Source organism: Notolepis coatsorum (genome assembly GCF_963971535.1).
Source record: "Notolepis coatsorum genome assembly, chromosome: 4".
In the NCBI taxonomy this organism is placed as follows: domain Eukaryota; kingdom Metazoa; phylum Chordata; class Actinopteri; order Aulopiformes; family Paralepididae; genus Notolepis; species Notolepis coatsorum.
Genome location: NC_140168.1, coordinates 16,300,441 through 16,369,477, shown reverse-complemented (window position 1 = coordinate 16,369,477; position 69,037 = coordinate 16,300,441). Strand labels below are relative to the sequence as shown.

Below are 69,037 nucleotides of genomic sequence, written 5' to 3'. Positions count from 1 at the left end.
ACCTTCTGTGGAATCTGTCTGAAGGCTTCTAGGAAGACGGCAGTAATGTCTTCTGGCAGAGATGACACCATGGTGCCCAGAGTGAACACTACGAAACCATGCTGTCCCGCCACCCAGGACTCCAGATCCTACACACACATACAGTTTGGATTTTATTTTTATTAAATTATAATGTAAAATATTGTAAGGAAGGGGCAGGGCTTGATACGTTTTTTGTTCTTCCCCCTGTTCCTTCTCGAACACTTATTGTATGGAAATAGTCTTTGACTATTTACCTTTTTGTTTTTTTTAAACTTGTTTTATGTTTCTATGTTCGAGACAAATAAAAATCAAATCAAATCAAAAACAGTAGGTAGGGATTACATTTAGTCATTTAGCTGACGCTTTTATCCAAACTAGTTATGTACAACAAGTCCACCTTTTAAACCTTCAAGCTTTTTCTTGAATTGGGTTGGTTTCGGCTGTCCTGACTGTAGTGGGAAGTTCGTTCCACCATTGTGAGGAGTGAGGACCGAAGGCTTAGTGCTTCTCTCTTTTTCTGATGCACATGCAGGTCTTACGAAAATGTTTACAAAAACATCTGAACAATAAATACTTTGTGCTAGACTGAAAAAGAAAAAATCCCATTTTACGTCGTAAATACTAGGCCTACACTTGGGAGCAAAGACTTTGAGATGTACCCATTTCTCCCACTTCTGGAACTTCTGAATCACCAACATGGAAATATCGACAGAGTGGCAACTATATTTTTTTTATTAAAACAAACAATATATTATTCTCTGTACAAATAATTTGAAATGCCACTATATCATAACAAGGCTATTTTCTTTCTATAGTTTTTTTGTGCTTGATATTACAACCTCAGCCATAAAGCATAAACTAGAAGTCAGAGAAGATAGAAGTATTATTTTTTACAGATATGAGTATTATCACAAGCATAAAGTAAACTGTGAAAAACACACTTTTGTGCTCAGTCAGGTTCATACAAGCTCAAACATGTGAACACTTCCAACCTGTTAATCCGACCTGACATGTCGTTCAGGTCATTATTACTATTTGACATGAATGCAGCATTACCTCAGGTAAGGGGTTCCTCAAGTTGCAGTTGATCCCACCCACCAGCACCATATTAGGCATGAGGGGGCGTGGGAACTCAAATGTGAAGTCAAGTCTGTATAACAGAGAATCTCAATATCAGCCTGTGTTTCAGTATAATTATAGTTATTTAGAGCTGAACAATAAATCAACTTTTATTTTTATTTATTATTATAATTTTTTCAATATCCAAATCACAGGGGCCTGCAGTATCTGATGAAGTTGAAACGTGTATAAAAAATATAGGGGCGACAGTGGCTCGGTAGGTAGAGCGTCTGGTCCGGTTCTATTCCTGGGCAGCTGCATTTATATAGCGCTTTTATCCAAAGCGCTTTACAATTTGTTCCTCACATTTCACCCATTCACTCACACGTTCACACACCGACGGCAGCAGGGACGTGCACAGGACTTTAGAGGGGCAGGTGCTCAAAGGCTGAAAAGGGCACTACACTTGTGTGTATATATTAACCGAGCGCGCGTAGTGCGCGAGCACGATTTTTAAGGGCCCTTTTCGGGCGGGGGCCCCCCTTTTTATGCTTTTTTGGGGGGTTTTGGTGATCAAATATTGAATATTGAACTATAATAATCAGTGCAGGAGCTCACTTATCCTTGAAAGACACTTTTATCACTGACTTAAAAGGCCTCCGCGGAGGAGGCCGTGCAAACTGCAATGGAATATGGGGCATCTCTCTCTGTCCCTAATATTTTGATTCTATCCTGACATTTTTCAGTTGGAAGGGCAGTCTATATGCGTAACGGTAAAAAAAAAAAAAAAAAAAAAAAATTCAAAAAGGGCACTTTTTTGATGAGGCTCAAAAAGGCAGGTGCTCAGGCACCCCTTGGCCTCTATGTGTGCACGTGCCTGGACGGCAGAGGCAACCATGCAAGGTGCCAACCTGCTCATCAGGAGCAACTAGGCTTCAAGTGTCTTGCTCAAGGACACTTCGACACACTGCCCAGGAGGAGCGGGAATCGAACCGGGAACCTCCGGATTACCAGAAGACTGCTCTACTCGCCCCCAAAAGACAGCATTTAACCCCATCGGTACGTGTACATGGTATTGTGAATACATCTTTCACACTTGGTATAACATGACTGTGTTGGGCTATTTGAGAAACAGAAAGGTTGCTGAAATTTGGTTTCTACAATAGGTAGATTTCAATCAATCAATCAATCAATCAGGTATATGTTTAGTGATTCACGCACAGTCTAGGCCGGGGGTCTCACAGAGGAAGCATTTCACTGCCATTAGTATAATGCGTATCTGACAAATAAACGTTGAATATATTATAAACTATATTACCTCATCAGCCAGATAGCAGAGTCTGACAGCACTTCAGCAATGCCCACATTCTCTCCCAGGAATTGATAGGCTAATTGATCAAAGTGCCAATACAGCAGTCTGCATAGCAACGGCTCCATCATGCTCACCTGTAGTAGGATGCGATACATTCATAAATAAGAGATTGTGTTAATAGTTGACCACAGGGGTAAATTGTCATTGAATCTTAACCAGATGGTGAAGTTGACAATGTGAGACATACACCAATGCTTTGACCAAAAACATTGGTGCCCCCTATACAGTGGTTGTACACGAATGTTACTAAAAAACGTTTGGCCATAAAGTATTTGTATTATCAAACATATTAACACATAGAAACAATAATAATAATAATAATAATAATAATAATAATAATAATAATAATAATAATAATAATAATAATAATAATAATAATAATAATAATAATAATAATAATAATAATAATAATAATAATAATAATAATAATAATAATAATAATAATAATAATAATAATAATAATAATAATAATAATAATAATAATAATAATAATAATAATAATAATAATAATAATAATAATAATAATAATAATAATAATAATAATAATAATAATAATAATAATTAATAATAATAATAATAATAATAATAATAATAATGTTGTTGTTCCATTATCAGCAGTAAACAGCAATTCCTGTAAATGTTTGCATTGATTGAATTGAAAGTGAATTGATCCCAACTGATTTACCAACACACTTCACTCACTCTCTCTCTGGTCTCTCTCTTTCTCTCTCTTTCTCACACACAATACATAGCCTTCACTCATATATCTACCCCCGCCTCTCTCTTCCTGTCACATGCGCAGACACACACACAAACACACTCACGTAGACCATATTCACACACACAACAGCCAGGCAGCCCAGCCACACACACACACACACACACACACACACACACACACACACACACACACACACACACACACACACACACACACACACACACACACACACACACACACACACACACACACACACACACACACACACACACACACACACTTACATCCGCATAGCCTTTCAGTCCACATAACCTTCTCATAGTCTGTACGGTATATAATATCTATAACTCATAGTCTGTACAACTTACAATGCTCCACTCAGTTGTGTCTACTCTGATGTATAAATACTTTGTTAGCTCACCATTCTTTAGAGATCTAAGCTATAGGGCCCATTGCTGTAACCTATAGGTCTCTCCGTGTTGCAACATGTCAATCTGTCAGTAAACTACATCCTTAATCAAAGACTACTTTGTCTGCCTCTGTGAATAATCTGGTGAAATTATTCCATGTCACCAACCCTGGTGTGTACGCAGGCAAACTCAAACCCTGGTGTGTACGCAGGCAAACTCAAACCCTGGTGTGTACGCAGGCAAACTCAAACCCTGGTGTGTACGCAGGCAAACTCAAACCCTGGTGTGTACGCAGGCAAACTCAAACCCTGGTGTGTACGCAGGCAAACTCAAATCCTGGTGTGAACGCAGGCAAACTCAAACCCTGGTGTGAACGCAGGCAAACTCAAACCCTGGTGTGAACGCAGGCAAACTCAAACCCTGGTGTGAACGCAGGCAAACTCAAACCCTGGTGTGTACGCAGGCAAACTCAAACCCTGGTGTGAACGCAGGCAAACTCAAACCCTGGTGTGAACGCAGGCAAACTCAAACCCTGGTGTGAACGCAGGCAAACTCAAACCCTGGTGTGAACGCAGGCAAACTCAAACCCTGGTGTGTACGCAGGCAAACTCAAACGCGTTTCGAACAGAAGTACCACATGCTTCTCACCAACATGTTGATAACTCTCTCCTTGAAGTTCATTTGGTCTGAGAGTCGAGTGAAGAAGCGCGGGACGTATGAGGGAGGGGAGGGGCAGGCTGCAGATTTTATATCTAGGGCACACGGCATCCCTCGCAGTAAATTGATGGAAGGAAGTCCTGCATGGGGTTGTGCGAGAAAAAGGGTTAATGAGAAAAGCACATGCACACGTAGCCTGTATTGTTGTTACACACAGACAGAGATGCTCACCTAACTTCCTGGCTATCAATGAACCCGTGGGAACCATAGGGTCTGTGAACACAGCATCGAACCCCTGCAGAGGGAAGGAAGGGATAGAGGGGGGGGGGGACAGGGTCCAAACATGACTGTGAATCACTACCCACTTTCAAAACCACTCTCAAAGAGCACCTACGGGAGACTGCAATTCGAAACTGGCCCCTGTAAATGTACAGTAAATGTCCTAACCCAATAATACACGAGACCCTCTTCTTGGGACAAAGTAAGGTTTTGTCGATATCCCAATGTACAGTTTTGCTTGTACAGTTGTACAGTTTCCCCCACCCCACCTACCCAACCCCACCCCGTCTACCCAACCCCCCCCCCACCCAACCACCTCCAATGTACAGCCCCCCCCCCCCACCTCACCTCCTCCAATGTACAGTTTCTACGTCAAATGTATATACTCTCTTTTTTAGACTATTTTTGTAAATCTGGTATGTCATAAATGTATAGATGTAGGCGCAGTACTGTCTATCTGTATGTCGTGTATGTCATATATGTTATGATGAATTTAAAATGGGGGACCCTGATGTAAACAAGACGAAAGTCTTTCTCTGGTCTGCATCCCCTTAACAATTGTGTGTATTGAGCTGTACTGTATTGTACCCATTCTGCAATCTGTTAATAAAGTTTTCAATCAATCAATCAATCAATCAATCAATCAATCAATCAATCAATCAATCAATCCAAATGAGGGATATTGTATCAGTAATAAATACCTTGGGGGAGTTGTGTGTCACCAATAAGGAGGAAAACGCCTACTATTATTTTCATTTTTAACAACACACACAACCTCACCTGCTGTGATAGATGTGAGATCAGGCTTGCGTTGAACAGCAGACTTTCAGCTGTGGTGTGTAGCAAGCCGGCGATTTTCTTCATTGTAGAAATGCGATGGCTTATCCTTTCCATAAGAGAGTTTGTAGATATGCGCATCATTTCCGTGTGCATGGCTAACAGAGCATCGACCTCCGCCTTGCCATAAGGCACAGGATAGGTCACGGTGGTGTAGTGTTTGCCAGGACCCATCCGCATGCTGATCTCTGGGATCACCACAGTGACCCGGTGCCCTCTGCGACCCATCTCCTGGGCGATAGCCTTCATACCCACCCAGTGGCTCCCGTCCATAGGCACCACCAGTAGATGACCGGTGAAGCCAGTTACACCGGCGAGAGCGCTGCGATGGGCTCCAGTCTCTCCTCCAGTGTTCACTTCTCCCTCAGATACTGTGTTCTCTGTGGAAGGCTGTCTCCCCACATCCTCTTCAGCCCCGCTCAGCTCCAGGGTAATGCCCAGAAGTATACACACAACAAACACTGCTGATTTCCACATTATCGCTCTATGTCTCCCTCTGACTGTAAAGCAGAGTGTAGTCCAATGCAAACGTAGAGACTCTGACCTGTCGCTTCAACCTAGTCTCTTTGTTTGGTGGATCTTCTCGGCAGGTTAGCACAGATATGTGCGTGTGTGTGTGTGTGTGTGTGTGTGTGTGTGTGTGTGTGTGTGTGTGTGTGTGTGTGTGTATGTGTGTGTGTGTGTATGTGTGTTCAGAGTCCTCAAAACAAATAGTGGCACTCACAGATCAATAATCTTATTGTGGGCAAAGAAACTGGCCAGCGCACAAGCCATTATCAGCATCAACTTCTTACCATAGGCTCAAAGTCCTCCTTTGGAATGCAGAGAGAGAGAAATGCCTAATCCTGTTGGATGCATTCTTCACAGGTAGCTAGGTCCCGCGTAACATTTGGAAGGTCAGAAATAAACACAGGACCTTGGTCATACCAGTCCTTACAAATATGTTCTTATTTTTGTATACAACATGTGTCCGAAAGTTTGAATGTGATGCGCTGTCTTGCTGAGAGAAATGGGGGCAGATAGAGGCACACGTTATGGCCTCTAGAGCTATGGTTCCATCAGCCCCAGACTATGGGTGCTTGGCTTACAGAAGTGCAGCTATAAGACCACCCTCAAAGGCCCCATGAAATCAAAATAGATGTTTATGTTCTTTTATCACATATGTCTTGCACTGATTGTCACTTATACGCCAGTATCTGTCCCAACAATGACAAAAAAGTAGTTTTTATAGATATTCTTAACGGTATCTTAGAGTTTGTAATTTCCTGGATTTTTTTTTTTAAATGTTGATGAGTCATCCTGCACACAGGGGCGTTTACTAATTTTGCATCCAATCACATTGCAACTAAGCTAGCACTTGGCCTAGTGCACAGTAGTATAGACATATTAGCACGATAGGTAGTAAGTTAATAAGGTATGGGTATGGGTCGAGGTTGAAGGACTGGGCCTCTCTGGCCATGTTGTCATACAGAAATACAGAATACTTTTGCATGAAATGCTTCTTTCTGTTTTGCTCCTGAGAGTGTGCTAGATAAAATAACAAGATAGTATAAAATAGTATAATATGAGTATAAAATAGAAAGTCAAGTACGTAAGCAAGTGTAAACAAAACAAACATGTTCAATATACATATATACAGTATATGTACAGTCTATACAATGCAGATACAGTACACTGTAGAAATGGTGAGGTATAGCTTAGCTTGTGGTGCAATGAGGTGGTGGTGAGGTGCAATGAGGTGCATGAGATTGATGCCAATAAATATAAAGTTTGTAATTTCCTCCCATGGTTACTTCCAAATCCTGAGATAGATCTATCAATATTTTACACCATAAAGGAGGAACATAGTGGAAAGAAACCCAGATGATTTGGTGATTTTGTATAGTGTTGGGACTTTATTCCTCTTTTACTTGTTTTACTGTATGAAGCACATTCTCAGTGGCTCATACAGAACCAAGCATTTCACTGTAATGTACATGTACTTTATACGTGACAAATAAAAACAGAGCGCTAGACCACGGGTCAGGCCTGACCTCATCTCAGAACTTATATTATTGCTATACAGAATAGGTTTGGCTGGACGTAGGGTGGGATTTCTATGGGTCCTAGCTCATGTGGGTGTGGGGCTGTAGATATAGCAGCCAAGGAGGCATTGAAACTGAAGGAGGTAGACTTGAGAGTGGCATTGGGGGGGCATGACAAGGAGGTGGCAGAGCGAGTGGGCGATGGAGAAGAGAGGAAGGAATTCTATATTATAGAATACAAGGGAGTGTTAGAGGGAATGTTCCAGAGGAACGATAGGAAGTTATAATTATTACATATTATATATAAGATTAAGACTTGGACGACTGGTGTGGGAACTGTCTCACATTGGAAAACACGAGGATGGACTATGTGAAAGCTGAGACCGCACATGTTCCTATGGAGCGTTTATAGCATAAAGAGGAGGGAAATGCACATACTGTTTATGAATGAATACTTTATTTAACAGATTGCAGAATGGGTACAATACAGTACGGTTCAATACACACAATGGTTAAGGGGATGCAGACCAGAGAAAGAAGTTTATCTTGTTTACATCAGGGTCCCCCATTTTCAATTCATAATGACATTTATGACATACACAACATACATGATATATAGGGACATACATGACATACAGGTTACATTTGTGACATATACGATATGCAAATATACAGTACTGTTACCCAGAAGAATCCTAACAGATAATATATATATACATATGATAATACATACATATGATGGGGAGGAGATTGGGACCAGTGGACATGAATGAATGAAAACTTTATTTAACAGATTGCAGAATGGACCGTACAATACAGTACGGTTCAATACACACAATTGTTAAGGGGTTGCAGACCAGAGAAAGACGTTTGTCTTGTTTACATCAGGGTCCCCCAATATTAAGTGGTGAAAGAAAGCAGTGATTCATCTTCTCTACTGGCCTGCACCTCAGTATTTGAGCCCAAACAATGAGAGGCAGCAATACGATAACGGGCATCTAGTCTGCTGGAAAGTAAAAGAAGAAGAAGACCGGAAGTGTGTCGGGAACCAGGCGGGTCTTATTAAAACTCATGTGGCGGTAATGCAACAAAACATAACATACAAAGCCGGAGAAGAAGCACGCACGTGAATGGTATTACTATTTACCTTTTTCTACATATATTATTATATTATAGACTGCCTGCGCGTGTTTAGTTCAAGAAACCGGCCGCAGGTCAGTCGCTTTGTCGGCTTGTAGTTGTTGTTGCTGCCTTTGGGTGGGAGGAAAGTAATATAGCCTACTAGCTCTTGTCTTGATTAACAGCTGCGTCGAACGATCAATAGGGGATATCTGCAGAGCCGCACATTGCGCACAATAGGGTCCTTACGATGAATTGGAAATGGGGGACCCTGGTGGAAACAAGACGAAAGTCTTTCTCTGGTCTGCATCCCCTTAACAATTGTATGTATTGAGCTGTACTGCACTGTACCCATTCTGCAATCTGTTAATAAAGTTTTCATTCATTCATCATTCATTCATCCAGCTGCATCCCCGGAGAATCCGCTCACTGGCAACTTCCGCCAGCCACAGGACGCGCGCTGATTCGCGGAAAGTACGGAAGTATCTCGAAGTACGCCCCTCCCCCTTGACCAAGCACGGTTGAGACGTGCGGTTGTAGAGAGTGATTGATTGATTGATTGATTGAAACGTTTATTAACAGATTGCAGAATGGGTACAGTACAGTACAGCTCAATACATACAATTGTTAAGGGGATGCAGACCAGAGAAAGACTTTCGACTTGTTTACATCAGGGTCCCCCATTTTCAATTCATCATAACATATATGACATATATGATTGATTGAAAACTTTATTAACAGATTGCAGAATGGGTACAATACGGTTGGAGAGAGGGTCGTGGCCTGGAATTCAGACGTGTGGTTGTAGAGAGTGATTGATTGAAAACTTTATTAACAGATTGCAGAATGGGTACAATACGGTTGGAGAGAGGGTCGCGGCCTGGAATTGATTGAAAACTTTATTAACAGATTGCAGAATGGGTATTTTTTTAGCATGGTGTTATTCACAGTCAAAGATGACATACAAAAAAATAGAATTGATATTCTCCTTTGGTTCATTACAATCAGTGATGCCACAGATTACTTGTAAAATGCCACAACATAGGAATGACAATTTTTTTTCTCTCTCTCTACCAAATCCATTCTGAGACTTAGGCCTGCCGCGATAAGCAATAAATCGATTAATTGCTGCGATAATTAAAATGAATGCAATGATTTTGACGGGCGCGATTAATTGCTATTTGCGCGTTTGTTTTAATGAGGCGGAACCAGTGCCGCTTGTCAGTCACTGTCCGTGTTGGGAGGCGGACCGCTGACGTTACTAGAGTACAGCACGGGAGCTCCGTGGGGCAACGCCACAGCTTAACTACATTTCTCAATAGTGTTGCTCCTTTTAACCAAGTAGCATTATTTGTAGTGTAACGTTAGCTATTTTTAGACCCAAGTAGTTACTCGCTACTGCCCGGAGAAACTGGACTGCTAAATAAAGATGAAAGATAGAGCTTTGATTCTCATTCCATGCTAACAACATTAGCTAAATACCTAACAAACGAAATACAACGTATATCATAGCTACAAGTACAACACAGAATAACGTTAATACAATTACATGAATCATTGTTTACAATGAACGGGTGGGGCTAGTCAAAGGACTGGACACGGGGACAAGTTAAACATGAATTAATTTATTATAACACTCCGGTAGTTTCGAGTCGTGCTGCAGTGCTTACGCACCACAGCTATTCTATTATATACTGCTTTGACGCTTCCTCCTCATCGTTGATTGCCTGTAGTAGCTGCATCTAACGTTAGTAGCTAACGTTAAAACTACCTAAAGTTAGTTGTTCACCAACAATCTCAACATTTGTTATTAGCTCAAAAACAACCGGACGAGACAAGTTGTCGGCTCATATGTTCTGCTTAGGATAATCACAACAATACTTCCGGTCCGGTCGGTGGGCTTCAAAATAAAAGTCTAAAATCGGAAAAGACGGAGCGGTGGGCTTCAAAATAAAAGTTTTGGGAAATAAATTTCTCAAAAAAAATTCTCTAACCGGTCGCAATAATATCGCTTATCGCGATATTTTCGGGGGCAATTAATCGCCCAGCAAAATGTGTTATCGTGGCAGGCCTACTGAGACTGAATGAATGAATGAATGAATGAATGAATGAAAACTTTATTTAACAGATTGCAGAATGGGTACACAATACAGTACGGCTCAGAGAAACCAGAGAAAGACGTTTGTCTTGTTTACATCAGGGTCCCCCATTTTCAATTCATATTGAATGACAACGGACTCAGTGCGTACTCCGCAAGTTGCGCGTAACATGAATCTCTCTCTCTCACTCTCTCAAGTAGCCAAATTACACTATAAAATAAACTGGATAGTTGATTTAACTTCATGCTGAAGAGCCATTCTAAAATCGGCTATAAACGTAAAGTGGCTGTGTGCGTGCGTGTGCAAGCGCACGTCCCATCTCTGTTTTGCATTTATAGTCATGACTCAATGAGCAATCTGAGCATTACCGCTCTATACAGTACTCCTCTAAGCAATCTGGCTCTCAGTTAACCCAATCGCTAGATAGATTAAAGAATTCCATATAAATCTATAGTTCATTAACGATGCAGCAGCTGATCTGATACTGTATCCCGCACACACACACACACACGTCGTCTGTTTTGCCTCAATAGTCAATACTGTATATATATTGTGTGTGTGTGTGCGTGCGCGCTGCGGTGGCGAGGAGCGCGCAACAAGATGGTATACATTATGGATTATGAATAGTATATTCCACTATAGCAGTATTATATGGTGTGCTGTACATTTGAATCTAATCTAATGTGCACGCGGCCATCGCATTATAATGAGCTGGACAGGTGTGTATGTCTGTGTGGTGGTGACGTGAATGCGTATCTGCCATGCGAGACTAGACGAGCAGGCTGTAGTCAAATCTGAAATGTCCGACGTTCTGACTCCTCCCCCGGCTGCACTCGGCTACTCTAGTCTATTTTCGAGGCGAGCCGAAATCAATCTCGAACACGCCTACTTCCGTACTTTCCGCGAATCAGCGCGCGTCCTGTGACTGGCAGGCGCGTCCTGTGGCTGGCGGAAGTTGCCAGTGAGCGGATTCTCCGGGGATGCAGCTGGAGGCTACTCGAGCCGCAAGCCCAACGTCTGGGCGGGGCTTCGGGGCTTGTACTCGGTTTGACTGCGTGGGCAGTGGGCACTGAAAGTGTTAAGGGGATGCAGACCAGAGAAAGACTTTCGTCTTGTTTACATCAGGGTCCCCCATTTTCAATTCATCATAACATATATGACATACATGACATCATGACATTTATATGGCATAGGGACATACACAACATACAACAGGTATAGTACTGTTACATTTGTGACATATACGATATGCAAATATACAGTACTGTTACCCATAGATCCTAACCATCCTAGGTTGTCAAAGTGGGCAGGGGTGAGGTGGGTTCTAGGAGTAAGGTCAAGCAGTAGTCTGACCAGTTTGTTTTGAGATGTTTGTAATCTTGTTTTTAGCGCCTTTGAGGTGCTTTGGTACCATGAGGTGCAAGCATGGCGTGCTTTATCAGGGGGTGCGTCTTGGACGGGGATGTGGTAAGGATTGATGTGTCGGGTGTTCGGGGGGGTTCTCATGCCTTCGAGCGACATTGTACTATTGTAATTATTTTATGCCTATTCTTAATTAAGTCTGCGCGTTTACATTGCAGTGCACTACTTTTATTGTCTTTTATGCCTATTATGTATGCGATTTTTATTTTGTCAATTTGTGTGCTGATCTTATGCCTATGTTCATTTTATACGAATTGCTGTCGTGGACTGCGGTCCATTTGTGAAGAGTACTATATAGATACGATAGTTATTCATATTTATTATTGTTATATTGTAGAAATGTGTGCATTGAAATGTCTGTAAAGTCTCTACGACATTGAAAATGAGGGTGACTTCAATTGTAATCTCGAGAATAAATAAAGGAAAGGAAATAAACATACAGATATACAGATATATATCATGACATTTACGACATACATGACATACAGATACAGTACTGTTACATTTATGACATACAAGATATACAAATAGTACTGTTTACCAGAGATCCTAACAAGAAACTATATACATTCGAGGGGGAGGAAACTGTACATTAGGAGGGGGTTGGGTGGGTGGGGGGCATTGGACATTTACAGGTGCCAGTTTCGAATGGCAGCCTCCCGTAGGTGCTCTTTGAGGGTGGTTTTGAAGGTGGGTAGGGATTCATATTATTTTCACATGTCCGTTCCGCCCCAGACCCGGCTGCTCCCTGGGGGGTGAGGTGTCCGTTCCGCCCCAGACCTGAGAAGGCCAGGAGAGGGAGAACGGATGGAAAGAGGTGGGAAACACTTGTCCCGTAATCTTCAGAAAACGCTGCCCCCCCCCCCCCCCAAACTACTGAATGAAAAAACCTATTTCAACATGGGACATATTTCACAGTGACAGGTTGCATTGAAAGCTGGTTCATTTACTGTAGAGATGGAACAGAGGGCCCCCTCAGACCATGGCGATGGTGGTGAAACAGGCCAACCCGACCCGATGTACACCCAATGGATCCTGGAGGCCATTATACAGCTGAAGAAGCAAAGGCTTGGGCCGTCCGAGGAGCGCGTCTGCAACGCCGTGTCCATGTCCCACGGGCTGGACCGCGAGACGGCCTCGAAACAGCTGCGTCTCTGCGTCGAGGACGGCACCCTCCTCGAGGTCTTAAACAAGAGGACCAATGGCTCCACCTACAGGTAGAGCTGGACGGTATGGTCTTAAATGTATATCACCGTATAATTTGAAGCATAGGCGGTAACGGTATATTTCACGGTATATTCATTTATCTTAAAATGTCTATATAAATGCTTCTGAAGGGGTAACACACTGGTATGGCAGCTATTACTGTACTCTTGTATTACTAGGACATATTTCACATAGTACAGAGGTATTTTAAGAACATTTATTGTGCAAAACTGCAATAGAAAAATGCTAAACCTTTTCTCAAGTTACTTCCATCTCTGAAAAACATTTTTCATGAAATACAATAAAATCAAGCGGCACAAAGTGAAAATAAAAACTGCAGCAGGACAGGAGGTTTCTTTCCCTCAAACAACTCGAACACAATAAAACTCCAACACAACTACAAGGTATAGTATTTAATTATTATTCAGATAAGGTTGCACAGGATTTCTTCAAATTACAACCAGTGGACATGGCTCTGGTAGAAAAAAACGATCAATACCCTAGGCAAGGACAAAGCTACTGGAATAGACGGCTTACCAGTGTGTTTTATCAAAGACGGAGCAAACCAGATTAGTGAACCTCTGACACATATCATCAACCTATCACTGAAACACTGAAACAGGGTATCGTACCCGACGACTTAAAATGTGCCAGAGTGGTTCCACTACACAAAAAAGTAGATAGGACAAACGAGGGAAACTATCGTCCAGTTTCTATTTTCAGCGTCATCTCCAAAGTTCTTGAGAAGGTCATATTTAATCAAATATCAGATTTTCTTAAACAGACAGATCTCCTTTATCAATTCCAGTCTGGCTTTCGGCCTGGGTATTCTACGGATGCTTGCCTGATTGATCTCACTGACCATATACGAACCCAGATGGACTATGGCAAACGAACTGGCATGGTTCTGATTGACCTGCAGAAAGCGTTTGATACTGTTGACCATCAGATCCTGCTTGAGAAGCTCAAAGCCTGTGGGATGGACGATGGGTCGGTGAGATGGTTCAGGTCGTACTTGACTGGGAGGACCCAGGTTGTGAACATAAATGGTGTGGCATCTTCATATAATGAAATAACATGTGGGGTGCCGCAAGGCAGCATCCTTGCTCCATTGCTCTTTTCACTATATGTTAATGACATGGTGTCTGCAGTATCCTGCAGACTCCTACTGTATGCTGACGACTCAGCACTTCTGGTGTCTGGAGATGACACAGCAGAAATTCAAGCCGGTCTCAGTAGGGAGCTGGAAAGCCTTCACAAATGGTTAGTTGACAACAGATTATCGATTCACCTTGGAAAAACTGAGTCAATTCTATTCAGCTCAAAACATAAATCAAAGGAATGCTCCCAACTTGAGATCAGCTGTAATGGCTTCAGTGTCGAGTCTAGAGACTGTGTTAAATACCTAGGTGCAGACCTCGACCAAACACTCTCAGGGAAAACAATGGCCCTGAAGGTGATCAAAAAAGTTAACACAAGGGTGACATTTTTGCACAGAAAAAAGAGGTTCTTATCACTGGAAACTAGGAAATTGCTTGCCAACTGCATGATCCTCAGCCAATATGATTATGCATGTACGTACTGGTATAGTGGTGTTACAGTGGAAAGTAAACACAGGCTACAAACCAGCCAAAATAAGACCATACGATTGGTCCTAAATCTGCCACCTCGAACCCATATTGAGCCATGTCACTTCAATGAGGTGGGATGGCTCCCTGTGGAGCAGAGGGTCTCCTTTCTGAAACTGGGACATATGTATAAAATGTTAAATGGATCTGCCCCCAGTTATTTATGCTCTCGCATTGTCCTGCGTGGCCAGGTCCACGGACGACAGTTACGGTCTGGACAGCTCTCAGTTTATGAGCCTATAAAGGGTTCCTATTCACAGAATGGCTTTCTGTCTACAGCCTGCCGGCTGTGGAACTCTCTGCCCAGGGCCATCCAAATCTCCCCCACTATTGCTGTCTTCAAGAGGGGTGTGAAGTGACATCTGCAACAGTAGGTTGCAGTGAGTGCTTGGCCACCACTCTTGAAGAACAGGAACATGACATGCTGTAATGAGGCTCTTTCAGAAAATTGTGTTGTCTATTTTATCTACTTGTTGTATCTATCTTATCTTCTTAACTCTTTCTTTGTGATTTATTGTATTCTTCTTGGGACCATGTTGGAAACAAGTCGACAGACTTTCACATGTTATCCTTGTACCCCTTGTTTTTATACTTTTGTATAAATTGTATGTACTAAATAAAAATCAAATCAAATCAATTAGTCAAAATCCATACCGTAGCGCAAATTCATACCGTGTATACCGTCCACCCCTACGAGGTTGACCCTGGCCCAGCCGCAGTGCGGCGGCAGCAGCAGCTCTGGAGGGGGAGAGAAGCCGGGGCTGGACTGGAACAAGCTCGAGGGGCTGCGCCACGAGGCCACCGGCTCCAGCCTGGAGAGCGCCGTAGAGCCTCTCCACCTACTGCCCCCCCGCGAGAAAGACGAGGTAACATCTGGACGCATGCTGTTGGGGATGCACCGATTCGATATTGATATCGGATATCGGCCCCGATATCACTAAAATAGCTGGATTGGGTATCGTTAATAATTTATATATATATATATATATATATATATCGGGATTTCTTCTTATTATTTTTTAATATAATAAGAAATAAAATAAGAAATAACAATTCAGTACATTTTTATCTGTGTTAATTTTTTACATTTAGTTTCACTAAGTTAGGAAAGTAATGTTTTAAGTCAAGCCTGATGTTGCCTTGCACAAAAGAATGATCCCAGTGTTAGATTTGGATCAATCAGCCAGTATCACCTCTCCATCGTTGTCGTTGTGTAGTTTCTGCGTTGTGTTTATTTCTCTCTGTCTTCTCATACTGGCTGTACAATCTTTGTCATTCCCCTTTAATGTAATCCGTAACCATAAGTATTCGACACTGTAGTACCTTTCTCGGAATCGTTGTTTATTACATAAACAAAAGCCTCGGATGTTATCCATTTCGTATTGTCCTTGAGAAGTCTTTGATGGAACACTAAATTCATTATTCTATCGTCTCTTCTGCTGTTTAGTCCAATGGTGGCTGAGGCCTTGTCGTTAGCCAAAACCTTTCTCCCGTTAGCCGAAGCTAATGATGATGTGTCATCTCCCCTCCCCCACCGGCGAGGGTGAGGGAGGGATGGAAGTCTCTGATATCACGTCCGCTCGTGTCAGCTTTGTGTCTAGATCTAACTTACACCCGGAAGGAAACTCACATTTACAATATTCATCATCATCGTTATCATCTCGGCATAGCAAATGACAGGCCCCGCCCCTCTTCTTGTGGCCATGTGACGCGCTGTCATGGCAACTGCTGTTCACCTTTAAACACACACTAGACGTCTGTTCTATGGATGTCACCCACTTTTCTATCTCTCCATTCTGCCTGCTCGCAGTCCTATCAGTTATGTGCTGAAACGACCTCGGCATGAACTAGGCTCTATCTTAGTCTGCTGCTAAATACATTGCCTCTCTCTGACCGCCTCCACCACCATGCACTACCTCTCTGACCTGGCACCTTTAGATGCTGTCATCTCTCCCAATATATACATTATATACATTGAAAAACCATCGAGATCCTTCACCAGTCTCTTCCACACAGTGAGGCATACAGTTTATTAATTGAACAATCGGTATTTTACATATAGTCATTTAGCTCAGGGGTTCCCAAACTTTTCAGGCCGCGACCCAAAAATAACGGTGTCAGAGAGCCGCGACCCCCACTATTATAGGAGGTAACAAAATTAATAATAATAATAATTAATTTCATTTTTTTTTATTTATTTTTTTTATAAATGGAAATGTATGGTTGAAACATGCACACGTTCAAACGCACACACACTAATAAGCATTGGAGGCTTTTAACCAGGGCCAGACTGGGGAAATCATTCAGGCCAGGAAATATAGTGCAAAATATAGCCCCAGTCAGGCCACTTTTTAAGCAGGGGGTCCCCCACCAGGACATTTCTTGTTACAAAGACTTCATTTCCTGCATTCTGGTGCAGGCATTTTTTTTATTTGTACCCTTTAAATACCAGTGTTTGTGATGGCATCACAAATTATTGTTAAAAAAACAGGCTAACATGTATGATTAGCAACAACACTGATTTAGATGGATTTTCAGTTTTTTTGTAATGTCAGATTGAAAATAATACAATCTTTTATTCAACTTCAGCCCTGATCATAACACCACATATTAATTGTATAATTCGAACCCTTTAAATGCCAGTGTGTGTGATGGCATATATTTGCAATATATCAAATGCAAAGTAGATTTTTCTGGGGGGGATTATTACAGGCTAGCATGTGTCAATGATTAGCAACAACAGTTTTTTGTAAGGGTCCCGCCTCCACCAATCACATGCGGCTCCTTTTGTGTGTGTGTGTGTGAGAGCAAGAGAGAGAGAGAGATAGTTCTCCAACTTGTGTGAGTTGCAGTGATCTCCTGGTTGTTCCCCACCTAGGTTATCTAACTATTGCGCTGCTGCAACTAGAAACACTGTCCTGGCCTGCTTCTAAGTTCAGTGGCCTGACTGCAAAAAAAAATATATATCTCTATTTATCTTTTGGATAAAATAAAATAAATGGAAATCATCTGTCACACATATTACATAAGGTACATGTGTACATTACAATGAAATGCTTGGTTTTGTATGAGCCCCCTGAGATTGTGCTTCATACAGTAAAAAGAACAAGACCAAACACTATACAAAATATACAAACTAAAGTACAAAATGCAAACAAAGTACAGAATGCAGCTGTTAATGTGAGTGTTTAAAGTGAGTGTGTGCATATGAATGTAGATGGATGGATTGGTGTTGCATAGAGTCATTGAGCATCCTGATGGCCTGGGGATAGAAGCTCCTTTTGAGTCTCTCTGTACTGGCCATGAGACTCCGGTAGCGCTTGCCTGACTGCAGCAGTGCAAAGAGGCAGTTGTTTGGGTGACTAGAGTCTTTGAGTGGGAAGCCCACCTCCAATTGTGCGTTCGGCTGATCGAGCCATTCTCTGCAGTCTGCTGCGGTGCTATTCCCAAACCAGGAGGTGATGTTACCAGTCGGGATGCTCTCTATTGTGCATGAGTAGAAGTTCTTTAAGATCTTTTGACTCACTTTGAACTTCCTTAGGCGCCTTCGTCACTACACTGTCTATGTGTGTGTTGCATGTCAAGTCCTCAGATATGTGGATTCCAAGGTACTTGGAAACTGTTCACTCTCTCGACCGGTGCCCAGCAGCATTAACATAAAGTAGGACAAAATATGAGGCAATGAAAATGGTGTAAACAAGGAAAAATAGCAGCATAAGCAATAGGGTTGGGTACCGCTCACATTTGAACCGGTACCTGTGAATCGATTCCGGTACACAACGGTACCTTTTTTCTGTACTTTAGTCTCTAAAAATGTAATGTAAAAATTCAGTTGTAAATTCAGTTGTAAAAAAAAATTGTCCAAACTTCAAATGATTTATCATTATTTATTTAGAACAATTTGTTAATATATATATAAACACACTCATATCTTTAAATAAAAAATAATGTTTTACAAAATAAGTATAAAACGATTAAACAAACCACTCTAGCAGCAATGAATTCTGCTGAACTAAAAGGTACACATCTATATATTTAAATAAATATACCTGAAGATGACAATGCCTCTGTATCGTTGTCTGCATCTAGCTTTGTAGAGTGTAACCACACTTGCGACCGTTTTCGGCTTGCCATTGCCCCGACTGCTTTGTTGTTGTTGAATCAAGTCAAATCCTAGGTAAGTGTATTGTGCATGTGAACGTTGGCGCGAACGTGCGGCACACTTCATAGGTTTCGTTTAGCGGTAATTGGCACCGGTGGATAGGGCTGTCTTAAATACTTCAAAGCTTCGTTCGATGGGCACGGGATTCGAATTGGAAAATAAAATTTTAATAAAGAAAAAATCTTAAAAAATAGAATTTATTATTGTTTTCCTCCCACCTGCAAAATCCTGCACCTCCAATGCAACGAACGTCATATGCCGCATTAACTCTGCCTCTTTGTTAACTATAACAAGCACTGGAGATTCCTCATTAACTCCTCTCTGTGTTGAATACAACTTTCTGCTTTTATAAAGCCTCAAATGACTGCTTACAATATTTCATAAAAGCAAAGTGTTTTGCTTTTGTCATAGGAGGGTGTGACTCTAGCAGCCGGTGGCTTTTCTCCTGCGAATTAGTCCAATCAACTGTCAGAGGCCAGGCTTGTGTTTTAAATTCTCCTGCCTGAAGCTCAGTCTGCACTGAGGAGCTGAGTCCGACTACACTTGTGATTTAGCTGTGTGAAAGAGTATCAATCGTGTATTAATTTGGTTGTTTCTTTGAGTTCACCCCTGTCAATTCTTAAAAACTAAATATATTTTAATATAATAAAAAAAAAAATCTTTTAAATATGCTGCAAGATATATTTTTTGGAAAAAACAAACGTTTGTTTTACTCAAAACTGTACTCCTGAATTATTTAACTTTCTAAGGCTTTTTTAAATCTCCCCTGATAAGTACACAAACTTCAAACCGTCGCTAAGGCTATTCCATAGTTTAACTCCCAAAATGTAAACACATCTAGCTTTTACATGAGTTCTTACTTTTTTACATGTTTTAAGAATACTCTTTTAGCACGAGAAATCAAGTTTCTATGTACACCATATCTACACATTTTAATGTGCAGGACTTTTTTTCTTTTTTGATCCACTTTTTTCTCCCCGTTTTTCTTTTTTTCTCCCATCCCAATTTCGTATATCCAATTCTTCCCTCCCCTGTCTTGATCGTTGCTAGACTATGCCTACTACAGGTCGGTTGTAGTGAGGACAGAAGCCTTGCATCACTTGTCCCCTCCGGTACACGAGGAGGCAGCCTGTCGCATCTTTTCACCGCAGCAGCTCGAACTCTCAGTGGCGAGGAGTAACGCGTGGGAGGCTCACGCTGCACCCGCTATTTCCTGCTTCCACCGCACCGGCGTCACCAAACCGACCTGTAGGAGTCGCTGTCCACAACGTCAAATCCCCACCCACCGGCTTTCCCACCCTCTAACACTTGCCAATTGTGTTAGTATGAACGACCGGCCAGCCGGTAGCAACGCCAAGAGCTGGGCTCGAACCCAGCGTCTCCTGCGTTAGAGGGGAGCGCCTTGCCCACTGCGCCAATCAGCTGCCCTTAACACTTTCCGTGCCAGCCTCCGTGTCCTATTTACCCTGTTGAGTGCCGACGCTCTATTCAATGACGGAGCACTTGCATTTGTGAACGCATAAACTATATCTTAAAATTATGGCTATGTGTCTAATACGACCGTCGCTTATCAATGACTTGTTTGCAGTCAATATTGTCGAAACGGATTGTTTTTTAATCTGTTAATTACCGTTTTATACCATTTTGAAAAACGCTTGTTTTTTTAAACTTTCAGAAGAAAATAAAATATTCTGCAGGAATCGCGCTTTACTGTAATACACAAATGCGTTGTAATTTTTCTGCCTATTTATGAATTGTTTTCAAATAAACACTAGATTATCGATGGTATATGTGTACTTATGCACGCTATAGAAAATCGATTCTCTTATTTCCTGATCAGCTACACACACTCAGCCACACACACACACACATATGGGACACGTTGATAGGTGAAAACAGCTCTGATTATCCCAATACTGGTAAAATAGATTCCTTACCTCAGATCAGATGTTCTCCAAAAAGATTATTCCAATTCCTGATCGCCATTCCAAATATCGATCGCGTTTATTGATCCAACGCTGGGTACTGGAAACATATATTCCACGCTGTTCTGATGGTGGGCAATCACTGGGATCGTCTCCGGTTACTTGTCTGACAAGTAAAATGTGGAATCCGGACAATCTTTTTCCCATGCGTTTCATTCAGTCTAATCCAATGGGGTGCAGTACCATCCGGAGAGACGATAGGGGGCGGTATTTTCCCAATTCGAGCTCAGAGAGAGTGCCAGTGGTAACGTGAGGCTAGATTGATGAAATATTAATAGAAATCGCTAATAAAAAAAATAACGATTAAAAAAAACTGCATATCTCGTTTCTGGCACTCAACGGTTGGCATGAAATAACGAATTATGCCGTGGCTGGCACTCAAAGTGTTAATGTGCAGGACTTTATGAATAATGGACTTGTCGATAAAAGAGGTGCCGTTTTGCTTTCTTCACCACCTGGCCGGTGTGCTTGTCCCAGGTGAGGTCCTCTATGATGTGAACACAGAGGAACTTGGAAGCTGCTAACACTCTCCACAGCAGACCCATTGATGTTGATGGGATTCCAGCCTTTCTCCCCCTCTTCCGTTAATCCACGACCAACTCCCCTTGTCCATGTTGAGAGAGAGAGAGAGAGAGAGGTTGTTCATCCAGCGCCATTTCACCTTCCCCTGGGAGGTTGGTGTAGCTAACCTCGAACGTGAGGAGATTGACACTTAAGGCCGAGATAATGATATGCTTCCTTGCAGTACACCGCCGAACCACCAGGTGCCTGTGCTGCGTTGTGTTGTACAAGTCTTTATTTGATGTAGTCCATGTTTGTAATGTAGTTAATCACAATCCATAATGGAACGCTCCGACCGAGCTCCAGAGATGATGAATGGTAAATATAGAAGTACGCCAAGAGGAAGATGTACACGGACCGGCCCAGCCCACGGCAGCGGCCAATCACAGCTCTGCGCTGTCCACCTCAGTCTATTTGATGTTCGGTAACATTTTTGGCCGGCTGCATCATGTAGGCGTCGCCGGTAGGCTTGTGGGAGCTCGGTAGGCTTGAGGGAGCTTAGTAGGCTTGAGGGAGCTCGGTAGGCTTGTAGCTCGGTAGGCTTGCGGGAGCTCGGTAGGCTTGCGGGAGCTTGGTAGGCTTGCGGGAGCTCGGTAGACTTGTAGCTCAGTAGACTTGTAGCTCGGTAGGCTTGCGGGAGCTCAGTAGGCTTGCGGGAGCTCGGTAGGCTTGAGGGAGCTTGGTAGGCTTGCGGAAGCTCGGCAGGCTTGTAGCTCGGTAGGCTTGCGGGAGCTTGGTAGGCTTGTAGCTCTGTAGGCTTGCGGGAGCTCGGCAGGCTTGTAGCTCTGTAGGCTTGTAGCTCTGTAGGCTTGTAGCTCTGTAGGCTTGTAGCTCGGCAGGCTTGTAGCTCTGTAGGCTTGTAGCTCGGCAGGCTTGTAGCTCGGTAGGCTTGCGGGAGCTTGGTAGGCTTGTAGCTCTGTAGGCTTGTAGCTCTGTAGGCTTGTAGCTCTGTAGGCTTGCGGGAGCTCGGCAGGCTTGTAGCTCTGTAGGCTTGTAGCTCGGCAGGCTTGTAGCTCTGTAGGCTTGTAGCTCGGCAGGCTTGTAGCTCTGTAGGCTTGTAGCTCGGCAGGCTTGTAGCTCTGTAGGCTTGTAGCTCGGCAGGCTTGTAGCTCTGTAGGCTTGTAGCTCTGTAGGCTTGTAGCTCTGTAGGCTTGTAGCTCTGTAGGCTTGTAGCTCGGCAGGCTTGTAGCTCTGTAGGCTTGCGGGAGCTCGGTAGGCTTGCGGGAGCTCGGCAGTCTCGCCTGCAACCTTCGCAACCACTTTGACGTCAGAGTATAAATGAATGCTGTATAGTCCCTGTTCATCTCACCAGTGAATAGGGACTATAATAACAAGCCAGTAGCAGATGGAATGTTGTCATTGCCACCCCTGCTCCCAGGTCTAATTAGCTTGACCCAGGGCAGGTGGGGCTGCTCAAACCAGCCGCACCCTCACCCCAATTACTTTCCACCCCTCTCTCTCCCAGGTAACTGCTAGCATGCCTCCCACACGCTACTCCAAACGGCGCAGAATGACGCGGGCCAGCACGCAGAGAAAGCCGGAGGACCAGTGGGAACACGTTCTCGTATCCGATGAAGGGACGGACCGTGACCTCGCTGAGAACGAGCCGGACGCAGACCCTGTGGCGGGTGACGGTGAGGTAACACCACCAGAAGGGGAGGAGGGCGAGGAGGGGTCGTCTGAGCTAGGAGAGGCCTCCATAGTCTCCGGTCCCTCCTCCCCACCTCCCATGGAGCACAGCGGTCCCCTGGGCCCGTGTTCTGCCTGTCAGAAACTCTACCAAAAGGCGAGGAAGAACATGAGGCTGCAGCTCAAAGTCAAGCTCCTAGACAACGGTGAGCATTTCCTCTCAACGCGGTCTTCGTCTGTACGTGTACTACGCTTACTATAGGGAGGTGTAGTGGTTACGTCATTGCCGTTTTTCGTGTTCCACCCTCTGTCCAACGCTATGTATTTCCCCATTGCCCATTTCTAAATCGCTCAAATAAAGCATTAACATTTGCATTGTGTACCTTTCTGTGCTTATTCATCCACAATATATAGCTCAACATGAAAATATTCGCAATTAATCATAAAAAAAAACGCCAAATTTTATTTCAACCAAAAATGCTTAAACAATAATGTTAGTGATAGAAGGGAACTCGTTCTGTGCAAAAATGGAAAGCTTTTCAATTTCCATGCCGCAGAATTTTTACAATAGCCGATAATCCATTTTACTAATGACGGGTGGAACAACCAGTAACGTCAGTAGGGCTGTCTTAAATGCTTCGTTCGATGGGCATGGGATTCGATTATGTAAAAAAATATATATATGATTTTTTTTATTTTTTTTTTGCTAAATCAACTCTGCCTCTCTTTGTTAACACTTTAAGTGCCGAAAGCGTGTTTAGCCGTCTTTCCTAGCCATGCTAAAGTTGCCGAGGACGCCCTAACTCGTCTTTAATATCAATATTTAAAAAATCTGTGATCGGAATCATATTTCCCCTCTGCAGCCTTCACACACAGTTCTGAGCTCCTCTCAATCCTCTAGCGGTTCAAGAGCGCCATCTGGTGGCCGATCGGCAGAAGCGCCAAACAGGAAGTCATGTGGATGAAGTGGTGATCACCCATATTACTTCCGGGCACTCGCTATAGGTCCCGGGACTCGAGCTCGACACAATACATAGCGATCCGTTGCCAATAACTCGATAAACAACATGATTTGGACGTATATACTATTATACAACCTGGAAATGGACCGGGTATTTCGACATCCCATAATGGAAAACTGTCTACCCCACGCTGATCGCCCAACGGCCCGAGGAGACTGGGGTGAGTTTTAGCGTGTAATATTACCGTGTTCGATACTAACTGATCTGATGAACATATGACCCACATTAGATGAATGGTATAACGCTGCCCACGGAATTATAAACGCCCCCTCGCCCATCCGGTCAACATCAGATGACGTGTAGTAACTTCCAGAAGTACGTTCAGTTGGAATTTTTTATATCGCGCCGATTGCTATCAAACTGTATTTCATCATCAATATAATGCATTTGGGGCTATAAATCACGTTCTGGAGAAAGCTGCAGAAAGAGATGAAAACATACTTATACCTTAGACCATATTTTAGTATGAATATGTGAATGAAAAAGTTTAATGTTGCTACACCATGAACAATACATATAGGACCTTGAATGGGCCCTAATAATGGCAATCTAGCAATAGAATTTAAAAAGTTATAGCCCTGCAAAGAAGGGGAACTTCTCCATCTTAAATAGAGCTGGCAACGATGAATTTAGCCTTAGGCAATCAAAGTGTTAACTACAACAAGCAATGCTGTTTGTTATTTAAGAAGAGGTCGGACTCGGCACTGACAGATTTGTGTTCATTGTGCTGCTTTTATAAAGCCTCAAATGACGGCTTACAATATTTCATGAAAGCAAAGTGTTTAGTTTGTCTAAGATTTAAAAAGGTTTAAACTTTACAGCACTGACAAAGTTGAACAAGTCCCACAACATTAAAAAAAAGGTTATTTTTTATTTCGAAGCTTCGAATTAAAATCGAATCTTGGCCCCGAAGCTTCGAATTCCAAAAAAAATAATCGAAGGTCAGCCCTAGACGTCGGACTACACCTCCCTATAGGGCTGAGCCCAAATGTTCGAAGGTTCGGACCTTCGTTCGTTACGTTGGCACTCGAATCTTAATTAATGGGTTCGAACCTCCGATTTTAAATATGTTGTGTTTACAATCATTCGAAAGTCACGCACCAACACACAGAGACACAACACAGTCAACGAGTCGTGTGAGGAGGGGTCACCGTCATATTTCAGGAAATGAATCAAAATGCTGTGCACGTTAGTCGCGCTATGCAGGGTTAGCTTGCTAACGTTAAGCTAGCAGGATCCGTCTGCCAACAAAGATGCTATTTCAACAAATTAATTCACAAAATGGATTACCATCCAAACGTTATTGAAGACTCATGTGACCAGTAAGTAGAGACTACTACTTTTACTACCGTAATTTCCGGACTATAAACCGCGGCTTTTCCCCCCATTTTTCGACCCTGCGGTTTATATAAAGGTGCGGCTAATCTATGGATTTTTACAGCTAACTGGGCGCGCTCCCTTAGCTCTGTGACGTCAGATCAGACTCCTAAATCTGCTGCAGCAGTGCACGCCTTGCCCCTCCTCCTCCCCCTCACAGACCCACGTCAACAAACCATTACGGCAAGAGTCTAGTGCAGGGGTTCCCAACCTTTTTTCCCCCAGGGACCCCCAAACATCTCTGATGAAATTCCTGGACCCCCCTCCTAATAAAATAGCATAAAATACCTTTTATTGTCATTTTAATACTTTTTTTTGTCATTTTAATAACAAACTGCTTATACACAGGCATATGCATCATAATTAGACCCACTATGCTTCGTTGACTTGTGCCTTTAATCAACAAATCTCATCTTGCACCATATGTATTTCAAAATGTTGGCCAATATTCAAATCCTGTATTCATCCTCTCAAATCAGGCCCTAATGGTGAACGGTTTGCATTTATGTTGAATGAAGTAAGAATCCACTGCAGTAAAAATATCCTCACCTCGAGTGGTGGTAGTAAGGTTGACTGACATGAGAATGTCCTGCTTCAGATCCTAATTTTCGATATACTGCACATAAACGATGAGCACAGCCTCGTCTGCGACAGTTGTAGTTTCATCAAGTTGTATGGCAAATGGACCCTTTCTAAGCTTTTCTGACAGCTGCTGCTCGCAATCACTTGACATCAATTCGGTCTTTCACTACATTGTTCGAGAGTGGTACTGATTTTAGTTTATCTGCCACCTGTGGGCCGCACAGTTTCTAAACCATTTTGATGCAGGCTGGTTTGATGAGCTGCTCGCCAATATTGTGCGGTTTCTTTGCTTTTGCAATAAAAAAATATGCTAATTAAATATTTCTCTGAAAGAAAAAAAAATGTAAAAAAAATTTTTTTTTAAATGTTTTTTTTTTTTTTAAGACCTCAAATCATCTGTGGTCTGGCGGACCCCCTGCGCCCCCTGGCGGACCCCCAGGGGGTCCGCGGACCCCAGGTTGGGAATCACTGGTCTAGTGTATGAGCAGCTCAGAGCTCCTCTTTCAACATAACTGAAGCATTAAACAAAATGACCCAGTCAACGAACTATTCACTTTAGTTTATTAATGCATGAGGCGTTGCATGAGGCGTTGTCTAATGTTAGTCCGTGCTTCGAGGAGGGGATTGGGAAGCTCTAGTAGATTTTGTGTTTTGAGCACAAAGTTCATCATAGATCTAGCCTCTTTATTTTGCTCTCAAAGTGCACCAGATTGATGCATTTAACTTTAAAATGTATTTTCGGGGGGGCATGCTCCCGGACCCTCCTAGAGGGTCGGAGGTTCACCCCCCATAGTCTCTGAAAATCCTGTGGGAAACACTGATGTAATATACGCTACGTTATATGCGTAAATGTGCGCTATGTGCCTAAAGTCAAGACTCGACAGTACTGAACCGGAAAAAATATTCATATGATTAAAAAATCGATGGTTCGAAGGTCCGTTCGAAAAACCCTGCCGAAGTTCTAATCCTAAAAGCAGGCTTCGGGGACGGCTCTAGTTTACTAGGGATGTACGGATGATGACACTGTTATTGGTTATCAGGCTAGAAAATAGGAATTGGCACACTTTTCCAATAAAATCCAATTCCACATGTAATTTTAAGTAATAGATGAAGTCTGCTTCCGAGCTAATTGGAAAGCAAACACAAGGCAAGAAATCAAAAGGTTTTAATCCACACCACAACAACCGTTTTAATCCACACCACAACAAACGTTTTTAATCCACACCACAACAACAAAAGGTTTCCCATTTCCTACACAAAACCAAGGTCCTCCAGCATTTCAGATGCTGCTATCACTTGACAGTATTGATACTGGACTAGGCCTAAAAGAAAAAATGGTTTGTTTCCGGTTGCCGACCGATTTAGGTGTGACCCAATTTATTTTGAGTTTAATTATTTTTTTAGTATTATGGATATTAAACATGCTGGCAGAGTACATGCATCCATGTTGTTGTGAACATTTTAATTAAATAAAGAAATTCCCTATCCATAGTCGCCGTGGGAAAGAATACAAATTAAAAATTAAATAAAATAAATTCCCTACCTACCCATGGCCTTAACTGACAACCAACAGGAAACAAACAATATTTTCTTTTATGCCCTACACTACTGGCAAGTATTTCATACAACTTAATGTCCAACAATCTGAACTATGCCTTTTAAGTACTCATCATTGGTATTATTTGTACTATAAAACCAACATGGGCGCATCCCTTGGGGTAATAAGAGAATAAATCTCCTTTCTGATTTTCTTGTTCATCAGCTCCTTCCTCCTTGACATGTGACCATTGGGTGCTGCTGAAAACGTGGAGGCCAAATAGACAGCATCACATGAGAGGGTAATGTGTGTGTGTGTGTGTGTTGGGGCTAGACCAATATTGGAGTTGGAGTTTTGACTCCAATGTCGATTTTGATATTTTCAAGCTTAAATTTCCGATAACTGATACACAGGTCCATAAATATAACCACAATGGCTTTTAAATTGAACAATCAAGATGTGCTTTAAGTGCAGACTTCATTTTGAGGGTATCCAAATCAGGTGAACGGTGTAGGAATTACAACCATTTCTATATGTCCCTCCTCCTTTTGAACACATTCACGGCCATACCCAAGTATAGTCGGGTTTTCATCGTTTTTATTTTTTTATTTAAATTTTTTTTATATTCTATACAGTCTCACGGACCTCGGTGTATCATTGGGACTCATTCTGATACCTCGAGATTGCAATGCTGGCCGAATCCTGCTAGGTGGCAGTATCGCCTACTCTTTGAAACCTTATTTCACACTGTTACATTTTACATGGTCCGGGCGGAGAAATGCTTCATTCGAGACACGTGTCCAGCACACTTGATGCATAGTTTGTCCCATTTCATGTCAGGGACCCGATGAACATCAATACTGGAAATCGCGATCAGACAATTGGAATATTCATTTTGGAATACCTCCTAGCAAAGGTAAGGACTATATGACGTCAATCCTACTTCAATCCTACAATGATTTCACATCGATCGCAACGATCATATGTCACGTACTCCAAAACGTATGTCGTTGCTGATCAGAGCATCACAAAACGACCCCCCCCCCTCATGATGAAACATAATACCTATTATACCTTTTGATTTGGAAATAGTATCGTGTCCAGGCGAGCAACGCGAACGACTTTCGCAAAATGCACATATAACAAAGTGATCCATGACTCAGCTTCCAGGAATTAGCCCGGATCACTCTGAAACTATACAATATTCACCATGGGATAACACGCAAACGTATACATGAAGAAAATTAACATGTTGGACTAGAGATGGTGACTGTCAAATGAGCCATAGTATTGTCTAGTATTGCTAGAATATAGAATATAGATATAGCTCTGTGAAAATGTCCATCTTTTTAAACGTGGCCACAGGCAGCGCAGATGGGGAAATAGCGTGGCGCTGAAAGTGTTAACACTTTCGCGGCCAACCACGTATATATACGTTATTGGGCGCCAGCGGTTAACGGCCAAAAACATATATATATATATATATATATATATCGATTTTAATATCCTATTCAATGTCAGGGACCTGTATGTTGCCGTTAAAAGGCATACTGGGACTCAGAAGGTGCAGTACCGACCAGATCCTGCTAGTAGGCAGTATCGAGAGTGCAATGGTGGAATGAACTACCCACCCCAGTTAGGACGCCTGTTACTGTTCCGCAACTGTAAGTTACTTCCGGGGTAGGCCTGATTGGCCCCGACAGGCACGTGACAGGTGCGGCCACGCCCCGCGGCAGCCTCAGGACGCGCAACGAGGCTGCTGAGAGCTGTCGCGCGGAAATAGGCTGTCTATTGCCTCGCGCTGCAACGCGGAAATAGGCTGTCTATTGCCATTCTCTAAGACAAACTCTAACCTTAACCAGCTCCTTAACAGCGCCTAAACTTAACCCTTTAACCTTAAGCAACTCCGAAACTATGCCTAACCTTAACCTTAACCATGCCTAACCTTAACCATAAGGCATAACCAACTCCGAAAGAATATTGCCATTCTCTAAGACAAACTCTAACCTTAACCAGCTCCTTAACAGCGCCTAAACTTAACCTTTCTAACCATAACCAACTCCGAAACAATGCCTAACCTTAACCAACTCCGAAACAATGCTTAAAGTTAACATGCCTAAACTTAACGGCGAACGAATGCACGTTAAAAAAAAAAGATAAATTGAAGGGAATCGAACTTGCCAGCAACGGACGGTAGGATCCACACCAATGCAGCGCTGCCAATTGAGCTATTTCTGGATAGTGAAAAAGGGCGTATTACTGCTACATAATGCTGCCGCGGAGCGTGCCGCGCGGCAGAGAAAGTTGCGCGTCCTGAGGCTGCCGCGGGGCGTGGCCGCGCCTGTCACGTGCCTGTCGGGGCCAATCAGGCCTACCCCGGAAGTAACTTACAGTTGCGGAACAGTAACAGGCAGTTAGGACAGCCGAATCCCGTCCAATCTTTCGCCGTCGACTAAAGACGCACTTCTTCAACCATTATCTGAAATAATAATAATTTAAAAAAAAATCTAACCCTAACTAACCTTACTGTCATGCACATGTCCTAATAAACTAACCTACACTGTAACACGCAACACTTTGATGAACATTGTTACTCAGCTGATAGAGTTGTACCCTTCCTGATGACCTGTCGTACAGAACTTGTAAGTCGCTTTGGATAAAAGCGTCAGCTAAATGACTAAATGTAAATGTAAACCCTGTTCCAGACCGGGTGCTACGTTTAAACCGCTCCGGACCGACTTTTCTAGTAATGGGAAACCTAGAGCTTCACCCGATCGCATTGAATCGTTTTCGGGACCCGCGATCCATATGTTGTGGTGGGTTATGTCGTGGACCAGATGAACATAGGATGGACCAGATGGCGATACAATTATTGGAATAGTCTTTTTGGAATACCACGACCACAGGTAAGGACAATCTGACGTCAATTTCAGCTTGATTGTGCAAGGTTATCATACCCATCCCCCCGATCGGCGTGTGTTGTGGTAATAACGAATGACGTTACTGGCAATCAAATAATCAGATTATGATATAGATTTGATTTGAAAATAGTAGCGTGTCCAGGGACGAAACGCCAATGGTTTTAGTAGAATTCACGTTGTGCCGGCCTCTCAGGAATTAGCCCGGATCATTCCGAAATTATACTTATATTCACCACGGGATTAAGCGTGAACGTATTCATGAAAAATGTTTTTTTTTTTTTTTTTTTTTTTATTGCAAAACAAAAATTATTAAAAGTCAGTACTCAACACATAATCATAATGAAACTAACAGACAAGGTGGCTAAAATGACATGCAAGTACAGAACAGAAAACAAAAAAAAGTATAATAATATTTTAACGTATATAGTGTATATCCAACGAAATTACCAATTATACAAATGCCTTATACAGGATATACCCCTAATACCTATTTTCTAAAACCCTACACACATATGCTCCAGCTCGAACCCCCCCCTCCCGGACCCCTCCTTGGATAGTACCTCCATTATCCCTCACTCTAACCAGACACTACCATTATAAGCTAGCTTTTATTCTCTCCACCACTTCTAACCACATTGACATTTTGGATTCGTTGAGACCCAGAATTCTTGCTGTAGATATTTCTTGATAAATCACATCGAGATATGTAAGAGACCAAACCTTCCTGCAAATTTTTTCCGGTTGAAACCAGCGTGATGCGATCAGTTTTTTAGCTACTGTGATACCCGATAAAACCAATCTCTTTAGCTGTGGATTTACTGCAAACTCAAAAACATCATTCAATAGTAATACAGAGGGGTGTACTGGTATATTCCAAGATACGAGTTTTGATAATTGATGGGTCACATCTTTCCAGAATGCCTTAACTGGTGGGCAGTCCCAATACATGTGCATAAATGTCCCTTCGTCTCCATTTGTACATTGGGAGCATTTTGAGTCTTGTTTAAGGCCCATTCTGTTCAGTCTTACAGGAGTCAAGTATGTCCTGTGAATATAGTTAAGATTGATTTGTTGATGGTCCGGGTTCCTTGATGTAAGACGGACATTTGCCCATGCTTCTTGCCAATCAAAGTCACTTTCCAGGTCTGGTATATCCCTCCTCCAGGCAGAGTCTAGTTGGAGGGTTTCATACGAGGACATTAGTAATTGATAATAAAAACCTGATACAAAACCTCTCAATGTATCTCTTTCATAGAAGAATTTGTGGTATCTGTGGTGTTCAACTGGTATGTCTAATGGAACACCGTGAGACCTCAAACATAGGCGTAACTGTATGTAAAAAAGCCATGTGGACTCGGTGAGGTTAAACTTTGTGCATATTTCTCCATAACTACAAAAACCCTGGTTATTAAAAATATCCCCTAATGAGTGTATGCCTTGCTCTTCCCATATAGGGAATCTTATAGGCCGTTTTTCCATTAAGAGTGCATTGTTATTGAATATGGGAGTATGATTATGCCATTTTTGAGGGTTAGGATATTTTTCTTGTGTTTCACGCCATATCCGGATTGCATGGGTAATTATGGGGCCAAATTTCCGCTCACAGTGCTTGATTGGTAGTTTAGTGTGTGCTATGTCCTTCAGTCATAATGTGGGGCTACTATGTTTTCTTCCAATTTTCTCCAGGATGCCAATGCCTGGGGATCAAACCATATTGTCAATGGTCTTAATGTGTATGCCTTAAAATATTGGAAAAAATCTGGAACTGCCAAGCCACCGTCTGCTTTATTTCTCTGTGCGGTGGATCTTTTTATGCGCGGTGGTTTGTTATTCCAAATAAATTTGTATGTGGAGGAGTGTAATCTTTTCCAGTAACCCTCTGGAGGGGGTAACGGTAGCATTGAACTGATGAAGTTGATTCTTGGTAGTACATCCATCTTAACTATTGATACCCTTGCCTGTACTGAGTTTTTAAGTTTTGCCCACCTGTCCAGGTCGTCTTTGAATTTGTTCTGTATTTTTGTGTAATTGTGCTTCACCGTTTGTCTTATGGTGGGAAATATTTCCACACCCAAGCATCTAAAATGTTTTACCATGGGTATCTCACCTGGGAGGGTTGTGTCTTTTTTTGCATGGGTGTTAAGTGGAAGGAAAGCCGACTTCGGCCAATTTATTTTAAATCCCGATAAATCACCAAAGTTCTCTATCAACTTGAGTAGATGAGGCAATGTGGTGTTGGGGCTTTGCATGAACAATATTACGTCGTCCGCATATAAACTAATTTTATGTTGTGTGCCCTTGATTACGATTGGTTCTATGTATTGGGATTGTCTTATATATTGTGCTAAAGGCTCTAATGATAGATCGAATAGTCCGGGACTAAGAGGGCAACCCTGTCTGGCTGAGCGTGATACCGGAAAGATTTTGGAGATGAATGTACCTGTTGTGCTTTTTTGCATCTTGAATGGAAGATAGTTACTGTGACCATGGTATTGTATCCATAGCTATAATATAAAATATAGATTTAGCTCTACAAACAAGGTGACGCACAGTGAAACTATGTAATGGAAAGCTGGCCCAGCTATAGCTAGATGGGGGAAATCGAAGGGCCGCGAATGTGTTAAGGGGCCAAATGTAAAAAAGCAAATGAAACGGACATGAAAAAGCAAATTAATAAAGGGCAGAAGGAGGTTTTGTAGATGCAGTACTGAATGATACCATCCGGACACATGTAATTGGAAATATGATTATAGAATATCAGGCCTATAAATGACCTTATTATGGCCAAGTCGCACATCTATGGATCGGGCCAAATCTCCCCTTTCCAATGGCAGAGTTCAATCTGGATTTAGTATCACCAGGCGCCCCTGAGAGTGCAGCAAAAACAGCAAATACATTTTCACTTGCTGCATTTCACTTGCTGAAGACAAAACTGAAGGGGAAATGCCCCTAGAACAAGCAGGAACCGAAGACCGTAGAGGCCTGGCAAAGCATCACCAGGGACGAAACCCAGTGCCTGGTGATGTCTACGGTGACTATTTTATTTATGGATTGTTAGTTAGTGCAATTACCTTTGGCTCCTTAAAAGGCCGGAGGCACATATAGACATTGTTGTGGTACACCACAATGGACTTGAAATGTAAATGAAATAAAGAGGGAATAACGCACACCTGGCCATGGAACAGTCGGGCGGCGTGGCTCAGAGGTAGAGCGGGTCGTCCAATGATCGAAGGGTTGGTGGTTTGAATCCCGCTCAAGCCCATGTCCATCCCACTGCCGTTGTGTCCTTGGGCAAGACACTTAACCTACTTGCCTCGTATGAATGTGTATGCATGTGAATGAATGTTGGTGGTGGTCGGAGGGGCCGTAGGCGATGATTATTCGCCACGCTTCCGTGAGTCTGCCTCAGGGCAGCTCTGGCTGCAATTGCAGCTTACCACCACCGGTATGACTGTGTATGAACGAATAATGGACTCTGTAAGCGCTCTGGGGTGACTGGGGTGTCATGAAGAGCGCTATATAAATCCAATCCATTATTATTATTATTATTATTAGCTGAGAAGTCTAATTACTTTTGGTCCTTTTAAAAAGGAGGAGGCACATATAGACATTTTTGTAATTCCTACACCGTTCACTTGATGTGGGTGTAAATACCCTCAAATCAAAGCTGAAAGTCGGCACTTAAAGCACATCTTGATTGTTTCATTTCAAATCCACTGTGGTGGTGTACAGAGCCCGAATGATGACAATTGTGTTGATGTCCGAATATTTATGGACCGGACTATGTGCTCCAATGAACACCCATTCTATTGTAGTTTGGAATATTTTGGTTTTGTGAAGTCGTTCTCTCAGGTCCACAGTGTTCGCTCGATACTGGCCGTCTGCAATTAACCCTTTCCTGGAAAGATTGTTTTGTATTAGGCACACGGAAGTATTGTAGTCTGCCCCGTTGTTCTGACCAGGATTATGTTCCTTTCTGCTCCGGTGATGCGCGCGCACACGGGAGTCTGACGTATACAGCAAACGGGTCTATATCCACACTTGGATCACATAGCATTTATTTGCCATGTTGACTGTTTTTCCAGGAGGCTTTTGACCCATTTACCTCTTATCTGGAGGAGACTTGATGAGAAGCAGGTTGCCTGTTATGAGGAGGAGAGCGAGCAGACAGCCTGCTCTAGACCACACACTTTCCTACAGAGGTAATGTACAGTATGATATACACACACTGCCATGAAAGCTCACGCAAACCATGTGTTCCAATAATGCACTAGTTAATGTTACTCTCTGTTGTTTGTGGTATTTTAAAATAGCGGTTGGTGAACATGGGATGACATTTTTGTGATGATTTCCATTGACCAATTACTGCAGTATGGCATAGCAGCACGGATGTTACCTTTTGTACTGACCCCAGAACAGTAGCTAAAATATGTGTGGGGGGAAATCCACCCTAAAACATACCTATGATAGTGGACGGTTTAATCGGTATCTATAAACATAGGCAACTAAGCTGGAAATCAGAGCATCAAGACTTGAATTTGATGTCTTCTCTTTGGAGTTGGTCTGGTGACAATGAATTAAAAACTGGGCTCATAGAATCTAGGTTTGATCCATTATATCCAAATTAGTTTGAAGTAAGTCCCAGAAGTGCTTCCATTATGCACCGTGTTATGGAACAACTCCAGGATTTGTCTCTGGCATCACTTCGACAACCTACCTACCAACCTACCAACCAACCTACCAACCTTCTAGCCACAAGGCGGCTTCTTTGAATTAGGCCAAGTTCAAGTTTGTTTTTATTTGTCACGTATAAGGTACATCACATGTACATTACAGTGAAATGCTTGGTTCTGTATAAGCCCATGAGAATGGGCTTCATACAGTAAAAGAGGAATAACACTACAATATACAAACTAAAGTACAACCTAAGTACAATGAAGTAAAAATGCAGACAATGAGGTACAAAAACTTTTTTAAGGCAAGGTGAAAATGAGGTATGAAGAATGTAGTGCAAATCTCTTTAACACTACATTATATTTATCTATTTATTAAAGTGAGTGTTAAGGTGAGTGTTTGTTTAAAGTGAGTGTGTGCATGTGGATGTGTGTGCAATGAGTAGATGGATGGGTTGATGATGTTACATAGCGTCGCTGGCGGAAGAAAACCTCATAACTCCAAAACCCCAACTTTTCAGGAGATGAAAAAAACAAACACAGATTTGAGGGCAAATGGAGATACGAGGTTTAGACAGATGATCGGTTTAATGCTTTCCCATTGTTTAAACTTTGTAAAACCACACACATACAGTATGGAGGATGATCTACGGAGTTGATTTCTAAAAAAAAATTAATACAAAATGGAGTTACGAGGGGCGGCTGGGTGGCGCAGCGGACTAAGCGCTCGCCACCACCGCAAAATACTCTGGGATCGAATCCAGCTGTCAGCGGTACCTCCGGCTTGGTCAGTCGTCCCTACTAACACAATTGGCTGTGTTAGAGGGTGGGAAGCCGGTGGGGTGTGTATCCTGGTCATTGTAAACAGCGACTCCTACTGGTCGGTCACCTGTTCAGCAGGGAAGGAATCTGGGGGAGATGGTGTGATCCTCCCACGCGTTACACTCCCCGGGTGAGAGTCCTCGTTGTCAGGTGAAAAGAACCGGCTGGCTGACTCCACATGTATCGGAGGAAGACATGTGGTAGTCTTCTCCCTCCCCAGGCCGACAGTAGGGGGCAAAAGCGTGCAACGACCAGGAAGGGAATTGTCATAACGACTAAATTGGGATGGGAGAAAAATACGGGGGGAAAAAGTAGACAAAAAAAAAAACGCCAGTGACGATAGTCATTGAGCATCCTGATGGCCTGGGGGCCTGATTACTTTTACCAACGGATTTCCAGTTCCGCGTTCTGCGCTCTGATTGGCCACTGACGTTTCTGGTCGCGCCAATCGTGTGACGCCTGTTTCTTTCACCGGTTAAGCTTAGGCACTCTTTCGAAGTTGGTTAAGGTTAGAGTTTGTCTTAGAGCAGGGCGATAGAACACCAGCCCTGATTCCATACTCTAACCTTAACCAACTTCGAAAGAGTCGCCTAAGCTTAACCAGAGATAAACTAGGCGTTAGGTAGTTTGCTGCTGTTCTATGCGGAAATGGGCGCGTCACGCAATTGGGCGCACATGTCACATGACCAGAAACGTCAGTGGCCAATCGGATCGCACCAGAAACATCAGTGGCCAATCGGATCACAGAACGCGAACGCGGAACTGGAAATCCGTTGCCAAAAAACTAGACGCGGCCTGGGGATAGAAGCTGGGATAGACCAAAGAGTTGTAGCTGTTGTGATGTGTTTCAGGAACTTGAGGTGGTGTGTCAAGACATCTGTGAAGAGCGGGAGAAGGAGGATCCGAAGAGGGCGGAAAGGGTCCAGATCTGTCCGGGCTCGGGGCCCGCGCCTCGCGAAGCAGCGGCGTTCCCACTCCGACCCCCGCCCGCCGAATGACGGTATTCACCCCGGCGACGGTTTCAATAGCAACCCTGGTCCGGGGAATAACCGTGAACAGGAGAGCTCTGAGCAACAGTGTGATACAATCGGTCCCTCCTCAGTCGAAATGGAAATAACCCCCACGTCAGCGAAGAGCGTGCCCCAGCAGGTAGGGCCGAAGAGGGGTGGCTTAAGCATCAGAGAGCTGCTGGCTGCTGCTCTTGCTGTCAAGAGCACGATTGTTAGAGAAACTCACTCAAGTTGACTCTCACTTTTTTTGTTATGTTAAAGGTGCTATGAATATATATATATATTTTTTTTTTCCTACCGTGCAGTCTGGTAGAGAGAGAGAGAGAAAGAGGAAGAACGGGTGACAGAGCGGGGGGAAGACATTCGGCAAAGGACGGTGTGTCCGGGAATCGAACCTGTGTCGGCCGCTTCGCGACGCAGCACGTTACATGGTTCGCCACTTGGGAGCCCCATGGATATATAGTTTTAATTTATTTATGTTAATAAAGGACCGCGCTGGTCATTCAAACCATTCTCGTGCCTCTGCCTCTCTGATCCCATCGCAAATATCTTTCCAGTTTGAATGCCAATATGTGTTTTGTGTTTAGGCAGCAGAGCGGGACCTACATACAAGTGATCTTGTTGCACAAGCTCTTCTTGTTGCCTATAGACCCGTTTTCTGTATACGTCAGACTCGGTGTGCGCGAGCAAAACAGCAGCAGAAAAGAACGTAATCCTGATCAGAACAACGGGCAGACTACAATATTATTTGCATTTGTTAGCCACGCTAGCGATCTAAATAATCAATCCATGCCAAAGCTAGATATATAAAAGGTGAAAGACTCACTCGCAGCCATGCTGATTTGGCTAAATTACATCTAGACGTTTTCGTTTAAAAACAACTTTTAGTCACGTGAGTGCCATGGTTTCTCCATAGAGCCCGTCGTATTATTTTAGCGCAGCAGCTCGCGCAGGTCCAAGGCAACTTAGTCACGTGACTCAGTTGTTATTGCTGATTGGCTCGAACATGGTATGTTTATATACAGAAAACGGGTCTATAAGATATTCCTTTATTGATCCCCTTGCAGAAATACGGGTGTCATAGCAGCATGGGGGAGGTACAGGTATGGTCCGTAGAGGATATAAATATAGGCAATAGAATGAGATATTAATATAAATATGAGGACAAATTTAACTGTAGCTATATAATTAATATAATTAAAAATAAACCGTGTAAACAAAGGTGCAGATAAGGGTCTGTATGCCCTCATCGGTTATATTATACATTACACTAAATATAGGCTTAGAATTCAAATCTGAATATATATTATATACTATGAGTAAGAGTAAAGTAAACGGTATACACAAGGTGCAGTATACACAGTAAAATAAACTGTATACTCAAGGTGCAGTATACACAAGGTACCCTGACTTTAACAAGACTAAGTCTAGACCATATCATAACTTGCCATATGCGTCGAGTCCAGCTGGCAGCCCTCACACTGACGGGCTGCCCAGTTGTGAGAAAGGGTTTGATATTAGCAGCACTGTCTGGGCACACACTTACCAGCCCTATTTCTCCCTAGATGTCCACATGGTGGCGCCACTTTATAGAGGAAATAACATAAGCACCTCGAGGATGTAGCTCTCTGGCCTCTCAGCATTATCATAGTTAACCCTTTCACTGCCCCACTATGGTTAACCCTTTCACTGTGACAATACACAGAAGGTTAACCCTTTCACTGCCACACAACAGCAGGTTAACCCTTTCACTTCGACACTACAGAAGGTTAACCCTTTACTAACAGTCGGTAGTGTGATAGTAAAGGGTTAACCTTCTGTAGTGGCAATGAAAGGGTTAAACATCACCTTATTCACAACAGACACCTGTTTTGTTGGAAACCACTCAGCTTTATTGAGCGGCGTTCTAGGTTGTGCTGGGACTGCTGTGCTGAGAAGTACAGGACATTCCGATTAAAATGTATTGTCATTATACAGCACAAGTACAGTACAACGAAAATAAGTTTGGCATCCAACCAGAGTGCAAATGTAACGGTAATGTGCAACCGTAATTGTACATTTCAACAATGTACAGGAGATTAAACTGGGTATAAAATATATAAATTGGTACTACTGAGTATAGTGCTAATCGGATGTATGTACAGAGTTGTAGTATTAATGTACAGTGATACAGGTATAAAGATGTAAGTCATACTGGCCAGCAGTGTAACTAGTAAGAGTAGGTAAGGGATATGTACAGATATAGAATCTACAGATATGTAAAAAGGATTATACACAGGTATTATCAGACAGATGTTGATATAACATCGTCACCTTAAACTTCGATGCCCCGAGGGAGTTTCGAACCCAGGTCTCTCACACCGCGGTCAACAGCACAGACCGCTATACCAAGAGGTGAATTCACTACTTTGCAACGTGTCTATCCATCTTTTGAGGATGAGAGTGAGTTTAACCCATAGCACCGCTACTCACCCCAGCCCTTCGTGACTGCACTTCACGGTACCATCCGTTACATATATGTATATACGGTAAGAATAAATAAATATATATGTACAGCATTATTGCTCGAAAATGAGATTGATCTCAAGTGACTACCTGGTCAAATAAAGGTTAAATAAATTATACAGAGTTATATGTAGTAGATATATAGAAGAATGATATGCATTTAGTAACACAATACTGGTTAGGAAAGGAGAAGATAAGGATTTATGGTTTGAAACTTAAATCTGTAATGTCGTCAAACGATGACGACATGGTCCTGTGCTTTGTTTACAGTTTTTGTCTGTTGTAGATTATATTTCAGTGGGTATAGGGAGTGGGGTTGCTACTGTTGGCCACACCTCAGGCTCTACCAAGAGAGGTCGGAGACATTCACAGTATAATAAGTTACTAGACTCGGCGGCTGGGTGGCGCAGCGGACTAAGCGCTCGTCACCAACGCGAGAGACACTGGTATCGAATCCGGCAGAGTCAGCGGGAGGGAAGCCGGTGGGGTGGTATTCTGGTCGTTGTAAACAGCGACTCCTACAGGTCGGTCAGGGCGCCTGCACAGCGAGGGAGGGAGATGGTGAGGGTAGTGTCCGCGCTGGCAGGTGAAAAGATGCTGCTGGCTGTCTCCTATTCAGGGCTCCCTAGACCGACCAGTGGGGGGCACATGCGAGCAATGGCCAGGAAGCGTGAATATTTTAGGCAACCAACTTGTGTTCAGCGTTTCTCTGATTGGCCACTACGCCCATGTGACCGCGGCAGCTCGAGAGAGCGGCAGTGCGGAAATAGGCTGCATTCTATTGCCATTCTCTGCGACAAACTCTAACCTTAACCAACTCCGAAACAGCGCCTAAACTTAACCCTTCTAACCTTAACCAACTCCGAAACAATGCCTAACCTTAAAGTGGAAATGAAGCAGTGAGCATAAATACATATTCATAGCATCACATTAGTATTTAGATAAGCCACAGAAGAAGTCACGTTATAAAAATAAGCAGTTTCTAAGAAAAAACGATTTGTTGTGTACATTTCTGAAGCATTTAGCATTATGGGCGCGGCCATTTTGTTGCTGACGTCATACCGTGGCTTGGGTGTATACACTCTGGTTAGCTGCCTATATTGAATGGGTCGGTCAGCAAATAAAATGTTGCCTACAAAACAACGGGACCGCGGTGGTTCTGTTTGTATTGCTCCTGGCTGTTCAAACTAATTTTACCATGTGAGAGAGAGGAAAGTTGGTTAATTTTCACAAACTACCAGTGAAAAAAACAGTGTTGTTGACATGTTGGCTCGGGCTGCCTGCACCCAGACGGCGCGACCAGCCTGTTGTACAGGGAAGGAGGATCTGCAGCGAACCCTTCATTGCCTCGGATTATGTTGTTGGGGTGGGATGTTTGTCCAGAAGACCACTAATCAGCTGAAGCCGGACGCGGTTCCCTCGGTCTTCGACAGACAGACCGGCGTTAGCTCTCGGGAGCTAGTTGGCACCAGCCGGGGCCAGGCGTTAGCTCTCGCTAGCTAGCGTTAGCAACCGGAGCGTCGCGGAGCATTCAGCCTGCTGGCTACCTAGACCCACTTCAACCAGCGTCGCGGAGCATTCAGCCTGCTGGCTACCTAGACCCACTTCAACCAGCGTCGCCAAGCTGTGTAGCCAGCAGGCTGAATGCTCCGCGACGCTCCGGTTGCTAACGCTAGCTAGCGAGAGCTAACGCCGGGCCCCGAGAGCTAACGCCGGTCTGTCTGTCGAAGACCGAGGGAACCGCGTCCGGCTTCAGCTGATTAGTGGTCTTCTGGACAAACATCCCACCCCAACAACATAATCCGAGGCAATGAAGTGTTCGCTGCAGATCCTCCTTCCCTGTACAACAGGCTGGTCGCGCCGTCTGGGTGCAGGCAGCCCGAGCCAACATGTCAACAACACTGTTTTTTTCACTGGTAGTTTGTGAAAATTAACCAACTTTCCTCTCTCTCACATGGTAAAATTAGTTTGAACAGCCAGGAGCAATACAAACAGAACCACCGCGGTCCCGTTGTTTTGTAGGCAACATTTTATTTGCTGACCGACCCATTCAATATAGGCAGCTAACCAGAGTGTATACACCCAAGCCACGGTATGACGTCAGCCATGACGTCAGCAACAAAATGGCGGCGCCCATGTTGAAAACAGGGATATTATATTATATTTTTCAGACAAATAAGATAGATTTCACATTTGATTATAGAACCCTGTCTTACACAAGGTACACAACAAACAAACTAGGATCACATTGCTCACTGCTTCATCTCCACTTTAACCCTAACCTTAACCAACTCCGAAACAATGCCTAAACTTAACCAACTCCGAAAGAATATTGCCATGCTCTAAGACAAACTCTAACCTTAACCAACTCCGAAACAGCGCCTAAACTTAACCCGTCTAACCTTAACCAACTCCGAAACAATGCCTAAACTTAACCCTAACCTTAACCAACTCCGAAACAATGCCTAAACTTAACCGGCGAAAGAATGCACGTTCAAAAAAAATAAAAAATTGAAGGGATTCGAACTTGTCACCAACGCACCGCAGGATCCACAGCAAGGCGGTGAACCAGTTGAGCTAGCCATCGATGTTAAAAGAGGGGGAATTTACGGCTACATAATGCTGCCGCGGCAGAGCGGAGTGGGCTACCACGGGGGCGTGGCTAGACGCAAGTTGGTTACCTTAAATAATTACGCGGCCAGGAAGGGGCGGGGGGAATTGGCATGACGACTAAAAAGAAAAAAGTTACTAGACTCCAAACCACACGTCGGACCAAAACAAATAAATAAAGCGCAATACCAAATGGGGCTCTTTTGTCCAGAGGGCGCTGTTTGACAGCATTACAGATTATACCTTTTAAGTACAGGAAGTGTGAAGGGGGGCCTGTTTGCAGACAGATAAGTGGATTGGAGGAGGATATGAGATGATAATAATACTGCAGGACCTCTTTAGGGGGTCTTTAATCGGCATGCAACGAACTGGACATGCAATTGGAGCGGCACACACACACATGCATTGTCTTTTTCTCAGTCGCCGATGCGATAGAGTCTCTGCGCCTAACCCATCCCGTCGTCCTTCCCCCCATGGGCAGCCGGGAGCAGATAGGGCGTCAACGTGAGCCGCGCCCCGGGGACCAATCCAAGTGCTCCTGTCCGTCTTCGTCAAGGACGCCCTGAGCCATCATCCTTTCTTTCTATTTATTACTTACATTTTTAAATGTTCTTATATACTTTGATTCTATTGCTACTATGTAGTATGTATGCATATATATATTAGGGATGGTCGTGAGTAATCGACTCGCGGCTATGAGAAAACTCAATCTTAAATTATTAATAATTTTTATGAAAAAAATTGAAATTATTATTATATATTTTTTTTTACATATTTGTTTCACATGTACGTGTAAGATTATAACTGTTTGTTGGTTTCATTAAACATACGTGAATGAGCAAAATTAAGTTTTAATAAAACATTTAAAAAATCAAAAAAAAATCCCTCCACGAGTAATACACGATTAATCGAGTATATCATGCAATCAATCAATCTATCTGTATTTTTTATTTAATGCCCATCCCTAATATATATATGCTTTATTACATGTGTTTATTGCTCCTATGTCTGCCCACTGCGAACATGTAGGCTGGTAAAGCTATGCCTCCTAAAATGTCTAAACGGAAGTACAGGAAGTACCAACTGTTCAACTGGATCCGAGTGGTTCTCCTGCCCCCTGGGGAATATGACTCTGATACTCTGAGCTCCGAGATCCGAGCCTTGACTTTTAGCCTTTATCTTATTTTCATACCAGTGTTTTCCTATGCTTTTTTTGTTTGTTCTTAGCTCTATTTATTATTATTATTATAATTTTTTTCTCCTATTTTCTGTATTTTCCTCTCATCCCAATTTAGTGATTATACCATTCCCCCCCCTCCCCTTCCTGGTCGTTGCACGCATGTGCCCCCCACTGGTCGGTCTAGGGAGCCCTGAAGTCTATCACATGCTTCCTCCGATACATAGGAGACAGCCAGCAGCCTCTTTTCACCTGGCAGCGAGGACTCTCATTGGTGAAGTGTAACGCGTGGGAGGTCACACTACCATCACCATTTCCCTCCCTCGCTGTGCAGGCGCCCTGACCGACCTGTAGGAGTCGCTGTTTACAATGACCAGATTACCACCCACCGGCTTCCCTCCTGCTGACACTGCCAATTGTGTCAGTATGACGACCGGCCCAAGCCGGAGGCAACGCTGACAGCCGGATTCGATACCAGTGTCTCTGCAGTGGTAGACAGACGCTTAGTCCGCTGTGCTACCCGGCCGCCTCTTAGCTCTATTTATTTAAATTTTTAAATGTTCTTATGTACTTTAGATACTATTGCTACCATGTGTATGTATATGTGTTTCATTACATGTATATATACATACAAGATGGAGAAAAGAACAGGTGAGTAATTGGTATGTATATGTGTTTCATTACATGTATATATACATACATACCAATTATTAGCCTGTTCTTTTCTCCATCTTGCTAGGATTTTGTGAGTCGTTCCTTATCTTCATTGGGGAAATCTGTCGCATATGGATTTTAAGGTGGTTTTTGTTCTGGATCTAATGTGATGTTTCTTCTTGACTTGTAAAGCCCATGGGGGGCAATTCCATGTGATCTCAGGCTCTACAAATACATTTGATTTGATCATCGGGTGCTCTCGGGTCTTTGGTAGAAGACAACTGGAACGAGACGGGATCCCAGGCACTCAAAGTATCAGAGGAAGTAAAAGACTTTATTGTGGCATGGCTACATAATTTGAAAAAAACCAACATGTTTCGACCAGCTGGTCTTCATCGGGGCATGACAAGGTGCTACAGGTTCACCCTTTTCTTTATAAAAAGGGGTCGTCATCACAGGTGCCCAATAGAAGGCAATCCCATCGTACTTGCAGGTGATTCTTCAATCAGTCAATCAATCAGTCAATTCAAGAAAGACACACAACACATCAATGAAATCACATTTCTAGGACGGGCCAACTGCCGTGGACTGTAACCAATTAATTAAATTATTTAACATCATGATTGGACTTGTTTCTTTTTCTTTTCACCATTTTTAGCTCTATTTTAGCAATTTTTATCCCTATGTATTTCTCCATCTTGTTTTTAACACATACTAATAAGTGTATGTTATGTATTAACTGTTTTTACTGTTTTTAAATTGCTGTTATGCTGTAAAGGACATCTGAATCTCCCCTCGGGGATAAATAAAGGTTTTCAATTCAATACATATTATTCATCACATGGGGCTAATTGAAATGGCGATCGGTACATATAGCATATTCATAGGAAACATTTTAATTCAGTGTCCTCATTCAGGCCTGGGTGAATGGTGCATTTATGTAGCGCTTTTATCCAAAGTGCTTTACGATTTTGTTCCTCACATTCACCCATTCACTCACACATCCACACACCGAAGGCGGAGGCAACCATGCAAGGTGCCATTAGGGGTTGAAGTGTCTTGCTCAAGGACACTTCGACATGCTGCCCGGGAGGAGTGGGAATCTAACCGCTAACCTCCAGATGACTGCTCTAATTTAAGCCTACATTTTCAACAAAGAATCATTTTCGTCGTGACATAGCATAAAGTGTCTAGCAATAGGGTAGTCTTGGTTGAAAGTTCTAGTGGCATATTTATGTTCTGCAAGTCGATCACGTAGGCATCTTTTTGTACGACCTACATACAATGTTCAAATCAATAAAGGTTTTGTTTTGTACGGCAAACAATAGGGACAATGCATACATCTGTACACACCAGTAGGTCTTTCTTTTGGCCAAATAACCAATCACCTTTAACCCTTTCACTGCCAGTGCCACACGACAGCCGGTTAACCCTTTCACTGTGACAAATAGAGAAGCATCATCCGCGGAGCTAATGATGGAGCATCGCCGTCGGTTGTGTGATAGTAAAGGGTTAACCTTCTGTCGTGTGGCAGTGAAAGAGTTAAACAATACCTTTAAAACACTTACAATCTTGTAACTAAGATTTGATCACATAGATCACTAGATTTCAATAGATTAAATTTATAATATGCATTTCATGTGGGTATTCCCTGATTATAAAAAGATGTCGGGACAATCTGCCAATAGCAAACATTAAATACTTAACCTACAAACGTGCAGTGGTGGAAGAAGTACACAGTTATTTTACTTAAGTAATAGTAGAAATACCCAGATAAAATAGTACTCTGGTAAAAGTAGAAGTCCTCCATTCAAAATTCTACTTAAGGAAAAGTAGAGAATATTTGAATGAAGTAAAAGTATATGCATTCATGATATTTGTGTATACCAGTGCGAGGGAGCGTTCGAGCCTCAGACCATTGACCTCTAAAGTTCCTGTTACACTGTATGTGGTCCAGTGGCTCGGGTTACGTCCTCTTGAAGTTGGCAGACTTCAAATTTGAAAGTAGTCTTCATCGATGCTTGCCATGTAACTGATGGGTTCAGGTGAATGTAGTGGAGTAAAAAAAAGTACAATATTTCCTTTGAAATGTAGTGGAGTAAAAATACAAAGTTCCCTCAAATGTAAATACTCAAGTAAAGTGCAAGTGCCTCAATTGTACTCAGGTACAGTATACTTAGAGGCTGGGAAACAACCTTGAGATGGGCTATACAATAGTACAGGCTACAGTAGGCTGTACAATAGTACAGGCTATAATAATAGTATACAAGCTATACAGTAGTAGGCTATACAATAGTACAAGCTATACACAGTAGGCTATAATATATAGGCTATGCAGTGTTTCCCACAGGTTGATTTGCTTGTGGTGGGTGGCACAGATCTGTCACTAGGATTGTTAAAGATAATTAGCTTAATCTATGTCAAAAAGAGTTGACTATACCAAATTGACACACCCACAGAGGGAGGGAGAATGGCTGACGACATACGACCCACCACCTCCTAATGTACAGTCTCCTCCCCATCATACTCTCTGTCAGGATCTATGGGTAACAGTACTGTATATTTGCATAATCATATATGTCACAAATGTAACAGTACTATATACCTGTATGTCATGTATGTCCCTATGCCATAAATGTCATGTATGTTGTGTATGTCATAAATGTCACTATTAATTGAAAATGGGGGACCCTGATGTAAACAAGACAAACGTCTTTCTCTGGTCTGCATCCCCTTAACAATTGTGTGTATTGAGCCGTATACTGTATTGTACACCCATTCTGCAATCTGTTAAATAAAGTTTTCATTCATTCATTCATTCATTCATACAAATATACAGTAGGCCTACTGTTTATTTACAGACAGAGTTTCTAAAAGAGAACATTTTAGGGGGAGGAATCATCAACACATCATAATCACACGCAAGGCTGGAGGTGGGACACTCCAACAACATAGGCCTGGCCCTGGTGGCCGACAGACCCAGGAATGCTCCAAATGGTTCCAGATCGCGTTCGTCTTTGAGCCACGTGACTGGACCACCTCCTGCTTTACACACTGAAAAGGCGCATCATGGAAATATCACGAACTTGGACATGGTTCATTTACACAGTGAAGAAACTCAAAGGACTCCAGCGTCCAGGTATTTACCAGAACAGAGAGCAAGACGGGAGATAACCATCGCCTCACATTCACTTGCAGAATATCACACGTTCTGTCTTCTCTCTGCTACGCTCCCCCCTCTTGCTGAGACGCGCAGGGGCGCGCACATACACGCACGCACACACACACAGTACAGTACGTACATGCGTACTCGCTTGCATCTTATCAGGTGATGATGACGCAAGTAGGACAAGTATTCTCACAGTCCAATGATGAGCAGCAACTCCTGCCACACTAGTGTTGTTCTGTTTTAACGGACCGTGGGGTTTAGAGAGCCGCGGCCAACCACTCTCTCTCTCTCTCTCTCTCTCTCTCTCTCTCTCTCTCTCTCTCTCTCTCTCTCTCTCCCTCTCACACACACTATCCCCCTCTCTCTCTCTCCCTCTCACACACACTCTCTCTCTCTCTCTCACACACACTCTCTCTCCCTCTCTCTCACACACTCTCTCTCCCTCTCCCTCTCTCTCTCTCACACCCTCTCACACACACACACACACTCTCTCTCTCTCTCTCTCTGTCTCTCTCTCACACACACACACACACACACACTCTCTCTCTCTCTCTCTCTCTCACACACACTCTCTCCCTCTCTCACACACGCACGCACACACACATACACACACACCCCCTCTCTCACACACGCACACACACACGCACACAAAGCGGCTGTTTCTGAATCCTTCATATTCTCCAGTCATTGTTCTCTACATTATTCTTTCTCCGTGATGACAATACGTCCTGATTCTCACAAACAGTAGTGGTCTCATGGTCTAAAACAATAACAAGCAGCGCACACACAAAACACATACACACACACACACAGTGACACACACACACGGTAGAGAGTATCCTGCGATAGAACCACTATCGGCACCTGACACCTCGAAAACAGGAAAAACATTTGGGCAGGAACACAGATGTGTCGGTGTCGGTGTGTCCTGACTCCTGGCCTGGGAGGAGCATAAAGGAGCCTATATTTAATTGCACCAGACGGACATCTCATAACTTCACTCTTCTGCACGACGCACGAGGAGGGATCGACTCCACTCCACCATGTCTTATTATGAGGTAATAAGGTCTCGCTTATTATACGTCTCGACTGACTGGGAGCTTTTTTTATCAACAAACATCATGATTGAAGTATAGCGGCTTATAGAAATGTATTGTTGTTATTTGCGACACATTACATTTTTTTTTTAAATAAAGTGGGGCTATTTTTTTCATATTTTTTATCTAGATACACATTTGATCTAAATAGCGACTCGATGTTACTCACTGTGCCTCCTTGTGTATATATTATATTTATCTATTTTTTTACCTTATTTTCTAGCACTCGCTTGTATTAAGTATTGTGTGCTTTTGTGTGAAGGGCGGACTATAGCAAAGTAAGATTTTCATTGTATGGCAAACTGTCTGTTTAACTGTGCACACATGACAACAAACAATCTTGAATCTTGAATCGATGCATGTGTGTGTGTGTGTGTCTCTGTGTGTGTGTGTGTGTGTCTGTGTGTGTGTGTGTGTGTTCCTGTGGGTCCTCCATTGCATGTGTGTGTGTGTGTGTGTTAATCTGATGACAAATAAAGACTTATACTTAATATTGTAATTGCTCTTCCCCCTCCTCTATACTCTCTCCGTTCACCCCCCCCCCCCCCCCCTTCCCCCGACCCCTCGTCGTCTCTCTCTCCGTCTCTCTGCAGCATATCGTGTTCAACGACTACAGCGACTACAACGACTCGGGCTCCGGCTCCGGGGAGCTGGGCCTGGACCTGCAGGAGCCGTGTGACCTGGGGCAGGTGATGACCCCGGAGCTGCAGCAGGTCTTCCTGCCCGTGGTCTACGCCTTCATCTTCGTCCTGGGCATCACCGGCAACGGCCTGGTGGTCATGGTGCTGGGCTGCCAGCGCAGGTGAGAGGAGGAGAGGAGTCGGACGCCGGCCGGGGGGGGGGGGGGGGGGATCGGTGCAGGAGTATACTTTAACCCTCTCACTGCCACGCGACAGAAGGTTAACCCCTTTACTATATCACACACAACCGACATTGCGTAGTAAAGGGTTAACCGTCTGTCGTGTCGTGGCAGTGAAAGGGTTAACCGGCTGTCGTGTGGCAGTGAAAGGGTTAACCGGCTGTCGTGTGGCAGTGAAAGGGGTTATTAACCTTCTGTGTATATCGTCGCAGTGAAAGGGTTAACCGTTTGGTATAGTGCGACGGCGAAAGGGTTAAACTCGCGTTGAGTCTTTAAAGGGGGACATTGTTAGTCTTTGTATGGATTTGACGAGTCTGAAATGTTATTTACTATAGGCTCCGTGTCGTTTGGCCCAGGTTTTTTTTTGATGTCTTCAGATTAACACGGCTAAACAATTGCTGTTCAGAATGATTGCCATTTGGTGAGGTCACATCATGATTAGTCAATTAACGCTGCTTTTTGGCGCCAGGAACGCTGCATTCCTACTCTACTGTCTCGTTGGTCAACTATTTTTTACTCCTGGGTGTGATTGATTGATTGATTGAAAAGTTTATTAACAGATTGCAGAATGGGTACAGTACAGTACAGCTCAATACATACAATTGTTAAGGGGATGCAGACCAGAGAAAGACTTTCGTCTTGTTTACATCAGGGTCCCCCATTTTAAATTCATCATGTGTGGGAGGGTCTATCGGCCGCAGGGGAGGGCATCATTAATTTGGTGTGTGTGCTGCTTGCCAGTGCCAAATGCAAGGGGAGAAAAAGGTGCTGGATAATAAATCATTCAAATAAGTTAGCGATAAAATTACAATAACATAGTTGAAAAGATATACGTCCCCTTTTAAAATCAGGCATTATTTTCAGAAATCAAGCTAAAAATCGAATCTGCCAACGGGGGGGTGAGAGAATTTTACTTTTAGAAAATTACTTTCACTTTTTATCATTTTTATTTGAGATTTTACTTGACATTTCTTGAAACAATTATCTCAAAATTAGGGAGTTCACTCATTCTGTTTCAAGATACACAGTTGCTCCTCAAATTCAGAAAATCCTTGAAACAGGCTTAATGGCTATACATCTCAAACCCGCCCTCTTTTCTTGATCCAAAGGTTGTGATTGGAGGATCGATAAACATGGCGTTTGAGATAGGTCGCACACATAGGGAGGTGTAGTGGTTACGTCATTGTTGTTTCCTGCGCGGTCCACCCCACTTGAACTTGCAATGTATTCTCAATGGGCACATTTCTAAATCGTCTCGTTTAAAACAAATAAAGCATGAACATTGACATGGTGTACCTTTCTGCGTGCATTCACCCACAATATATAGCTCAACGTGAACAAATTTGCAATTAATCGTAAAAGTAGCAAAATAACAACGTTTAGGTTTTCGTTCACTGAGAAACTACACAATGGCTGTGACGTGTATTAGGCGACAGCACTGAACGACAGGCGTTCTACTGGTAAGTGTAGTTCTTTTTTAACGACAAATTAAACAACCTTTTTAACAATAATGTTAGTGATAGAAGGGAACTCATTTTGTGAAAAAATGGAAAGCTTGCCAATGTTCATGAGGCAGAATTATTACAATAGCCGATACAGGGTGGACCGCGCGGGAAACTAAAGTGACGTCAGACTACACCCCCCTATGGGCTTAAAGTACCCTTTTTTTTTTATCTACCTTTTCTCCCATTTTCAATTTTTTTCTCCCATCCCAATTTCGTATCGTCCAATTCTACCCTCCCCTGTCTCGAACCCTGTTGGCCATGCCTCCCACAAGCCGGCTGCAATGTGGACAAAGCCTTACATCACGTGTCCCCTCCGGTACTCGAGGAGGCAGCCGTCGCATCTTTTCACCTGCACAGCGCGATCTCTCAGCGTCGGGGGTCTGCGTGGGAGGGCACGCCGCCCCCGTCGCTTCCTGATTCTGCTGCGCAGGCGCACCAACCGACCTGTAAGAGTCGCTGTCCACAACGTCCGATCCCCACCCATCAGCTTCCCACCCCCCTAATACTGCCAATTGTATTAGTATGAACGACCAGCCAAGCTGATAGCAATGCGGAGAGCTGGGCTCGAACCCAGCGTCTCCAGCATTGGTGGTGAGCGCCTTTCCCACTGCACCACCTAGCCGCCCGGCTTAAAATACTTGTTAAGATGGATATTTCTTTTGCAGTGTGGTCATTGTGGTATTCAATAAGATTTCATCCCAAAATTAATGACTATACAGGTCTTATTGGAGTTGCTGATGCTGATGCTGAGATAGATAAAAAAAATTATTCTGATTTTATATATTTATTACTAAAAGATTTGCACTACATCTCTACCTCATTTTTGCATTTTGTTACATCTTGTACTTCAGTTTTGTATATTGTATATTTTGTATAGTGTTTGGTCATTGTTCTTTTTACTTTCTTTTACTGTATGAAGCACAATCTTAGGGGGCTCACTGTAATGTACATGTATCTTATGTGTGACAAATAAAACAAAACTTGACCGAGTGTGTGTGTGTGTGTGTGTGTGTGTGTGTGTGTGTGTGTGTGTGTGTGTGTGTGTGTGTGTGTGTGTGTGTGTGTGTGTGTGTGTGTACAGGTCCAAATGCAGTCTCACGGACCGGTATCGACTCCACCTCTCTGCCGCCGACCTCCTGTTCGTGCTGGCGCTGCCCTTCTGGGCGGTGGACGCCGCTCTCGGCGACTGGCGCTGCGGACCCGTCATGTGCGTCGGCGTGCACGTGATTTACACCGTCAACCTGTACGGCAGCGTGCTCATCCTGGCCTTCATCAGCCTGGACCGCTACCTGGCGGTGGTGCGGGCCACAGAAACAAACACCGGCCGCCTGAGGCAGCTGCTGGCGTGCAGACTGGTGTATGTGGGTGAGTGTCTCTGTGTGTGTGAAAGGAACACGCCAACTTTTTTTTGGGGGAAATTTGCTTATTTGCCATCTACCCTGGAGTTAGACAAGCATACCCTTTTCTTTTTTTTTTAAACTTTGACCAGTCAGCTGGTTTCTTTTAGCGTTTATCGCTTTTTCTGGTCAAGTATGACCGACAGAGACAGGTTGAATGGGGTATAGATCGGGGAAAGACACTCTGAGAAAATACGGCGAGTCCGGGAGTCGAACTCGTGTACCCCAGATCCGTGACGCGCACGGTTGTCCCCGACGCCGAAATAGCGTTCGAGGTACGCGGTGAGCTACTGGAGCTCCCCAACCATACCCTTTTCTTCTCTGTGCATGCATTAGGCTTATATGGAACAGCCACACCGTTAGCCTAGCTTAGCGTCATTCACTGGAAGTAGGTGTGCCAGTGTAGCTTAGTTCCCAACAGTCACGAAATACACTCCAAATACAACTCCAAAACTTTCCTGTAAACATTTTGTGACCTGTGTATTTACCATGTGGAGAAATAAAAAAAATTATTTTTCGTTTTCTAAGCAGATATATACTCAGCATTTTTTTTGCCGAACCACTGCTGCCTGGGTGCAGTGATTTCACCACCTCAAAAGCCCTGTTGCTTAAAATAGTAAAAAAAAAAAACAGGCATTTGAGGTGATGAAATCACTGCACCCAGGCAGTAGTGGTTCGGCAAAAAAATGTCAGAGTATATATCTGCTTAGAAAACGAAAATGTCTAATATATTTTGTATGTATGTATCTGGTATGTATCTGCTTGTCTAACTCCAGGGTAGATGGCAAATAAGCTAATTTCCCAAAAAGTCGGTGTGTCCCTTTAATGCGTGTGCATGTCCACGACAGCATGCTCCTCCCAAGACATTTAATAGTCACAACGTTTTGACCTCACACAGTCCTCCCCTGATGAAGACCAAATGAGGTCGAAACATCCTTTTCCACTCTTAAAACGTCATGGAGTACGTGTGCTCGTTTAGTTTTCCTGAGTATGCCTCTATGTTCACGCTTTCTCATGATTTCTCATCCCTTCCTGCTTCTCTTTCTGTCCCTCCCTTTCGCTCAACACAGATTTTCTCTCCCTCCATCCTTCATCTCTTTCTCTCTCTCTCTCTCTTTTTCCCCCAATCTGCCTTATTTCTTCCCACATTCATCCCTAATTTTTCTCTTTCTTTCTCGCTCTCTCCAGCTGCCCGGTTGCTTTTTCCTGGTCGCCTCTCATCTCTTGTTTCATCTCTTTTGTTGTTTGTCCACCTCATTGCTTTACTTTATGTTTGACTCTTTTATTGTGTGTCCATTTTATGTCTTGTCTATTTTAACGTTTGTCAACTGTAATGTTGACTGATGAGAGCTACTGGATACCTGAACCTCGATCGATCTATCTATCTATCTATCTATCTATCTATCTATCTATCTATCTATCTATCTATCTATCTATCTATCTATCTATCTATCTATCTATCTATCTATCTATCTATCTATCTATCTATCTATCTATCTATCTATCTATCTATCTATCTATCTATCTATCTATCTATCTATCTATCTATCTATCTATCTATCTATCTATCTATCTATCTATCTATCTATCTATCTCTCTCTCTCTCTCTCTCTCTCTCTACACGTGCTTATCCCTTATCTCTCTCTCTCTCTCTCTCTCTCTCTCTCTCTCTCTCTCTCTCTCTCTCTCTCTCTCTCCACGTGCTACATTCCCATATCTCATTCTCTCTCTCTCTCTCTCTCTCTCTCTCTCTCTCTCTCTCTCTCTCTCTCTCCACGTGCTACATTCCCATATCTCATTCTCTCTCTCTCTCTCCCTCCCTATAGGTGCCTGGCTTCCTGCCGCCCTGTTGGCGGTGCCCGACATGGTGTTCGCCCGCACCCAGGAGCCGGGAGACGGGGTGACGGTGTGCCAGCGGTTCTACCCGATGGACAACGCTCCCGTCTGGGTGGCGGTGTTCCGCCTCCAGCTGGTCCTGGTGGGTCTGGTGATCCCCGGGCTGGTCATGGCCTGGTGCTACTGCGTGATCGTCAGCCGGCTGACCCGAGGCCCCCTGGGGGGCCAGAGGCAGAAGCGCCGGGCGGTGCGGACCACCGTGGCGCTGGTCCTCTGCTTCTTCCTGTGCTGGCTGCCCTACGGCGTGGGCATCTCCGTGGACGCCCTCATGCGCCTCGAGGTCCTGCCGCGCGGCTGCGGCCTGGAGGCCGCGCTGGGGGTGTGGCTGGCGGTGGCCGAGCCGATGGCGTTCGCCCACTGCTGCCTGAACCCGCTGCTGTACGCCTTCCTGGGGGCGGGGTTCAAGAGCTCGGCGCGCCGCGCGCTCTCCCTGAGCCGCGCCTCCAGCCTGAAGATCCTGCCGCGCAGACGCCAGGGAGCCTCCACCACCACAGAGTCGGAGTCGTCCAGTCTACACTCTAGCTAACAGTGTGTGTGTGTGTGTGTGGTGTGTCTGTGTGTGTGTGTGTAAGGTTGTTTACACGTGTGTGTGTGTGTACTGTGTGTGTGTGGTGTGTGTGTGTGTGTGTGTGTGTGTGTGTGTAAGGTTGTTTACACAGTGTGTACTGTGTGTGTGTGTGTGTGTCTGTGTGTGTGTGTAAGGTTGTTTACACGTGTGTGTGTGTGTGTGTGTGTGTGTGTGTGTGTGTGTGTGTGTGTGTGTGTGTGTGTGTGTGTGTGTGTGTGTGTGTGTGTGTGTGTGTGTGTGTGTGTGTGTGTGACTGTGTGTGTGTGTGTGTGTGTGTGTGTGTGTGTGTGTGTGTGTGTGTGTGTGTGTGTGTGTGTGTGTGTGAGAGAGAGTACGGAGCAGTCTGCTGGTCCACGACTTGGCTTCGCTCCCTCATATGTAGTGGAGTTTCTAATGTAAATATATAGATTTTTACGGTGCTATTCAATATTGTTGTGCTCGTCCACTATTGTTGATTCTATGTGTGATACAATATTAAAAAAGAATAATGCTCTTATTCTCTGCCTACTTGTGACTTTGTTATTTCTCATGAGATAATTCGTTTGTTTCCCGCGTGAAAAGGTTACAATTCCTCGGTTGCAGTTGACCACTCAACCAGAACTAACCCCCCCCCCCCTCTCTCGTTCCCTCCCTCTCGCTCTCTTTCTCTCCCTATCTCTCTCTCGCTCTCCCTCTCTATCTCTCTTTGAGTTTATGTATGGGTGCAAACTAACCTGTCTAAAACTAAAAACACCCCTCTCTCACTCCCTTTCCCCCCCCTCTCACTCGCTCTCTTTTCCTCTCTCCCTCCCCCTCTCTTTCTCTCCTATATCTCTCTTTCCCTCCCTCTATCTCCTCTCTATCTTTCCCTCTCTCCAACCTCTCTATCGCTCCCTCTGAGTTTATGCGTGGGTACAATAAACTAACCTCTAAAACTAAAAACACACCTCCATTTCACGCTCTCTCTCCCTATCTTTTTCTATCTATCTATCTATCTGCCCCCCCCTTTCCCCATCTATCTCCCTCTCTTTCACTCGTGTGTGTGTGGATGCATTTCAGATCGGGGTCAAATAACATCAGAAACCATTTAAATTAAACAAAATGTTTTGAGGTGGGGCATATTGCTTAGCGAGGAGCCTAATCATTCATTCACTTGCACTGGTAAGTTAAGTTAATATATTTTTTACCCAGGGACGGTGCAGCACATTAATGAACATCTTCAGTTTCCACACCAATGTAAATGTGCCAGAATTAGCCAATGAGCTCGTTTTCATCAGTAGTCCCTGCCTACCATCAGTGGTGCAGTGGTGGTCCCACGCGGTACCACGCCGACCCAGCAGTTTTCTGAGCAGAAGTACACGTCCACAACTTTCACTCGACTCGATATCTATGTTGACAATATAATTTCTTTATATATTGAAGGCTACATCCTGCCACCTTTTTCAGCGTCTCTATTTCAAGGCAATATTTACAAAAACTAAACTAAAACTAGTAATTTCCTATACAAACATGTTTCCTACTATTTATGCATGATAATCATCTGTTCTGTGCGCACGCGAGGGAACACGCATGCGCATGCGTCATTTAAACAGCGTACAGGCAGTTCTGATATTACGACTGCACCCCTGCCTATACCATGCATGTCTTTATGGTGTGGGAGGAAACAGGACGGAGTACCGCAGAGGAAAGAAACCCACACGAACACAGGGAGAACATGCAAACTCCACACAGAAAGGCCCCTGCAGGGGTACTGCACTTTCTCCCCTCGCAATGATTCATAATCAATCAACCACTCTGATCCAACCTGTTTGAATCCACTGACCCAGAGCTGAACCACACGTCCTCTAAATACTGAATGAAAATGAAACCTTGTGACGTGCATGTCTTGCGCCAGGTGTTTTGTGAGTCAACATTGCATTGATACATACAAACATATACATTTCCTGATGAATTGAAAATGGGGGACCCTGATGTAAACAAGACAAAAGTCTTTCTCTGGTCTGCATCCCCTTAACAATTGTGTGTATTGAGCTGTACTGTATTGTTGTACCCGTTCTGCAATCTGTTAATAAAGTGTTCAATCAATCAATCAATCAATCAATCAATCAATCAATCAATCAATCAAGCAGCCAACATCGGTCTCCGTTGCGAGTGTAATATGTGTGTGCGCGCATGTGTCTCTGTGCACGCGTGGGTTAGATTTATGGCATGTTGATGATTCTATCCTGTATGGTTAGGTTGACATGTCGACACCCCTTGTGACAGCAGGGTTATCCGTGCGACTTCAGAGGGAAGAGGGAGACGGGGGGGGGGGGTAGATTTTCCCAGCGCTTCACACACTTCCCTCTCACACACACTTCCAGGCGGAAGTGAGACAAACAGAAGCTGGAAGTTTACTGTGTCACGGCTTCCTGGACCCGAGTGGGGGCCACTGGGGCCAGGGGTGAATGGAAATACAGTCGTGTACGCTGCCTGCCACCAACGCTCTGGACTGTACTTAAAGGCATAGGCACAGCTTTAGGGGGGGGGGGGGTTGTAGGGGACATGTGTGTCCCCCTCAATATTGAGAAGAGGTTAATTTGTCCCCCTAAAAAATATAGCTAATATGAAAGACAACCCCCTCCCCAAAAGAGGTAAAAAAAAATTAAAAAATAAGGGGGTTAAAACATGTATAACTTCTTACCTGTAACTATATATTAACCAACAATTCCACCATAAATTGATGCAGAAAAGGCACAAATTGATGCAGAAAAGTACACCAGAATGCAGGAAATTAAGTGTTCAATGCTCCATATTTACTGGGGGAGGACCACCGCTTAAAGTGTCCCCCCCATGTTGAAACCAAACCTACGTATACTTACACATACAACCTGACCCACATAGGTACAACATGTAGGCAAATACACCTAGTTTACATACAGATTCACAGCAGCTGTAGTCCACACACCTACCACCACAAGACACAATAAGCCCCTTCCCCCAGGCCCATCAGCTGTTATGCGTCAGCGGCATACACAGGAGTTTGGTTACGTGCATGCACACACACACACACACACACACACACACACACACACACACACACACACACACACACACACACACACACACACACACACACACACACACACACACACACACACACACACGCACACGCACACACACACACACGCACGCACACACACGCACGCACACACACGCACGCACACTCATTCACTATTCTCTGCTATTCATAGTGTATTCAAAACAGGAAAGACTTCCTCCAGCTCATTTTAGGAAAAACAAGCGGCTAAAACAATCAAACATCCAAGCCTGTAAGCAGATTTGCAATTAGACGACATTGACAAACACAGTAAAAGCCTAAACAAGGCTAATTTGTTTTTGCCCCTACAAATTACGGGGGCGGATCGATTCCAAAAGCATCGATAATTCTGGCTTTCTGTTTTGAGCATCTATATAGTATCAATACCAAAATGAGCCTCTCTCTTCATTATTGTATTATTTTTGTTTTTAATCATGGACATTGCAAACTCCATTCTGGGATCACTACAAAAGCAAACGTTTGCCCTGAAAGATAATTTCTAGGCAGGTTGAAATACCGTCTTAACAGTAGTGTGAGGAGGTCAGGGGCAGAGAGAAAAGGACACAGTGTCACGAGGTGTAGCCTAATGAAGACAGAGATTGTGAAAAATACCTCTCCTTTATGAAACTACATTAGTGGCTTTTAATAATGAAAGGTATTGGAATCTGTTTCGATGTCGGTGACGCCGGCCCTGGTACGTTGCTTGGTATAGTATTGAATCCAAAACCTGTGGCATCGAACCATCCCTACAACAAATGATTTAGGTCTCACTCTGAAGGAGACCCTATGAGACTCTTCTTATTCAACTGAGAAGCTCGGGTGGCTTTACTGTGGTAGAATACAAACCTGGGTAATCTTACAAATAAATAAATAAATAAATATTGCACAACCCCTTGCATCATATCGTGAATCCATTGCACAACCCCTGCAGCCTCAAGCAACCTAATTTAACATTGAGATAGGCACAAATGAGTTTTTAAAACGGTTGCGTTTACATTGGGTTATACCTTCTAAGAGCTCATACTTGGCGTGGAGAACATGAAACGGATTAGACAATATTCTCTGTGCTATGCAATAAATCCTAAACGAGTGTGTAAACAAAGCTCTCAGCACAGGGAAACCACTCATCCCCTCCATAAACAGCCTCTTGATACATGAGCTCTGTTGATAAACAGCCTCTTCCTCCTCTCCTCCACGCCTCACTGGACTGCAGTTTCTTTTATCTATTCGACTCCTCTCGTTCTTATCTGGAACAATCTCTCCCCCGTGCCCTTCTGTTACTGCGTTACCATTTCATCCACAGGTCATTGTAGAGAATGGGCTGTGGATTAGGAGGGTTGTCCAACTCCTGTGACTTTTATTCCAAATAATAATATGGAATCCCTTTTCTCAAAGTGGCAGAAGGGCAGCTTGAAATGACAGAGGCAGTCAATATTATACAGTATTATAGGGTCCCCTCTTACTGTACCGTAAAGTGCAGTGACCGTTCAATGTCATTCAGTGACGGATGGTTCATAATATCCCTTCAGAATGCAGGTCCTGACTGAATTTGGTCGTTAAAGAACCCAGGACCCAGGGCGGCTAGGTGGTGTAGTGGGCAAGGCACTCGCCACCAGTGTGGAGACGCTAGGATTCGCGTGTTCGAATCCAGCTCTCCACATTGTTTTCAGTTTAGCTGGTCGTCCAAAGTAATACACATTGGCCGTATTACGGGGAGGGAAAACTGAAGGGTGGGGATCGAACGTTGTGAACAAGCGACTCCTACAGGTCGGTTGGTGCGCCTGCGCAGTAGAATCAGGAAGTGTCGGGGGCAGCGTGAGCCTCCCACGCGTTACTCCTCGCCACTGAGAGATCGAGCTGCGCAGGTGAAAAGATGCGACTGCTGTTACCTCAAGTACCGGAGGGGACTTGTGCTATGTATGACTTAGTCCACATTGCAGCCGGCTTGTGGGAGGCAAGAAACAGTGTTCGTGACAGGGGAGGGTTGAATTGGATGATACGAAATTGGGATGGGAGAAAATATAGAAAAATGGGAGAAAAAGTGGATCAAAAAAAAAAAAAAGAACCCAGGACCCCTATCGTAAAAGAGTAGGGGGTTCCTTGACGTTCCTGGCCAAATTCCCAATCAGGTCTCTGACATCAAGGCCACCTAATCATCCCTTCCCCTTAATTGACTGATATTAATCCGTGTCTCCTGAGCCGTTCAGCCATTGTGTAGCGTGATGTGTGCCGGGTGCAAGTGTATGGCAGCCATTGAGCCTGTGTAGCCCAAGGTTGGGTTCTACCAATGGTGGTGAAGGAGGCAATTTCTCTCTCTCTCTCTCTCTCTCTCTCTCTCTCTCTCTCTCTCTCTCTCTCTCTCTCTCTCTCTCTCTCTCTCTCTCCTCCTCTCCCAGCATCAGTGTACTGTAGCTGCCTGGTTCACACGGCACAACGCATAGCGTATACACTGTACTTACCTGCACACAATCCTTTTACATATCTGTAGATACTATATCTATACATATTCTACTTTTACTAGTTACGCTGCTGGTCAGTATGACTACTACCATACTGTCTTTATACCTGTATCACTGTACATTGTATACTATACTATATACTATACTATACTACAACTCTGTACATATACACTCAGTAGTATTCATTTCATTTGTAAATGTTGTACCCAGTTTAAACACACGTACACCTGTATATATTGCTGTTGCACTACTGTAACTACTGCTACAGTACGTCTTTGCACTCTGGTTGGATGCCAAACTTATTTTTGTTGTACTGTACACTTCTGCTGTATGAGGACAATACATTTTAATCTGAATCTAATCTAATCTAAAGTATGGTGGTGCTGGTTTGTGTATGTGTGCGTGCGTGCGTGTGCGTGTGTGTGTGTGTGGGTGTGTGTGTGTGTGTCGATGTGGTTGATTGTATGTTCATGGGGACCGGATCCTATTGGTGTGGGGGGCCTCATCGTGGCCCCCTTCCTGCTCACATTGTACACCTTTAAGTACCACTCTTGAGTCCTGCCACATCCAGAGATACTCTGACACTGCTACCGCCGTGGTATCATGAATGGGCAGGAAGGGCAGAACAGGGGCCTGACGAAGGCCTTCAGCGACTGAAGCCACAAGACCCGCCTCCCATTGAACACCACCAAGGAGATGGCGGTGGAGTCTAAGCCCCGAGGGGTGGAGGGTGAGGGGTGCACTGCAGACCTAAGATAAGATAAGATAAGATATTCCTTTGTTGATCTTCTTTTTACCTATTTTGGGGAGGGGGTTGTCTTTCATATTAGCTATATTTTTGGAGGGGGACAAATTGACCTCTTCTCAATATTGAGGGGGACATGACCCCTGCAACCCCACCTAAATCTCTGCCTATGTGTGTGTGTGTGTGTGTGTGTGTGTGTGTGTGTGTGTGTGTGTGTGTGTGTGTGTGTGTGTGTGTGTGTGTGTGTATGCATGCATGGATGTATGTGGGTCAGGGTGTGTGCGTGTGCGCGTGTGTGTCCGTGTGTGACTGTGTGTATGTATGTATGCATGGATGTACGTGGGTCAGGGTGTGTGTGTGTGTATGCATGGATGGATGTGGGTTAGGGTGTGTGCGTGTGCGCGCGCGTGTGTGTGTGTGTGTGTGTGTGTGTGTGTGTGTGTGTGTGTGTGCGTGCGTGCGTGTGTGTGTGTGTGTGTGCATGTGTGTGTGGGCGTACAGGTGGCCAGGTTCTCTGTCCGGAGGCAGACAGGCTGAGCTTCCTGATTTTGAACAATGGTGGGAAAAGAATCAGCTCTAAGACATGGGCTACATCCAAATAGCCTCTATTGACTTCCTGCTCTGTTCCTGGTGGACTAATACAAGTTGACAGGTTAATCCAATAGTCTGTCAGGGGCATTTGTATTGCCTTTGGCACATGAAGAAAGGAGTTGAGAGGAGAGGAGAGGAGAAGAGAAGAGAAGAGAAGAGAAGAGAAGAGAAGAGAAGAGAAGAGAAGAGAAGAGAAGAGAAGAGAAGAGAAGAGAAGAGAAGAGAGAAGAGAAGAGAAGAGAAGAGAAGAGAAGAGAAGAGAAGAGAAGAGAAGAGAGGAGAGGAGAGGAGAGGAACGGATTCTGACAGAGTTGGTTTGACTGAAGAAATCTTAAACCGTTTACCATTTACATCTTTGAGAACATCAGGATGGATGTAGAATAATTGGCCTACGCTGTCTGCAGCGTTGGCTACATAACAGTGTAATTGAGGGTATAACAGTGTGGTTGAGGGTATAACAGTGTGGTTTTATTGTTTTATTTTCCATTTAGATTTTTTTCACCTTTCCTGATGTTTGCTGTTTGCTGTTTTTAACATGTCTGTAAAGCACTTTGTAACTTTGTTTGGAAAAGCGCTATACAAATAAAATGCATTCATAACAGTCTAGTTGAGGGTATAACAGTGTGGTTGAGGATGTAACAGTGTAGTTGAGAGTATAACAGTGTGGTTCAGCCATTTTACTACACAAAAGGTGCAGAGTGCAAAGTGGGAGTTTCAAGTGTATATGTGTGAGTGTGCCTGTGTGTACATAATTTGAAAGATAAGATAAGATATTCCTTTATTGATCCCCTTGGGGAAACATGGGCATCATAGCAGCATGGGGGGGGGGGGGTACAGGTATGAGCAGGGTAATAGTAGAAAGACATAAATATAGGCAATACAATTGTATCTGAATATAAAAATATGAGGAAAAGTAAACAGTGTAGACCCTAGAGCCTAGGAACGAAAATGGTGCTACCTTGATATGCTCCCCAATTCTGAGTGTATAGTGATTGATTGGCTGAGGAAGCACTTAATAATGAACTTACTGAGCAGAAGCTGAGACAGACACAACAGGCGGTGTAAACATGATTGTTGTAATCAAAAGAAAGATTATCTGTTGGTTGGATTAACGGCTACTAACGCAGCCGTCCCGGGTTCGACTCCCGGACCCGGAGACCTATATCAAAGACCCCCCCCCACACACACACACACACACTTTCTTTTTAGTCTGGTTAAAGCCAGGATTCTCCCAACCAGCATTTGTGTATGGTCTTGATAGGCTATCTGATTTTGTTTGGCAGAATATCCAGAGCTGTCTATATCAGGGTTAGGTATAACGGTATGTGTCAAAAAGAGATCTGATGCTAGACCACTGCACTTCCGCGTTACATGGAGCTTGTGAGGAGGGGGGGGGGGGTGATCAATAGAGCCTTGACGTAAGTGGTTGTAGCTACGGTTGTGGGGATGCTGGAGACACAAGCCAATATACTGTTTTATACGCCTGAGTCTCCTGAACACGGAGACCCCAAGGTTCAGCTCCAACTCCATAGTGAAGTTTGCTGACGACACGGTGGTGGTGGGGCTGATCTCTAACAACGACGAGAAGGCCTACCCGGAGGAGGTTGATGTACTGGCACGCTGGTGTCAGGACAACAGCCTGCTCCTGAACATTGGTAAAACCAAGGAGCTGGTCGTGGATTTTAGGAGAATACAGCAGGGGACACACACGCCACTGTGGATAAATGGGGCTATCATGGACAGGGTGAGCAGTTTCAAGTACCTGGGAGTCCACATCACAGAGGACCTGACATGGACAACACACATAGACTCTGTGGTAAAAAAGGCGAAACAGCGCCTCTATCACCTGAGACAGTTAAGGAAGTTCAGAGTATCGGGGAAGATACTCCACTCCTTCTATTCCGGGGCTGTAGAGAGCATCCTCACTGGAAACATCACTGCCTGGTTTGGAAACAGCACGGCCCAGGACAGGAAGGCCCTACAGAGAGTGGTGCGCTCAGCAGAGCGTACTACGGGTATTGCACTACCACCCCTGCAGGAATATAACAGGAGGTGCAAATCCAGAGCCTGCAGAATAATGAAAGACCCCCACCACCCCAACAACAGCCTGTTCAAGCTGCTGCGGTCAGGCAAGCACCTACGCACACACGCAAAAAGAACAGAGAGACTACGGCTCAGCTTCTTCCCCCAGGCCATCAGAACACTGAACACTGAACTCTCCACACACAAGTACACATGAGCACACACATACACACACACACACACAACACACATGCTGCAATCGCTCACACACAAACGGTCACGTTAAACAAAATGAAAAGGCCACTTTAAAGGAACGAGGAAAATAAAGGTCACTTTAAGGAAAGAACCGATGTGGTTCTTGTATAGTATAGTTTAGATATAGCAAGTATAGCATAAGGACATAGAGTAAAAACTGTATATTGTATAGTGTACTACATAGGACCCAGTGCCTTAAATCCGTAGCTAACATTGTATTGCACTATCTCAGGACTTTAGCATGTCTATTTTATCATGCCCATTTTACGTCTATTTTATTACCTGTTTATTCTTTTCTGCACCTACTTCCCAGGGAGTCTGTGCATGCACCGGTGGTCTATGGGAATGGACAATGTCCTCTCTCCCATTATGCTAACTCCTGCTTTGCCCTACCAGTTAGGCTAATTAACTAACAGCATACTCTAGTGGCCAGGCCAAGTTACTACACAGGCACTGTAGTTTTTGCTTGGCATTTGTACAATTTAAGGGGGTGTCATCCGTTTTGAGAATTCAAATGTTATTCCTGTGCCAAAAATCACGCCCCCTGTACAGTTGAGGCGATATTTTTTGAACGTGCACTAGTCTCTCCTAAAGCTATAAACCAAAAAGGGGGAATCCCCAAATGTGTGATGTCATCTGGATGTAAAATCTGGGGCTCCATGGTTGCAATGTCTGTAGCCCTTTCGTGACTGCGGTAGAGCCCAGCACCACAGTCACGAAAGGGGCTACAATGTCTGGGGCTCTGAGTTTGCGAGCTCTTACACCCAAATGAGGTCCATGGGGCGGGGCTGTATGGGGTGGAGGGAGGTCTGCTCCCTTCTCTGCATGTTCCGTTCTGACCTTAACCCTTTCACTACCACACTACAGAAGATTAACCCTTTACTATCACACTACACAGAGTTTACTATCACACTACAGACAGTTCCGTCTGTAGTGTGATAGTAAAGGGTTAACCTTCTGTAGTGTGGTAGTGAAAGGGTTAACCCTTTGTCGTGTGGCAGTGAAAAGGGTTAACCTTCTGTATTGTCGCAGTGAAAGGGTTAACCGTTTGGTACTAGTGTGGCAGTGAAAGGGTTTAAAGGTGCTATAGATGTCGCACTATAGAGCACCAGCACGTCATTTATCCAATCAGGTGCATTCCACGTGGGGAAATGGGGAAGTAGGGAGGGGATACATGCCTGCAACATGTAAACAACAATATTTGTTTTGGAACCGCAAACCTTTTAAAAAATGATAAATTCATTAAACAACACCTTTCTCCACACCATACGAACAGGTCGAAAAGTACCTTGCGGGAAAAAAATGTAATCTACGAATTCCAATCTGGCTTCAGAACATCCCACTCCACTGACACATGCCTTCTCTATTTGAACGACCACATCAAACAAGAGGTGGACGCGGGCAAATACTGTGGCATGGTCATGCTGGACCTACAAAAGGCCTTCGACACTGTCAATCACTCCATTCTGATTGACAAGCTAAAAGCAATTGGTTTTGATAGTCTATCAGTGAGCTGGAGAGTATTGGATTGATTGATTGATTGATTGATTGAAAAGTGTATTAACATATTGCAGAATGGGTACAGTACAGTACAGCTCAATACATACAATTGTTAAGAGGATGCAGACCTGAGAAAGACTTTCGTCTTGTTTCCATCAGGGTCCCCCATTTTCAGTTCATCATATGACACACACAACATACAGATAGACAGTACTGCTACATCTATACATTTATGACATACCAGATTTTCAAATACAGTACTTGTTGTGAAGGATCAGATTAAACCGAATATATATATTTATTTATGGATATATATTTAATAGTATTTGTATATCGTTTGATATCCCCTGTATATTCCTTGTACATATACACTGAATATCCCTTTAGTCTACTAACAGCCCATAATAGTTTCATTCTACCATTGGACGAGAACCTGGCGCCAGCAGCCAAGCCCCTTGGTTCAAGTTCAATCGTGCCGACAAACATGTCGTTACAAGCCCGGTTCCGCGTAGGAATACGTCTGGCGAAATACGAATGGTACTATTTGTTCACAGCGCATATATATACATTTACATTTACATTTAGTCATTTAGCTGACGCTTTTATCCAAAGCGACTTACAAGTTCTGTACGACAAGCCATCAGGAAGAGCACAACTCTATCATATATATGGCGCAAGTAAAGTAGAACTTTCTTTTAGTCCATTAGTCCTTTACCCTCCAACCTAGTAACAGACGTGAAGCCTCACCCACGACGCACGTGTGGTGCAGTATGGCCTACTTGGCCTCAGAATAGGCATTGAGACATCGTGTGGATTAATAGTTGAATTGTCATAGTTTGGCACTATACCGTCGAGTGGGACGTATTTCTATTAAGTTAATAATAGTCTATTATGTATGGTGCATCGTTCGGTTAGAGCTATAAAGTGAGCAGTACCCCCATCGTTCCTGACGTTATCTGGAGTCTTAACCAGGCTGGGCAGACCACGTGTGGTGCTTGCATCCGAGGAGCTCTGGGCCAGGACGAGTGGATCTGTACATTGGATTACTTTACCCGGACGACGGCGAGCCCTCCACGGCTTGGATTATCTACATGCTTTGGGTGCTTTGATTATGCCATGGATAACGGCCAACACTGCTGAGTGTTGGAACTACCCCCCCCGAGAGGAGTCCAGGTGAGACGGCGCTCTACCCCGAGTGAGGTCGCCTCACGTCTCTTCGTTGTGGACCGGCAGCGACCGTCTACAAGAGGGCCCAGCTGTATTCATCTGCGGACCGAGGTTCTGTGGGCACCGTGTTCAGCACTCTGAATTCTCCCAAGAAATCGTCGGCCAGATGGGATATCGCCAGCGGCTCTCCTAACCCCCCCCCCCTACTGACTTACAACCAGCGGGACCCCCCCTTTAGTGTATCCAGCTATAATCATTTAAGTACCATCGCTATAGTTCCCTAAAGAACCAGGTTGTATACTTGCTCCCTGCGTAACCAGAGATTGGACATTCAATGTTGATTTACCTACGAATACTCATTTGCCTTACAAGTGCATTCAAATCATAAATGTCATTAAGTGAACGTTGTATATACCCTTTGCTATATAAAATATTCGATTTATACATTTGTGTGGACTTCGTTTCATCAGGTGGGAAAGTGTTCATCATATCTATATCATGTACTGGATGGCCAGAAGTTAAAGTACAAGCGGTAGTGGTTTAATGATACCATACTTATCAATACAGTCAGGGAATTGTACCCCTCAGTTACAATTGGTCCTTCGAGCCGGAGGGTAACTAGTGTAATATTAATATAGTGTTATTAATATTGAAATGGCCTATGATGAACACTCCACGAAACGGTCCTCCTAACGTAGAACGCCCGCAGCGCAGACGACAGCCACCTCAGTACTTAGAGGATTACGCTGTCAGTCAACTACCTAGCCTTCGACAAACGGTAAACGCGGTAAAAGTAGAAAGTAAAATTATGTCTGACCTTAACGACCAGGTTTCCCCGACCACAGAGGCCCTAGTGGGTTCTAATGTAACTGACCAAGCTCACGGTGGGGACCAGGAGGGAGCTGACATGCCTTTACCCCCCGCCAATACCGAAGAAGTAGTCCCCGACCAGCCCCGGGAGGAAGACAACCCTACAGAGAGAGAACTCTGCACGGAAGAAGAGGAGGAGAGCGCCGAGGAAATAGAGCTCCAGGACTCCCCAACGAGTACAGCCAGGAGCGGCTCACCCAGGAGCGGCTCACCTCAACAACCGTCTTCCCCCAGCGAAGCGGAGAGGATGCTATCACAGGCGTTCCTCGTCAGCCTGACAGCCTCTACCGAACGCGATCGACTTCAGGGTGAACGCGATCGACTCCAAGCACAGACGCTTAGCGAGCGCGAACAACTCCAAGCGCAGCAACGGAGCGAAGAAGAGCGCATACGCCTGGAGATGAGACGCCTTCAGACGGAAGAGAATATGGCAAGAGACCGGGCCGACGCCCAGCGCGCCGCTGCCGGTGCCCAAAGAGAAGCAGAGCGCGACCTCGCTCTCATCCAGCGCGAAACCGAGCGCGACAGACTACAAGCCGAGCGCGACAAGTTACAAGCGCAGCTAATGGAGCAGCTGATCCTCAAGGCAACACCCTCTCCCTCCGCCAGGGGTTCAAGGAACTCGTCGAGACAACAGTCAAGGGCAGCGTCTCCTAACCGAGCAAGCGACCCTGAACTTGACCAACAGACCAAGCCTATACCCCCCGCAGACCCCCTTCCCAGACCGGTCCAAGCGAGACCCAGCTACAAGGAAGGAGCGGCATACACTGCGGAGAAGCTAAATAAACGACTACAGGATCTAGAGGACCTGATAGAAGAAGAAGAGGGAGAGGAGGAGAACCAAGCCCGACGACAGCACAGTACTCCACCGGACCAGGAGGTCCAGTACAGCCCAGGCTATACCCCCGCGGCGCTGCGCTACAGACCCCCGACTCTATTCACGGGTGAGCATGACGCACGACCAGCCCCGAGGAATAGCACCGGGACCAGCGGGCCATGGTACCCTGCCGGTACCAGCCCACAGAGAGGCGCAAGAGGAGACTCGCCTAGGAGGCCTCTCCCCCAACGCTCGCCGATGTATCAGCCATCCACGGCGTCATACATTGCCACACCGACCACCAGACGGAGTGTGTACAGAACACTCGCCAGACAATATGACCCGTTGGGATGTATTCTACCTTACACCACCAGGGCAAAGATGATTGTACGAGCACTATGGGACAAGGACCAGGGCTGGGACGACCCAATACCCGCACACCTTGCCTCCACATGGAGAGAGTGGGAGACGGAACTCCGCTCACTCCCAGGCGTCAATATACGCCGCAGCTACTTCCCACCCACAGTGAGGCCAGAGACATGCAAGATGGATCTACACGTCTTCAGTGACGCCTCCGAAGTAGCCTATGGATCGGTGGCCTACTTGCGTGCCCAAGAGAAGGGAGGAGAGATACACACTGCTTTCATCCTGGCTCGCTCAAGAATAGCCCCACGAAAGCGACAATCTATCCCGCGTCTAGAGCTCTGCGCAGCCCTAGCAGGAGCGCATCTAGCCACGTTAATCCAACGTGAACTCACCATTCCGGTGCACAGAACAATCTTGTGGTCAGATTCCACGACAGTACTCACATGGATCAAGTCTGATTCATGCAGATACAAGGTCTTCGTGGGAGTCAGAGTCACCGAGATTCAAGAGTTAACATACGCAGCGAGCTGGCGGTATGTGGACACCAAACACAACCCAGCTGACGTCATCACCCGGGGAATGTCCCTAGATGACCTCACCCGTCGCAACATCTAC

General features: G+C 44.2%; 3 protein-coding genes across 5 annotated transcripts in view; 2 read left to right on the top strand and 1 right to left on the bottom strand.

Moving 5' to 3' along the window:
- The window catches only part of LOC311226428 (UDP-glucuronosyltransferase-like), a gene marked incomplete at both ends in the record, with an annotated part of 7,768 nt that extends 1,935 nt beyond the window's left edge, over window positions 1–5,833 (bottom strand). The window contains 6 exons of the mRNA XM_084311854.1: window positions 3–128; window positions 1,078–1,171; window positions 2,399–2,526; window positions 4,232–4,380; window positions 4,472–4,535; window positions 5,300–5,833. Of these exons, the coding sequence (XP_084167980.1) occupies window positions 3–128; window positions 1,078–1,171; window positions 2,399–2,526; window positions 4,232–4,380; window positions 4,472–4,535; window positions 5,300–5,833 (1,095 nt within the window). The remainder of the gene's footprint in view (window positions 1–2; window positions 129–1,077; window positions 1,172–2,398; window positions 2,527–4,231; window positions 4,381–4,471; window positions 4,536–5,299) is intronic.
- Window positions 5,834–8,460: 2,627 nt separating this feature from the next.
- Window positions 8,461–37,548, top strand: LOC311226864 (uncharacterized protein). Of its 2 annotated transcripts, XM_084312289.1 has the most exons (8): window positions 8,461–8,513; window positions 12,756–12,837; window positions 12,976–13,237; window positions 15,552–15,720; window positions 23,028–23,397; window positions 27,935–28,010; window positions 34,716–34,832; window positions 36,977–37,548. In XM_084312289.1, exons 2-8 carry the CDS (start codon window positions 12,828–12,830, stop codon window positions 37,368–37,370), a joined length of 1,398 nt encoding a protein of 465 aa, XP_084168415.1. In that variant the 5' UTR covers window positions 8,461–8,513; window positions 12,756–12,827; the 3' UTR covers window positions 37,371–37,548. The 2 variants fall into 2 exon arrangements, with proteins under 2 accessions (XP_084168415.1, XP_084168416.1); XM_084312290.1 differs by lacking the exons at window positions 27,935–28,010; window positions 36,977–37,548 and having other exon boundaries at window positions 34,716–34,749.
- A 10,718-nt stretch (window positions 37,549–48,266) lies between these two features.
- On the top strand, window positions 48,267–55,009 carry LOC311226865 (C-X-C chemokine receptor type 4-like). 2 transcript variants are annotated; one of them, XM_084312292.1, is made up of 4 exons: window positions 48,267–48,308; window positions 48,941–49,149; window positions 51,805–52,076; window positions 53,935–55,009. In XM_084312292.1, exons 1-4 carry the CDS (start codon window positions 48,294–48,296, stop codon window positions 54,528–54,530), a joined length of 1,092 nt encoding a protein of 363 aa, XP_084168418.1. In that variant the 5' UTR covers window positions 48,267–48,293; the 3' UTR covers window positions 54,531–55,009. The 2 variants fall into 2 exon arrangements, with proteins under 2 accessions (XP_084168418.1, XP_084168417.1); XM_084312291.1 differs by having other exon boundaries at window positions 51,793–52,076.
- Window positions 55,010–69,037: the final 14,028 nt, after the last annotated feature.

Bases quoted from the DNA above. Each gene is read 5' to 3' on its own strand.
- LOC311226864 (XM_084312289.1), top strand. The intron at 13,238-15,551 runs GTAGAGCTGGAC...CACCCCTACGAG, and splicing joins ACCAATGGCTCCACCTACAG to GTTGACCCTGGCCCAGCCGC. The intron at 34,833-36,976 runs GTAATGTACAGT...GATGTGTTTCAG, and splicing joins CCACACACTTTCCTACAGAG to GAACTTGAGGTGGTGTGTCA.
- LOC311226865 (XM_084312291.1), top strand. The intron at 49,150-51,792 runs GTGAGAGGAGGA...GTGTGTGTACAG, and splicing joins GTGCTGGGCTGCCAGCGCAG to GTCCAAATGCAGTCTCACGG. The intron at 52,077-53,934 runs GTGAGTGTCTCT...CCCTCCCTATAG, and splicing joins GTGCAGACTGGTGTATGTGG to GTGCCTGGCTTCCTGCCGCC.